This window comes from Oncorhynchus tshawytscha, linkage group LG10 (genome assembly GCF_018296145.1).
Source record: "Oncorhynchus tshawytscha isolate Ot180627B linkage group LG10, Otsh_v2.0, whole genome shotgun sequence".
Taxonomy (NCBI): domain Eukaryota; kingdom Metazoa; phylum Chordata; class Actinopteri; order Salmoniformes; family Salmonidae; genus Oncorhynchus; species Oncorhynchus tshawytscha.
The window spans coordinates 14,117,308-14,189,396 of NC_056438.1; the positions used below are offsets into that span (position 1 = coordinate 14,117,308).

At 43.2% G+C, this 72,089-nt stretch overlaps 2 protein-coding genes and 2 non-coding genes across 5 annotated transcripts; all 4 read right to left on the reverse strand.

Moving 5' to 3' along the window:
• Positions 1–10,812: 10,812 nt before the first annotated feature.
• On the reverse strand, positions 10,813–22,285 carry LOC112259744 (eukaryotic initiation factor 4A-I). The gene is made up of 11 exons (XM_024434371.2): positions 22,225–22,285; positions 20,826–20,877; positions 20,360–20,492; positions 19,601–19,740; positions 18,755–18,923; positions 18,103–18,212; positions 15,674–15,817; positions 15,035–15,172; positions 14,051–14,140; positions 13,708–13,787; positions 10,813–12,774 (listed from the first exon to the last, which is right to left on the reverse strand). Exons 1-11 carry the CDS (start codon positions 22,245–22,247, stop codon positions 12,630–12,632), a joined length of 1,224 nt encoding a protein of 407 aa, XP_024290139.1. The 5' UTR covers positions 22,248–22,285; the 3' UTR covers positions 10,813–12,629.
• Positions 13,034–13,176, reverse strand: LOC112261192. The gene has a single exon (XR_002955142.1). It is a non-coding gene; the product is annotated as a small nucleolar RNA SNORD10 (small nucleolar RNA).
• On the reverse strand, positions 18,406–18,548 carry LOC112261191. Its single transcript, XR_002955141.1, has one exon. It is a non-coding gene; the product is annotated as a small nucleolar RNA SNORD10 (small nucleolar RNA).
• A 4,520-nt stretch (positions 22,286–26,805) lies between the features above and the next one.
• senp3b (SUMO specific peptidase 3b) lies at positions 26,806–51,640 on the reverse strand. 2 transcript variants are annotated; one of them, XR_002954905.2, is made up of 12 exons: positions 51,487–51,640; positions 49,851–50,645; positions 49,286–49,426; positions 47,335–47,446; positions 44,847–44,994; positions 35,818–35,865; positions 30,488–30,565; positions 28,728–28,865; positions 28,406–28,489; positions 28,259–28,309; positions 27,507–27,670; positions 26,806–27,027 (listed from the first exon to the last, which is right to left on the reverse strand). XR_002954905.2 is itself a non-coding variant. In XM_024434363.2 (11 exons), exons 2-11 carry the CDS (start codon positions 50,605–50,607, stop codon positions 27,560–27,562), a joined length of 1,668 nt encoding a protein of 555 aa, XP_024290131.1. In that variant the 5' UTR covers positions 50,608–50,645; positions 51,487–51,640; the 3' UTR covers positions 26,806–27,559. The 2 variants fall into 2 exon arrangements, 1 of the variants encoding a protein (XP_024290131.1); XM_024434363.2 differs by having other exon boundaries at positions 26,806–27,670.
• Positions 51,641–72,089: the final 20,449 nt, after the last annotated feature.

Sequence of the window (72,089 nt, forward strand, 5' to 3'; positions counted from 1 at the left end):
TTTTATTTCCTTGCCCGTTTTCCTGTGAGCCAATGCCACAGATGTTAGAAAATTGAGACAAGAGAGACACTTATTTCTGGAAAGGTGGATTTTTATAAGTAGAAGCTCGAACTGTTTGATCACAGACCTGGATAGTATGACACAACTCTGCAGGCTATCTCTGCAGTAGATTGCAACTCCGCCCCCTTTGGCAGTTCTATTTTGACGGAAAATGTTCTAGTTGGGGATGGTAATTTCAGAATTTTTGGTGGCCTTCCTAAACCAGGATTCAGACACGGCTAGGACATCAGCGTTAGGGTAGTGTAGCTAAAGCAGTGAATAAAACAAACTTAGGGAGGAGGCTTCTGATGTTAACATGCATGAAACCAAGGCTTTTACAGTTACAGAAGTCAACAAACGAGAGCAACAAGGGAATAGGTGTGATACTGGGGGCTACAGGGCCTGGGTTAACGTCTACATCAACAGAGGAGGAGCAGGATAAGGGTACGGTTAAAGGCTATAATAACTGGTCATCTAGTGCGCTGGGAACAGAGAATAAAAGGAGCAGATTTCTGGGCGTTGTGGAATAGATTCAGGGCATAATGGACAGACAAAAGTATGGTAGGATGTGTGTACAGTGGAGGTAAACCTAGGTGTTGAGTGATGATGAGAGAGATTGCATCTCTGGAGGCACCAGTTAAGCCAGGTGAGGTCTCCGCATGTGTGGGGGGTGGGACAAAAGAGCTATCTAAGGCATGTTTGGCCGGACTGGGGGCTCTACAGTGAAATAAAACAATCAGTTCTAACCGAGACAGCAGTAGACAAGGCATATTGACATTAGAGTAAGGCATAAAGCAATCATGGGTGTGGGTGTTGATCGGGAGAGCTAAGACAACAACGGGTAAATGGCGATGAATGGGCAGAGAGGATAAGTTAGGTACGCATAGGACCTGAGTTCGAGACTGGGGCTGACAGATAAACAAAGAGGTACCGCGTTAGTAAATAGTCCAGCAGGCATCAGTTGTGTAGCCGAGTGATCATAGGGTCCAATGAGCAGCAATAGGTGAGTCAGGGAGCCGTTCGGTAGTCGCTATTACGCTAGGCGAGCGGGAGACAACGGCGTTCAGAAAGCTAGCGGGCCGGGGCTAGCGGATTGGGTCTTCGGCAACATCGCAATGGAAAAGTCTGTTGAAACCACATTGGATGATTACGTCGGCAGACCAGTTGTGATGGATTGCGTGGGGCCCGTGTCGACAATAAAGGGTCTAGGCCAATTGGCAAAAGAGGTATTGTAGTCCAAGAAGTTAGCTGGTATATGGGCCTAGCTTGAGGCTAGCTCAAGGCTAACTGGTGCTGGCTTCGGGACAGAGGCGTTAGCTAACAGTAGCCACTTGATTGCAGCTAGCTAGCTGTGATAATCCGGTGTAGAGGTCCAGAGCTTGCGGCAGGAATCCAGTGGTGTGGTAGAGAGAAGCAGTCCGATATGCTCTGGGTTGATATCGCGCTGTGCAGACTGGCAGGTATTGTCCGAGCTAAAGCTGGCTGGTGTCCGAGCTAAAGGTGAAGACCGCTAGCCGTGGCTAACAAAGACTGATAGCTAGTAGCTAGTTAGATGGCTAGCTCCTGATGGAGGTTCCAGTTATGAAGTATAAAAATAGCAGATCCGTACCACATTGGGTGAGGCGGGTTGCAGGAAAGTATATTTAGTTCGTAGATAGAAAGTGAGATGAAATATATATGAAAAAACCCAACCATTTAACACAGGATAAGACAAAGACAAACACACATCCGACTGCTGCGCCATCTTGGAAAAAAGGTGAATGATTAATTCATATTAAGCTGACACCCTGACACCCTTTACCGAATATGGTGTCAGTCACTTAATGTGCATTTGAGAAGCCTAGCATGACATCATGGCCACTGAGTCCCACTCAGGGCAGTGTGTATCTAAACCCTATTTTAGAGTTTATTGTCACAGACATTTGCACCAGACCAAATAATGAGGATTCAAATGCTATGGTAATCACCCCGATAACTTTGAGCTTGATGGAAAGGAAATGAGAATGAACAGAAATTAAGTGAGACGAAATCAACTAAGAAACGGGGGTTAAAAAAGGAAAGAAAGATAGATTAGAGAGGGGCAGAGAAAGACAGATAGATTAGAGGGGCAGAGAAAGAATGAAAGAAAGACAGGCAGAAAGGAGGGAATAAGTTGAAGAAGAAGGAAGAAAGGAGATAGAAAAGTTGGAGGAGAGAGAGAAGTCTGGGTAACGAAAAGAAGAGAAGGGTGGTGGGTTTTGGTGGCGAAGGAGGTGGAGGAATGGAAAGGAGGGCGGGATTGTTCCTCAGTGTTCTCTGACAGGCCCATTGAATGCACCTCTATTCTCACTCTCCCTCCTCTCTCCCTTCTCTCTTCTCATGCTAATGGTGCCTTCAGTCTCCCATCCATCCGTCACAGCCCAGAAAGACCTTGGCAGGCCCTTTACGAGCCTCCCCCTCGCATAATCCTCTGCCCCACAATCGAGCAGCCAGCGGGGGGGGGGAGTGGGGTGGAGGTTGGGGTTATAGCCAGCACAGACCCAGGGTAGTGAAAGTGGTTGGGGTTGGACGGTGGGCCACCTACACTGTGACTGAGTGAACACGTATAATAACACACAGAAACATAACTTGTTGTGATGAGGTGTCGGCCACAGGGGGTTTGGAATGGGCTAGGGGTTAGACCTGTTTGTTTGGGAAGGGGACAAACAGAGAGGTACGGTCTATGGTGGAGTGAGTGAGGGGAGTGCTGGGAAGTTGGCGGACAGTGTATGAGGGACAGATGGAGGAAAATGGTTTGTGTGGTGCATGGGTGGGTATGGGTGCATATGTGTTGAGGAATATTGAATAAAGATGCCTTTGGGCTTGAATAGCTGCTACTATAATTGAGGTTATCAAATCAAATTTTATTTGTCACATACACATGGTTAGCAGATGTTAATGTGAGTGTAGCGAAATGCTTGTGCTTCTAGTTCCGACAATGCAGTAATAACCAACAAGTAATCTAACTAACAATTTCAAAACTACTGTCTTATACACAGTGTAAGGGGATAAAGAATATGTACATAAAGATATATGAATGAGTGATGGTACAGAGCAGCATAGGCAAGATACAGTAGATGGTATCGAGTACAGTATATACATATGAGATGAGTATGTAAACAAAGTGGCATAGTTAAAGTGGCTAGTGATACATGTATTACATAAGGATGCAGTAGATGATATAGAGTACAGTATATACGTATGCATATGAGATGAATAATGTAGGGTATGTAACATTATATTAGGTAGCATTGTTTAAAGTGGCTAGTGATATATTTTACATCATTTCCCATCAATTCCCATTATTAAAGTGGCTGGAGTTGAGTCAGTGTCAGTGTCAGTGTGTTGCAGCAGCCACTCAATGTTAGTGGTGGCTGTTTAACAGTCTGATGGCCTTGAGATAGCAGCTGTTTTTCAGTCTCTCGGTCCCAGCTTTGATGCACCTGTACTGACCTCGCCTTCTGGATGATAGCGGGGTGAACAGGCAGTGGCTCGGGTGGTTGTTGTCCTTGATGATCTTTATGGCCTTCCTGTAACATCGGGTGGTGTAGGTGTCCTGGAGGGCAGGTAGTTTGCCCCCGGTGATGCGTTGTGCAGACTTCACTACCCTCTGGAGAGCCTTACGGTTGTGGGCGGAGCAGTTGCCGTACCAGGCGGTGATGCAGCCCGCCAGGATGCTCTCGATTGTGCATCTGTAGAAGTTTGTGAGTGCTATTGGTGACAATCTGAATTTCTTCAGCCTCCTGAGGTTGAAGAGGCGCTGCTGCGCCTTCTTCACGATGCTGTCTGTGTGAGTGGACCAATTCAGTTTGTCTGTGATGTGTATGCCAAGGAACTTAAAACTTGCTACCCTCTCCACTACTGTTCCATCGATGTGGATAGGGGGGTGTTCCCTCTGCTGTTTCCTGAAGTCCACAATCATCTCCTTAGTTTTGTTGACGTTGAGTGTGAGGTTATTTTCCTGACACCACACTCCGAGGGCCCTCACCTCCTCCCTGTAGGCAGTCTCGTCGTTGTTGGTAATCAAGCCTACCACTGTTGTGTCGTCCGCAAACTTGATGATTGAGTTGGAGGCGTGCGTGGCCACGCAGTCGTGGGTGAACAGAGAGTACAGGAGAGGGCTCAGAACGCACCCTTGTGGGGCCCCAGTGTTGAGGATCAGCAGGGTGGAGATGTTGTTGCCTACCCTCACCACCTGGGGGCGGCCCGTCAGGAAGTCCAGTACCCAGTTGCACAGGGCGGGGTCGAGACCCAGGGTCTCGAGCTTGATGACGAGCTTGAAGGGTACTATGGTGTTGAATGCCGAGCTGTAGTCGATGAACAGCATTCTCACATAGGTATTCCTCTTGTCCAGATGGGTTAGGGCAGTGTGCAGTGTGGTTGAGATTGCATCGTCTGTGGACCTATTTGGGCGGTAAGCAAATTGGAGTGGGTCTAGGGTGTCAGGTAGGGTGGAGGTGATATGGTCCTTGACTAGTCTCTCAAAGCACTTCATGATGACGGAAGTGAGTGCTACGGGGCGGTAGTTGTTTAGCTCAGTTACCTTAGCTTTCTTGGGAACAGGAACAATGGTGGCCCTCTTGAAGCATGTGGGAACAGCAGACTGGTATAGGGATTGATTGAATATGTCCGTAAACACACCGGCCAGCTGGTCTGCGCATGCTCTAAGGGCGCGGCTGGGGATGCCGTCTGGGCCTGCAGCCTTGCGAGGGTTAACACGTTTAAATGTCTTACTCACCTCAGCTGCAGTGAAGGAGAGTCCGCATGTTTTCGTTGCAGGCCGTGTCAGTGGCACTGTATTGTCCTCAAAGCGGGCAAAAAGTTATTTAGTCTGCCTGGGAGCAAGACATCCTGGTCCGTGACTGGGCTGGTTTCCTTCTTGTTCTTTCTCCTCCGTGATTGACTGTAGACCCTGCCACATACCTCTTGTGTCTGAGCCGTTGAATTGAGATTCTACTTTGTCTCTGTACTGACGCTTAGCTTGTTTGATAGCCTTGCGGAGGGAATAGCTGCACTGTTTGTATTCGGTCATGTTACCAGTCACCTTGCTCTGATTAAAAGCAGTGGTTCGCGCTTTCAGTTTCACGCAAATGCTGCCATCAATCCACGGTTTCTGGTTAGGGAATGTTTTAATCGTTGCTATGGGAACGACATCTTCAACGCACGTTCTAATGAACTCGCACACCGAATCAGCGTATTCGTCAATGTTGTTATCTGACGCAATACGAAACATCTCCCAGTCCACGTGATGCAGTCTTGGAGTGTGGAGTCAGCTTGGTCAGACCAGCGTTGAACAGACCTCAGCGTGGGAGCTTCTTTTTTTAGTTTCTGTCTGTAGGCAGGGATCAACAAAATGGAGTCGTGGTCAGCTTTTCCGAAAGGAGGGCGGGGCAGGGCCTTATATGCGTTGCGGAAGTTAGAGTAACAATGATCCAAGGTTTTTCCACCCCTGGTTGCGCAATCGATGTGCTGATAAAATTTAGGGAGTCTTGTTTTTAGATTAGCCTTGTTAAAATCCCCAGCTACAATGAATGCAGCCTCCGGATAAATGGATTCCAGTTTGCAAAGAGTCAAATAAAGTTAGTTCAGAGCCATAGATGTGTCTGCTTGGGGGGGATATATACGGCTGTGATTATAATCGAAGAGAATTCTCTTGGTAGATAATATGGTCGACATTTGATTGTGAGGAATTCTAAATCAGGTGAACAGAAGGATTTGAGTTCCTGTATGTTTCTTTCATCACACCATGTCTCGTTAGTCATAAGGCATACGCCCCCGCCCCTCTTCTTACCAGAAAGATGTTTGTTTCTGTCGGCGCAATGCGTGGAGAAACCCGCTGGCTGCACCGCCTCCGATAGCGTCTCTCCAGTGAGCCATGTTTCCGTGAAGCAAAGAACGTTACAGTCTCTGATGTCCCTCTGGAATGCTACCCTTGCTCGGATTTCATCAACCTTGTTGTCAAGAGACTGGACATTGGCGAGAAGAATGCTAGGGAGTGGTGCACGATGTGCCCGTCTCCAGAGTCTGACCAGGAGACCGCCTCGTTTCCCTCTTTTACGGAGTCGTTTTTTTGGGTCGCCGCATAGGATCCACTCCGTTGTCCTGGTTGAAAGGCAGAACACAGGATCCGCTTTGTGAAAATCATATTCTTGGTCGTACTGATGGTGAGTTGACGCTGATCTTATATTCAGTAGTTCTTCTCGACTGTATGTAATGAAACCTAAGATGACCTGGGGTACTAATGTAAGAAATAAAATGTAAAAAAACTAAAAACTGCATAGTTTCCTAGGAACGCGAAGCGAGGCGGCCATCTCTGTCGGCGCCGGTAGTTTGAGGTTATATACGGTGCGAGAGATGCTGGTAGATTACCCGACCAACAGGCTTACTCTAAACAAAATACACTATACATAATGTGGACACCCCTTTAAATTAGTGGATTTGGCTAGTTCAGCCACACCCATTGCTGACAGGTGTATAAAATTGAGCGCACAGCCATGCAATCTCCATAGACAATCATTGGCAGAAGTATGGCCTTACTGAAGAGCTCAGTGACTCACGTCATAGGATGCCACCTTTCCAACAAGTCAGTTCGCCAAATGTCTGCCCTGCTAGAGCTGCCCCGGTCAACTGTAAGTGCTGTTATTGTGAAGTGGGAACGTCTAGGAGCAACAACGGCTCAGCTGCGAAGTGGTAGGTCACACAAGCTCACAGAACAGGACCGCAGAGTGCTGAAGTGCTGTAGAGTGTAAAAATTGTCTGTCCTCGGTTGTAACACTGCTTCTGGAACCAACGTCAGCAAAATAACTGTTTGTTGCGAGCGTCATTAAATGGGTTTCCATGGCCGAGCAACCACACCCAAGCCTAAGATCACCATGAACAATGCCAAGCTTCAACTGGAGTGGTGTAAAGTTTGCCACGATTGGACTCTGGAGCAGTGGAAACATGTTCTCTGGGGTGTTGAATCACGCTCTACCATCTGGCAGTCCGACTGAGGAATCTGGGTTTGGCGGATGCCAGGAGAATGCTACCTGCCTCAATGCATAGTGCCAACTGTAAAGTTTGGTGGAGGAGGAATAATGGTCTGGGGCTTATTTCATGGTTCGGGCTAAGCCCCTTAGTTCCAGTGAAGGGAAATCTTTATGCTACAGAATACAATGACATTCTAGATTATTCTGTGCATCCAACTTTGTGGCAACAGCTTGGGGAAGGCCCTTTCCTGTTTCAGCATGACAATGCCCCCGTGCACAATAGCGAAGTCCATACAGAAATGGTTTGCGGAGATCGGTGTGGAAGAACATGACTGGCCCGCACAGAGCCCTGAACTCAACACTATCGAACACCTTTGGGATGAATTGGAATGACGACTGCGAGCCAGGCCTAATTGCCCAACATCAGTGCCCGACCTCTGTAATGCTCTTGTGGCTGAATGGAAGCAAATCCCAGCAGCAATGTTCCAATATCTAGTTAAAAGCCTTCCCAGAAAAGTGGAGGCTTTTATAGCAGGAAAGGGGGGACAGACGTCATATTAAAGCCCATGATCTTGGTATGAGATATTCGATGTGCAGGTGTCCACAGACTTTTAGTCGTGTAGTCTAGCAATAATCAAAATGGCAAGGAGGGAATTAAAAGACAAATGGTTAGTAACAAAATGCCTCTGAATGTATCCAGGTCTTTCCCTCTAACATAGAAACACCAACAGAAACAGCAGTAATTCATTTGGCTTATTGGGGCAAACCAGGATAGTTAAAGTGGATTAACTTTTCCTGAAACGACATCTGGTGGTTATTAGGCAAAACTACACTTCTAAAATCCTCAGACTTCATAGGATAGTTTTCCAGGATTAGAATTTCCAATATAGTATTGAAATAGCTCTGAAATTTGGTGGAAAATGTATCACTCACTATCTGATCAAATGACTACTGTATTCTTGATCATGTCTACCCTCTAACAACTACAGTGACGGTATGTATGAATATAATCTTGTCTCCTTTTGTTTCATAAGAAATGTATCATAGCAAAGATAGGTGATAAAATCTGCAGAATTTCCAATCATCATTTTATCTCAGCTATTCGATTGGCTGTTACAAGAGACGAGGCCTGTATCAAGACAAATAGATGGTTCATAGTTTAATCTGCTAATTTAAAAAAAAACATGTCTTTGTTTTGATTTCTGATACTGCACTTGTTTCCCACCCTGCTCAAGCCAGCTGTGACATGTACTTATCAGTGGTCTAATGTACTGAAGTAAAAATACTTTAAAGTACTACTACCTAAGTCGTTTTTGGGGTAACTTTTTACTCCATACATTTTCCGACACCCGAAGGTACATTTTCAATGCTTAGCAGGACAGGAAAATGGTCCAATTCACACACTAATCAAGAGAACATTCCTGGTCATCCCTACTGCCTCTGATCTGGCTGACTCACTAAACACAAATTATTTGTTTGTAAATTGAGTGTTGGAGTGTGTCCCTGGCTATCAGAAAAAAAAACACATATATTTTTTAATTATGTGTACTTTTACTTTTGATACTTAAGTATATTTTAGAAACTACATTTACTTTTGATTACAAGTTGTATTTTACTGGGTAACTTTCACTTGAGTAATTTTCTACGAAGGTATTTTTTACTTTTACTCAAGTATGAGAATTGAGTATGTATGAGAATTTGTTCCACTACTGGTGGTTATCAAGCAACTATAGTAGCCTAGACAAAGTTAGTGCTTAATAAGATGTGTTACTGTGTATTGTCACACTGTCAACAAATCAACCCAACTGTGCCAGTGGCGTGTAGTATCAGATGCCTGATAAGATGTTACAAAGACATGTCACCACAAGCCACACTTGAAACAGATACAGTTGCTTCAAGATAGCTTTAGTTGTACCAAGGAATCATGGCAACATTCCAGTGACATGCAGGCGCCAGGGAAATGCAGCTACTAGCTAGTAGTGAAGTTTACACTTTTTATGCTGTGTGTGTGTGTGTTATGAAGTCTAATTGAAAGAGAGCGACTCTCCGTTGGCGCTGATGTGTGACCCACTAGCACCTCCTCTGGTTAGAGGGGAATAAGGCAACCTCAGTGTTACCCTCAACGACCCATGACACACACGGATGAAACACACATGGATAAGGTAGTGGAAGTCCAGAGATATGAGTCCAGCTGTTGTGCAGGACAGAGATGAGCTTGCTGCTCTCTCCATGGCTGGTTGAAGGAGACAGAAGGGAGCAAGCAATTGGGGATCTGGGACCAAAGATGACTGATTGGCTAACGACACTGTGTGGCACAGCAGTCTAAGGCATTGCATCTCAGTGCAAGAGGAGTCACTACAGACACCCTGGTTTGAATCCAGGCTGTATCACAACTGGCTGTGATTGGGAATCCCATAGGGTGGCACACATTTGGCCCAGCGTCATCCGGGTAAGGCCCGATGTAGGCTGTCATTGTGAATAAGAATTTGTTCTTAAATGACTTGCATAGTTAGAAGTGTGACAAGGCCCCTGGCAACCATGACTCCCTGAGAGGGCAGTGTGAATGAATGGTCATTACACCCCTCTAACATGGGACACTTCATCCAGGAAGAGCAGAAAACCAGCAGTAGTCCGGACATTGTAGAGTAAGATTAAACACCCCTGAACTTGAAAACAGACCAACTGTACTTTAAGTAAGCTGCGTTTAGACACGCAGCCCAATTCTGACATTGTTTTCTACAAATTGGTATTTTGACCAATCTGTGATTGATCAAAAGACCAACTTGTGGAAAATCAGAATTATCTAAACACAGCTCTTGTAGCAGCACCAGGGGGTGATGGCAGTGGCCAATTCACAAGACACCAGGAACATAATTTCAGGGGTTCCGACTAGTTAGCAGAGCAGGTTAGGAGAACTAACGCGGCAGGTTAGGAGAACTTACGGTTAGGAAGAGTTAGATAAAATGCTTTCCTAACTTGCTAGGAAAAGTCACTTCCACCTACTGCTGTAACTCCTAGTCACAACCTCATTCCATTACGGTTTCAAAGTTGGGCAGCCTGACAGTTCAGTCGCCCCGTGGCAATTAACAGCAGTTTTTGTAACCTACCACCTATCAATTAAGATTTATCAAGATCAATGGTAGGATGTTTTCTTAGGACAATTTGAGATGTCTAAATGTGTGATAGTAAATTGATAACTGCATTTTTGGAAAAGGACCCGTATGTAAGCTCATCACAGTCTATGCTGTTGTCTACAACGCATGTGACAAGTTATTTTTTAAGTACATATGAACTTGAACCATGATTTTGAACAGTACCAGTTTGTAACCCACTCAAGGACATCTAAAGATGTAAGTGAAATACAAGACTTACCTTAAAGCCTGTTTTAGGCAGCACCACTGAATGATTTCACGGTTGCAAGTTAAACTGGGTGGGACTTCCTATGGATTAGGGATCACAACTCCATAAAGGTCATTATGATCAGCCAATGATTTATACTCGTAAACAGCCCATAACTGCAGGTTGCAGTCAGTCGCCAACCGTGGCTTTACACCTGTTCAAACTAGCAGTAGGCACCCTTTCAGTTCACCAACTCAGTGGCACTGTAGTTGGCCTCAATGGAGCTGTCCATGCTCAGACACAACAGGACAGAGCCAATGAATGTCTATGGCATACCCAAAATATGTGAAAGCAGATATGAGCCAACTACAAACATGGAAAATTATTCAAATAAAACTATTGACAACCTAATGTGTGAACATGGACACGGATGCAACGTCAACCATAGTTCTTGTTAAAAAGGAGAAATACCTTTATTTTATTTAAGACCATTAAAATAAATACTATACAGAACCCAATGTAGAAAATTTGGTACACGGCTTCTGTCTCAAAAAATGTTAACAATCACATTTCCTTTAAATTCAGTTAAAAAATAGCACTGACCAAGCAATAACTCTGCACATTCCTTTCCCCGCCCACCCAGTGACAGGCAATTTTATAAAACGAAAAAATAAACAGTCGCCCTCATTTGTAGGTTGGCCCTTCGTATAAAGACCTCTCCAACAGTTGGTGAGGTAGGTTGCAAAAGTGACCCTTTCAAATCGAATCTTTCTGGAAAGAAAATTATAAACGTAAGGAAATAGCCTGTGAAATGTATAATCCTCACAACCGGGTTTGTGACAATTGGAAACAAGGCATAGCTGGATCTCTGTAGGGCTGCAGAACCCTTCCACCACGATTGGTGGAAAATCTGGGAATTTTTGGGAAAAGTTGGAATGTCACATTTTCTGCCTTGAGCAGCAGTTGCCCTGTCACCCCACCAATACACGGCAGGCTTCAAACTAAAATAATGCTAAACGGCGGACTATACAAAAGGATAAAGAAAGTATAAACAAGAGAATCACACAGCAGAGATCAGGCTCAAGGAAACATTTCATAATCACTTCTCTACATTTTATTTTTTATTTGTTGATGCTCCTCCTTGAACCCCTTTAAAACACACCTCCCAAGACGAGTTGGATACCAATATCAGTTGGATACATTGTAGTCTTTTCTGAAGTACTATTCTGGTAGTAATAACTTCTCCAAGATCCCCCCCCCCAAAAGGGCAATAGTAATGTTATAATCACACTTAACTATTAACACCCACTGACTGAAGATCAATGAAGCACGTCACAATAGTGAGGTCACGTCCAAACTTGCACCCTGTAGCCTACACAGTGCAGTATATAGGGAATAGGGTGCAGTGTCAGATGCAGCCAGAGAGTCACCCCAACTAAAAGCTAGTAGCCAGAGAGTCACCCCAGAGTCACCCCAACTAAAAGCTTCCCAACATTATACACAAATGCCATTAAGTTGCATCAATTGGGGGTAAAGAGTAGACAACCACAACTAAGGTGGTCAGGTCAGTCCATGAAGTTAAATAGAGGGCACAGATGGCAGGTAGCCTAGTGGTTAAGAGCGTTACCAGCAACCGTTAGATTACTGGCCCGAAGCCCCAAGACAACTGAAAAATATGCCCTTGAGCAAGGCACTTAACAGAAATTGCTCCTGTAAGACGCTCTGGATAAGAGCATCTGCTAAATAACTAAAATGCACAAAAGCCACTACGGCAAAGATGCATGTGTGCCCTCTATCAAACTCTGGGGAGTTAAAACTCATCACCCAGTATCAGTTCTAAACTTCAGTCTTTAGTGCTTGGGCACCCAATCATTTAGAACCATCTCAGGGTGTCAGGGGTTTAAAAACCAAAGAGGAACAGCCCCATCGACAATGCATTTTTGACTTTGGAAAGAGATGGGTGTGGTAGAACTTAAGCTATACTATACTTACCTGACCAGAATACCGTAAAGGGCTATGAAGACAAGACCCCCAGTGTAAGAGTAAAATCATTTGTAATGAGTTTGAATACCAGTCGGTATGCAATCACAAGAATAGGAATCAAAGGTGAAATAGGATGGGATTTCAGGTCAAGAGGGGGAGGGCTCCAGGATCTGAGTGATCGTCGTTTTAACTGATTGGAGTTTTGTTGTTGTTGAAGCCAATGGGATTGGAGAGAGAGGGGACAGAAGGTTTGGGCCGGGGCAGAAGGAAATCTTCCAGAATCTAGATGAGGTCAGCCACGTTCATGGGCATCTCCTCAACAGTGGTGTTGTAGAACGTCTCGATGTCCCTCAGCGTGCGCTTGTCCTCCTCAGTCACCATGTTGATGGCAACTCCCTTGCGGCCAAAACGACCCCCTCGACCAATCCTGACCAGAGAGAATGGAGGGTTTAGGTTGGATATTTAGTGTCATCTCTTGGTTAACATGTTGATATGGGCCTGCTGCATGTAGAGGAGCTGCTTGGTGCTACTGGACAATAGATCAGTTCAACCCATTATCTGGAACAATTGGCAGAGTTCACATTTAGCCATTCGTTCTCCCCAATTCTGTAATTCTACTTAGTGTACTCCATTAAATGCATTGTAAGAGAACCTGGAAAGGAACATCAACTTCCATCAAATGCTCTGTATTCAGCCAGTGTGGAATCTGATCATAAGTTCCAGAGCCCTGAGGTCCAGAACATACCAGCCAACAGAACGCCGAGTGGTAGAACTAGAACACTCAGGGGGTTCCAGAGTCAGTTGACACGCATGGATTTCATCATTATACAGCTTTAGAAACCTATGCTTACTATCCATGGTTGCAGATGCACAACTTGCATGCTAATCAATGAGCGCTGATGATTATCAAGTGCATTTCAATGGCTTGGAAATACAATGACATTAGAAAGTAGTTACGAAAAGCGTTATAATTTGTGTAATATTTGAGTGGAGCACACCATTAGATAGCCATTTGACAATTTGCTAGCGCGCAACATTGATATCAGTCTAAAGTACAACTGATGCCAATGCAGGCAGTTGTTTCATAAGTAATATTTGACAACTTTAGCAATGGCAGTGTAATTCAGACTAGTCCCTGGCCTCTCCAGAATGACTGAGTGTGTCAGAACTTTAGGGCCCACACTACACTGTCGCTTCAGCTCGTTCATAATGGTATGAAGCAACAAGAGGTGCCACCTACAAAGTCAAATATATGTTGGCACATATCAAACATGTACCACCCCGGTGTCAAAATATCGCTCTGCATGGATCATAATGTTCAACATTTTAACACTGCCTTCTGGGAATGGCACTTAGTCACCTGTGGATGTAGTTCTCCCTATTGGTGGGCAGATCATAGTTGATGACCAGGGACACCTGCTGGACATCAATACCTCTGGCCTGGAGTGGGACAGAGACCGAGGGAATAATCACTCATTAGCGCTGTACTTCTACTGGTGACAAAGCGTAAGAGGATGCACATGTTTCACATAGTCAGTCAACAAGGAAACAGACATTACATTAGAGCATTACATGAGTTGGGACATTGAGCCCAGTCACTGGAGAGCAGACTAGATTCACTACCAAAGACCAAGCTGGTAGGAGAGTTCTGGGCCCAAATTAACAGGGAGTGGGTGGGACACCATTAACAGGAAGGGACTTACCAGCAGGTCAGTGGTGATGAGAACCCTGCTGGAGCCTGAACGGAACTCCCTCATGATCAAGTCCCTCTCCTTCTGGTCCATGTCTCCGTGCTAGAAGAGATCAGACATGAGCTACAAGACATCGGTATGAGAGATTCCTTTAGACCCAGGGTCCAGTCTGGATATCGTAGACTCATTGGTGTGGCCTTTAGACTGGGTTGTCAAAATGCTATACACAGTGTAAAAATAAGTTTGCCTCATCTGTGCCCATAGCATGAACCAGCCTATTCCCCACTGAACAGAGCTGGCTGGGATGAACATGGACTGTTTCTCTTCCCCTGCCAGATATAAGACTATGTGCCATTAGAGGACACCGCCTTGCCCAGCTGACAGGGGGGGTCAGATCATATAAATAGAATTGACCCCATTGACTTGACACACAATAATTGTATGGGACAACCCCACATCGACAGTTACATTACGGAAATCAGACAACACTTATGGACATTACCATGATTGCCTTGTGCCTGGGTCACAAATCTAAGAGCCAATTTGAGCTTGATCTGAAAAGGTATTTGAGACTCCGTATGGAGGGTGTGAGGCAATTGTGGAGCCTCCGGAGGCACGCAGAGACTAAACTTAACACTATCGCGCCTCCCAAATATTGTAAGGCTGAGGACTCCATATAGTTCCGCATTGACATGGTTGATGGTAGGTGGAGGCAAGAGGTCCTGTATAAACAAGCTCCCTTGACAACAGCACCGTGAAGCTGAAGCAGGAATGCTGCACGGCCAATGCAGATGTTAAATTGACCACGCAGTGCCTTGAACTAAAATGACCGTAAATGAAACTTAAGTTTCAATTCTCCAGCATTTAGTCTGTAGCGTAAGGTCCAAGTTATATTCATGCTATGGCTAAAGCTCAAAGGGGGTGCCTTACTCTTGCCAGAGATCTCATAACAGCTAGAGTAGTCGGGTCAGTCCATAGAAGTTAGAGCACTCTTACCAGAGCGGACACAGTAAAATCCCTGGCATGCATCTTCTCAGTGAGCCAGTCCACCTTCCTCCTAGTATTGATGAAGATCACAGCCTGGGTGATTGTCAGGGTCTCATAGAGATCACACAGGGTGTCAAGCTTCCACTCCTGGTAGAGGGGAGACATTGACAATGGGTTAGAAGATGACTAGGCAGTCAAGGATGTGAGTTGTCACTCACAAGGATAACCTTCCACATTATGGATATGGTCTGATCAGAAGTAGCTTTCGTATCATTTAGTTTAGCCTTGCAAGTTCAGGTACAAATGGCCAAATAGAAGTATAGAACGCATCAAAACAGATGATTAACCACCCAATATTTTCACTCATACTTCTCTACCCTAGTCCAACTTTAACTATGAGCCAAAATCTCACAAGAGGAAAGTTTTTGGCAGGACAGTAAATCATGAAGGTGTGCCACCCGCAGCTTTACAGTCAGATCACGCCCAGGGAGCCCAGAGGCCATTCTAACAAGCAGCTGACAGAATGCCAACTGGCCCTTGAGGGGCACAGGGGGGATTCTGGATCAGTTGACATGCATGATTTTCATCAACACCCCCCCCAAAAAAATGCAACCCCATCTTAGATCTGTGCCTAACGGCAACACACACCTCTTTCTCCACATTTATGTAGAACTGTCGGATACCCTCCAGGGTAAGCTCCTCCTTCTTGACCAGGATGCGGATTGGCTCACGCATGAACTTCTTGGTGACCTCCAGGACATCCTGGGGCATGGTGGCAGACAACAGCACCACCTAGAGGGGTGTCAGACGTTAGACATGTTTAACTATTTGAATTAACAGGAACGATAAAGGGTTGTCAGATGTGTTTAAGTCAATTGACTTTTGTCAATTGTGTTTGCTTAAAGCCGGAGTCTTCTCGCCTCCCTTTGAAAAAGGTCAAAAGTAATCGAGGAGCGGTAGAGTCAATTCACTAGGCGCCTTAGTCAAGAGGGTAGAGGCCAAAAGTTATTTCCAACAAAACAAGTGAGACAGAGTAAAACAATTCATAGTTTTACAGGCGCCTGGTTTCCTACCGACAAGACAAAAGTCGTTTCAAGGGGGTGCGGCAGATCAAAACTATTCCGAATCATGTCATGCTTATCTTGGTGGGGAGAACTCTTCCATTCACCTAACAACAAATAGACACTACCACAGTTTCTGGGTCTCGGAGCAGCAAGGGCGGAGAACTGACTTTCGCACGAGAAAATGACAAATGAATAGCCCCTTGAAGTAAACTGTTCAACCTCAGAGAAGAGGCAATGCCAACCACACCCACAGGAGTGACTGGTGTGCTGAACAGTGGTAAACTGAAAGTTGAGCAACCGGTGACTAAGTAGTAAACTGCCAATAAGTTATGGGTTGGGACTGAGGCCAGTCACTTGAGAGCAGTTAAACTGAATCAAGTTCATAACTAAAAGCAAAGTACACAGCAATTGACTGCGTAGGATAGAAAACTCTAAAGTTTCCAAAACTGTAAACATATTGTCTGTGAGTATAACAGACCTGATATTGCAGGCGAAATCCTGAGGAAAAAAACAGGAAGTGACTTTCCCAATTTCACACATTTTAAACATTTTCTCCATTCCCCAGGCTACGCTTGACAAGCAGTTCCCTTATCCCACCACTTGGCTGTGCCTACGCACGGTCATGGCTGGTACATAACACAGGAATCTACATTTAAATATATTGTAAACTAGAATGGATAGCTACATATACAGTTGAAGTCTGAAGTTTACATACACTAAGGTTGGAGTCATTAAAACTCGTTTTTCAACCACTCCACAAATTTCTAGTTAAAACCCCTTGAAACTAGGTGGCACTATTTTTATTTTTTGGAAAAATAACATACCCAAAGTAAACGGCCTATTTCTCAGGACCAGATGCTAGAATATCAATATAATTGACAGCTTAGGATAGAAAACACTCTGAAGTTTCCAAAACTGTAAAAAATATTGTCTGTGAGTATAACAGAACTGATATTGCAGGCGAAATCCTGAGAAAAATCCAATCAGGAAGTGACTCTTATTTTGATACCCCTGTCTTTCTATGCATCCCTATTGCCCATTGAAAAGGATATCAAGCAGATTCCTTTTTCTGTGGCTTCCCTAAGGTGTCTAGTCTTTAGACGTAGTTTCAGGCCTTTATTTTGAAGGATGAGCGTAAACTACTACATTGCGTCAGTGGCCAGCTGAGGGCTCCGAGTGATTCTTGCGTAAAAGACAGAGGAAGTCATATTTCCTCTCGCTCCTACTGAAAAGCCAATTGTCCCGATTGATATATTATCAAATAGATTTGAAAAAACCTTCATTGATTATAAAAAACGGTTGCCATGTTTGTCGATATTATGACATAATTTGCTATTTTTCGGCGTTGCCATGACTGCCATTTCCGGTGGCTTTCAACACAACATGGCCACAAAAGGAGGTATTTTGGGTATAAAAATAATCTATGGAACAAAAGGAACATTTGCTGTCTAAGTGAGAGTCTAGTCAGTGAAAACATCCGAAGATCAAAGGTAAACTGTTAATTTGATTCCTTTTCTAATTTGTGACCAAGCTTCCTGCTGCTAGCTGGACATAATGCTATCGATAAACTTACAAACGCTTGTCTTGCTTTGGCTGTAAAGCATCATTTCAAAACCTGAGATGACAGGGTGATTAATAAAAGGCTAAGCTGTGTTTCACTATATTTCAATTGTGATTTCATGAATAGGAATATTTTTTGACTGTTGCGCTATGCTAATTAGTGTAGTTGAATATTCTCCAGGGTCCGGGATGGTAGTTCTAAGAGGATAATTATTAAAGCCTATCCTACAGAACAGTTAGATGAAAGGTATAATAAGTGACTTATGCAATCTAAGTAAATGTCCTTAATTAAGACAGTGCACTTTAGCAATGACTACCATGTTAAATATTTCAAGCTAGAGGAAACAGATCATGTCAAATAAAGTTAATTCTAATCAGATTGTAGCGAGAGTCACTACAGATGGGTGTAATAGTGCTGATGGGTTGGGGTTAGTACTAGTTAGAATGACATACCTGCGTGCTAGTGGGGAGCTTCTGGAAGATCTCGTAGATCTGGTCCTTGAAACCACGACTCAACATCTCATCAGCCTCATCCAGCACAAACATCTTTATGTTCTTGGAGGCTGCATGGAGGCAAGGTGGAGTGATGCACCATTAAACACACATCTACAAGTAGTCACTTATTCTGTCTTCACCGGTATTATCACTACTACATTCATGGCAGAAGGGATAAAAAGAGGGTAAATGCCAAGTGAACCATCTGATTCAATGCCTTTACCCAAGTGCAAACCAAGTTCTGAGTGATTGAAAAATACTGTATTCAGCCAGTGTGGAATCTGATCATAAGTTCCAGAGCCCTGAGGTCCAGAACATACCAGCCAACAGAACGCTGAGTGGTAGAACTAGAACACTCAGGGGGTTCCAGAGTCAGTTGACACGCATGGATTTCATCATTATACAGCTCTAGAATCCTACCCTGTCAAGAAGTCTTATGCACTGCAAACAAAATGTGCAACAAACCATTGATGTTACCACTACACTTAATTGGTCAACTACTACATGTGTTGAATTGGATAAGGTGTATTCAAGTACTTTTTAAAAGCCTCAATCCAAGCAGAAATTCAGCCATTGACGTCAATTAAACAATTGTTTAACCCCTACCTACCCAGGTATTTGCGGTTCAACATATCAAACACGCGACCCGGGGTCCCCACCACTATGTGAGGGGCCTCAGCCTGCAGCTTGGTGACCTCGTTACGGACGTTGGTCCCTCCGATACAGGCATGGCAGGAGGCTCCCATGTAGTCACCCAGGGCCAAGATAACCTTCTGGATCTATTGAGGGGAGGAGGAGACATAGTAAACTTCAAAATGTACAATTAGGGGAGAAACAATTGTTTCAGACTATAGCAGGTTGGTTCTTTACTAAAGAAAACACTGTAGTTTGTAAGACTGCCACCAATTTGCCACATCAAAACCTCAACTGTATGTTGAAGCACATCAGATATACATCTGTACCCATAGCATGAACCAGCCTATTCCTCACTGAACAGAGCTGGCTGGGATGAACAAGGAATGATTCTCTTCCCCTGACAGATATAAGACTCAGTGCCATTAGAGGACACTGCCTTGCCCAGATGACAGGGGGGTTAATAAGGTCAAAAAACACAAAAAGTCCAGTGTTTAGAATTGTGTGACATTTCAGGGTTGACCCAGGGTTAGCATAATGTCAGCTGTTTACATTTCAAAGCTACAGACACCTCTGGCTAGCCCTGCTGGTTTCAGTGGCAGCTACTTAAACCCAGGCCAAACCAAAGTTAGCTTTGTGGCACATCTTAAAAGCGGTCACTGATAAGCCAGAAACTAAACCTACTAAAAAGTTACTTCAAATGCAATTCTTGGATATAGGACAAGAAATGCAATGGTTTCATGCTAGAGATGTGAACATTACCCATTTGTTTTTAATTCCTTTTATTGTCCAGCTCATTCCCTCTCCTCCCTTGTCAACACACCTGCTGAGCCAACTCTCTGGTGGGGGCCAAGACCAGGGCCTGTGTGCCCTTCAGCTCCATGTCAATCTGCTGCAGGATGGAGATGGCAAAGGTCGCAGTCTTCCCAGTACCAGACTGAGCCTGTGCAATTACATCATAACCTGGAGACAGACAAGAATGCCAAGCTCAGCATATAAAGCTCATACACTCAGGCTGATTTAGTGTTAGGTTTACTATACTCTTTGGGTGTTGACCAACGCCTTTTACTATAATGTTACGTTAAAATGCAAACTAAACCAGAAAGCTCCTCCAACCAACACCAGTTCGCTTTCCAAGTTGTTTCAATAAGGCAGTAAATATAAGCTAATAAGCCCAAAATTAAATTTGAATAGTTTGTCATCTGTGCCCATAGCATGAACCAGCCTATTCCTCACTGAACAGAGCTGGCTGGGATGAACATGGACTGTTTCTCTTCCCCTGCCAGATATAAGATTCAGTGCCATTGGAGGACACCACCTTGCCCAGTTGACAGGGGGCATGAAAGCACCATGCAGAAGGAATGACTTCAGTACTTTTAGTACCTTCAGTTAAAGTGAAGGTTAGTCGTCTTTTCAAGCTGACGAGCTAAGAAAAATGTAGATTTCAGTCACTGTTGTGACCATGCTGTATTCACATGGCAAGATCACCATTCAAATGTTTTGAATGATCCCATGAGGCTTAGATTTAGTATTTTACCATTATGCCTAAATATCTGAAAATTGGGTGTGGTTGAGTACTCACCCTTGATACAAGGGAGGATAGCCCTCTGCTGGATAGCGGAGGGTTTCTCAAAACCATAGGCATAGATTCCCCTGAGCAGCTTCTCGCCCAGGTTCATCTCATCAAAACTGTCCACGATCTCATTCCAGTTGCTCTGTAGGTTGAGGGCAGAATATAGACATAAAAAAATTACATTTTAGTAATTTTAACAGACAACCGTATCCAGTGTAAGTTGACAGTGCATTCAAACTAGGTATAAACCAGCCATCCTTTAACTCCACGACATATCTAACTTCATACATTGGAGCTTTTGGTATCCAATTAGCAAGGTAGGCCTCATTACACAGTATCTTGACCACCTGAGTATGTACTGTCTGCATTTAATTAGGCAGATTTCACACATTATCGAGTTATAACCGGAGCTATTGCGCATCTAGCTACTCTTTCACATCCAATGTAGAAGTTGTCACACAGAAGCAATACACACCTCAATGATCCCATCTGGCTCCATGCCCTCTGGGCCATTGTCTCTGGGAGGTCTGAAATTTAACAGTAGATGGTCATTAACAAATACCAAAGCATTAATGACACCAGGGAAATCCTATCATTTTCAAAAGCTCGCATATTGTAGCTTTAAAAAAGGTCGAGAAATATCGTTAGGCTACACTAGACAAGCAGGTAAGTCCCAGTAATAGTACTGTCATCACCAAAAGCAGTTTATCTACCAGAATAGCTTTAGAATAAGTCAGCTAAACTTTTCATACGCGTTAATACTATTGCCGAACAGCAGAATTGCACACTGGAGTTCGCTCTGTAGAACACCTCGAGGGGGGCGCGGCATTTTCCGAGGAAAAAAATGCCCCATGGGCTACAAAGCCGCCATTTCAAGATGGTCGTTTTTCACGGCCTGAATGCTGGCGATAGCAAGCGGGATAACAGCAAGCGTAAACGACTGAATATATAAAATTTGTTTTTTTTTTTTAAGTCGGGGGGGGCAATTTAGTCTGTTTTCGAACATCCGAGGAACGCATTTTCCTACTGAAATGAAGCCCCATGAAAACGACTGGTGGGTACCAGGCTTACATATACGTGTCAAACTAGGATTAGCTTGCTAGCCAGCCAACTAGGCCCAAAGTAGAGCCCTTTTCGATTTTTTTGGCAGCTTAATCTATGACATCTCGACCATTTTTTAAATACACTAGTCGTGTCCGGTGTGCTAAGTAGGTCAGAAAAAAAGTAGTAATCGTAAATCATTCCATCTTGATCATAAGGCCTGCCATTGTCTCGCAAGTACCGTTAACTACGACGACCATGTGCGTGAAATTTCCCCCTGCACTCGCCATCCAGCTGACCTGTAACTTGTTACGATGTTGCCCTGAAGATCAATAGGTCGTCGTATTTTCAAAAGTAGGGTTTGTTAATACTAGATTAACAATTCAGGCGGTATTCCGGGAAGGCCTTGACCAGGCTTGAAAAGCGTCACTCAAGTGTATGCGGAGAAACCGGCACCGTCGCATCTCGCACTGAAAAGTAGCAAGTTGGACTAACGATATGGCAGGGGTTTTCAAATCAAGCCTACCCAATGTTTCCCAATTCACCTGCTTTTATACCACTGACAATAAAACGCTGTCTTTCGACGTTACAGATAAGTCAAAAAGTTCTCAAAAAGCCGGGTCCATGGACCTTTAAACGAGCTAACGTTCACAAAATGAACATTAACTGGCTAGCCCGTAATATGCTAGCGACTGTAAACAAACAACTTTGCTTCAAACATTGCATACATTTTTATTTCACATGCGTTACGAAATTTCCTATTTTTCTATTTAAAATTACAACTTAAACAATATTACGCAATACAGTGACAACTATATGCGTTCATTCCTTACCTATCTTCATACTCAGCCGACATTATCACAAAGGATGAGAATGTGGTAGGAACCTTATATATACGTCAACGTGATGACCGAACTAGCGATTTCATTGCAGCAGCTCCATGTCAATCAATTGTGACTCCCCCCACTATGACATATCATTGGCTAATTCATACGTCGTTAAGTAAGTGATTGACAGCATACTCGCGTTGATTTGCACACAAGCAGGCGGGATAGAGTGCGTAACCCTCCCATTGCATGTAGCTATTGGGCAAAAGCAGTCTTAATGTCGGTTTTCATTGGGTATCCCCTTTGCAACATTGAGCGCGCTCGGACACTGATCTTAGAACAGCGTTTTTGGTCCTGTTTGAAAATCTCATTCAAGAATAAGAATTCTAAAAACCGATCCAGGGCTAGTTCATGTGAAACAAACCATATGACCAGAGCCCTACACAAGTCTGCACGTCACTATATCTTAATTTCACAAATTTAAGTAATAATTTTGCCGCGTTCAAGTGCTAGTCGGAACTAGGACATTTGGAAATGTTCGACTTGATAACTGGTTGAAGTTATACACGTGCCGCGTTCACCGAATCAACAAGCCAAAAATGTTCTTCAAGTACCGACTAACATTTGAAAGCAGCATTAGAAGACGTCTCCTATTTTCGCAACGTATACTGCTTCAGTTTATGTGGGATAACATGATTAATTTAAGCATCATCACTTACCTAGACTACCCTCTGTTTTTAGTCATGAAGACAAAACGAATCTAATGATGACTAATGTCGTTTGCTTTGGTAATGTTCACCATAAAACAACAACTGAGAGATGTGATGGGCAACCTCAGCTCCACTCTAGCCCTGGGTTCAAATAGCACACTTTTGAGGACTAACATTGGATGTTCAGTTATCGTCACGGTCAAGTCATATTGACAAAATTCCGTTGAAGATGGGGAGAGGTAGGTCTGTTATAAAAACACGTTACACGTTTTTGACACAAAGATCAACTGACTAGTTGTTCAGCCTGTGATATTGTGACTATTATGTACAGACTCTGTGAGCATAGCCTTGCTGTTGAGAAAGGCCGCCTTAGGCAGACCTGGCTCTCAAGAGAAGACAGGCTATGTGCTCACTGCCCACAACATGAGGTAGAAACTGAGCTGCACTTCATAACCTCTTGCCAAATGTATGACCATATTAGAGACACATATTTCTCTCAGATTACACAGATCCACAAAGAATTCGAAAAACAAACCCAATTTTGTAAAACTCCCATATCTACTGGGTGAAATTCCACAGCGTGCCATCACAGCAGCAAGATTTGTGACCTGTTGCCACAAGAAAAGGGCAACCAGTGAAGAACAAACATCATTGTAAATACAACCCAGATTTTATTTTTATTTTCCCTTTTGTACTTTCACTGTTTGCACATCGTTACAACACTGTGTATATACATAATATGACATTTGAAATGTCTTTATTCTTTTGGAAGTGTTAACTGTTAATTTCTATTGTTTATTTCACTTTTGTTTATTATCTACTTCACTTGCTTTGGCAATGTTAACATATGTTTCCCATGCCAATAAAGTCCTTAAAATGAATTGAATTGAATAGATATTGTCCCATCTTCATGACTGTCCGGTAATATAGTAAATTTTTGCAAAGGAAGACCTAGCAAAGCAGCACGCCTGAACTGCACACACAGAACTAACATCAACATGCATGATAGTATTTCACAGTTGAGGAGAAATTGACTACTTCTCTTCTAAACTTTTTAAGAAACATTTGGGTGTTGAAAATGCCTAACCACTTGTATAATCTATTAGCATAAACTACAAAAAGACATACTGTACATACCCCAGACACGCCACTATGGGTTTCTTCACGGTACCCAAACCAAAAACAGAATTAATGAGTCTCTCAGTTATGTATTGAGTCATGTCATTGTGGAATGCTCTGCCACTAGAGGTTACTCAGTTATGTATAGAGCCATGTCATGGTGGAATGCTCTGTCACCAGAGGTTACTCAGTTATGTATAGAGCTATGTCATTGTGGAATGCTCTGCCACTAGAGGTTACTCAGTTATGTATAGAGCCATGTCATGGTGGAATGCTCTGTCACCAGAGGTTACTCAGCTATGTATAGAGCCATGTCATCGTGGAATGCTCTGTCACTAGAGGTTACTCAGTTATGTATAGAGCCATGTCATTGTGGAATGCTCTGCCACCAGAGGTTACTCAGTTATGTATAGAGCCATGTCATCGTGGAATGCTCTGCCACCAGAGGTTACTCAGTTATGTATAGAGCCATGTCATTGTGGAATGCTCTGTCACTAGAGGTTACTCAGTTATGTATAGAGCCATGTCATTGTGGAATGCTCTGCCACCAGAGGTTACTCAGTTATGTATAGAGCCATGTCATTGTGGAATGCTCTGCCACCAGAGGTTACTCAGTTATGTATAGAGCCATGTCATTGTGGAATGCTCTGTCACTAGAGGTTACTCAGGCAAAAAAAGTTTAGCGTTAAAAAAAACATTGGAAAAAACATATTGTATCACAGCGCATATAATAATATGAAAGTGTGTAAATAGTATTTTTGTTGTCTTTCATATATATTTAAAACTATTATTTTATTTTTTAATGTAAGCTAAGGACCCTGGGACTAAACACCTCCCTCTGCAACTGGATCCTTGACTTCCTGACGGGCCGCCCCCAGGTGGTAAGGGTAGGTGACAACACAGCTTATGCTTATAGGGAGGAGGTCAGAGACCTGGCCGTGTGGTGACAAGACAACCTCTCCCTCAACGTGATCAAGACAAAGGAGATGATTGTGGACTACAGGAAAAGTAGGACTGAGCACGGTCCCATTCTCATCGACGGGGCTGTAGTGGAGCAGGTTGAGAGCTTCAAGTTCCTTGGTATCCACATCACCAACAAACTATCATGGTCCAAACACACCAAGACAGTCGTGAAGAGGGCACGACAAAGCCTATTCCCCCTCAGGAGACTGAAAAGATTTGGCATGGGTCTTTAGATCCTCAAAGTTCTACAGCTCCACCAGAGAGCATCCTGGCTGATTGCATTACCGCCTGGTACGGAAACTGCTTGGCATCCGACATTGTTACAGCAACATTTTGGAATAAATATGGTATGCATTAATGGCTTTGTTTTCCCCAAATACAGTGGTGTATCCAACAACTGAGACATAAACTGAACAAGTTCCACAGACATGTGACTAACAGAAATGGAATAATGTGTCCCTAAAAAGGGGGGTAAAAATCAAAAGTAACAGTCAGTATCTGGTGTGGCCACTAGCTGCATTAAGTACTGCAGTGCATCTCCTCATGGACTGCACCAGATTTGCCAGTTCTTGATGTGAGATGTTACCCCACTCTTACCCCAAGGCACCTGTTCCCAGACATTTCTGTGGGGAATGGCCCTAGCCCTCACCCTCCGATCCAACAGGTCCCAGACGTGCTCAGTGGGATTGAGATCCGGGCTCTTCGCTGGCCATGGCAGAACACTGACATTCCTGTCTTGCAGGAAATCACACACAGAACGAGCAGTACGATCAGCTGTCCGTCCTGTCTCCCAGTAGCGCTGTCTTAGGCATCTCACAGTACAAACATTACAATTAATTGCCCTGGCCACATCTGCAGTCCTCATGTCTCCTTGCAGCATGCCTAAGGCAGCTTCACGCAGATGTATAATTCACACCCTTATCAAGAGAAACTACCCAGTCATCCCTACTGCCTCTGATCTGGCAGACTCACTAAACACAAATGCTTAGTTTATAAATGATGTCGGAGCGTTGAAGTGTGCCACTGGCTATCCGTAATTATTATTATTATTTTTTAAATCAAGACAAATCATGCGGTCTGGTTTGCTTAATATAGGGAATTTGAAATGTATACTTTTGATACTTAAGTATATTTTAGCAATTACATTTACTTTTGATACTTAAGTAAAACTCAGTACTTGTTTTTAAATGTACTTAAGTAGTATTTTACTGGGTGACTTTCACTTGAGTTAAGGTATCGTTACTCTTACTCCATTGCCAAATTTAGCATCTTCATGAAAAACCATCCTATTCCTCAATTTAAATGTATTCGCTTAATACATGACAGAAATATTCAACTTCCATTCATCTCTTCCCGGTGTTTGTTTATTCTTATCAACTTTGTCTATCATTGTCGGTTGCCACTATTGCCACCTAAATCTTGTTGAATTACCACTTGTGTTATCCTTGATGATTTTCTTAAATTCTAAGTGGAGGCGTCACCGGCTGGAGCACCTTTATGTATGCATTTTATTTTGTCTAATAAATTCAATAAATGCTTTTTAAAAGATAATTGACTCATGTTCCATCTGACTTCTGCTCAAAACGCACACACAAAAAAACTTAACACATGATACCGATCAACAATGTGCTTTCAGTTACTAAAAGAAAGAGGGAAATATGATGTAATACCACTGTGAAGAACATGTGCTTCCCTGGTCAAAAGTGATGCACTATTAAAAAAGGGGCATAGGCTGCCATTTGGGATCCAAAGTTGTTTGTAGCCGACATGGTCCAACCCATATGACGTCAACATGAACTAGTCAGATAGTTTTTATTTGAATCAAAATAAGAAACATAAATCATCACTGCCCTCAAAACACCATGAACAATAAGCATTAGCAACATGTTTATTTTTTTTTTACTGACGAGAGGGAGGAACAAAAAACAAGAACTTAAGTAAAGAAGCTAGAATAACCACTTGTTTCCACTCCAATCTTGTCTGTTTGGGGGGCTCCTGCGTCGATAAGGTGATAAATCTGTTGAGAGAAAGAGAGAGAGTCTCCCAAGTCCAAATAAAATGGTTTTAAAAATGTTTAAAATACAGTTTCACTGTCAGAGAATAGCAGACATGGTTTACGTCCCAAAAGGAACCCTATTACCTATACCTTGTACTGCATCTGATCAAGGCCCATAAGGCTAGGGTCAAAAGTAGTACACTACATAGGGAACATTGAGCCATTTAGGACGCACTCTTAGACTTGGCCTCTGTCAACCACAAGGAAACAACCATGGACATGAAAATTAAAAACTAGGGGGGGGGGGGGGTCAAGGGAGAAAAACAGAAAGAGGGCAGAAAACATGTGGGGAGAAAATATAAAATGCCCTCCTGACTTAAAGTAAGTAGTAAAGTCTCTGGATGTCGTTGTGAAGAGAAAAATGTTCCTTTGAAATGTAACACTTTTTTCCTTTCTTTCAGTCACTAGCTTAACCATAGCGTGTTAGAACCATCCCTCACTTCCTCGTTAGAATCTGCCGCTTCTTCACTAAGAATCCTCAGAGGGCGTGGCGTCACAGCGAGAGCTTGCAGTGACACAGTTCTTTGTACATGAGTCTTCTCAGTTTGGGCATATCCTGCTGGCCGAAGCTGAACGGCTGCCCCAGGGCCAGAGTCTTGCAGTACTGGAAGGAACACAGAGAGAGGTTAGACAGAGTTTGGGAAACACTGCACTCTGTCCCAGGCCCAGCCTGGGAGCAGGTTTTGACCCTAGAACTACACAGCTGATTCAAATAATCAAAGCTTGTAGAGTTGAAGAAGAAAAAAAAAGTACACCCAGGGGTGTCCTGAGGACAGAGTTGGAGAAACCCTGCCCTAGTGTCGTGAACAAAGGGCCCCAAAGCAGTGTCCAGGCCTTCTGGCACCAAATGGTTCCAGCTAGCCATCAGAGGGCAAGGTTAAGCGGTTATCATATCAAACCTATTAAATCTTTGATATTTCTATATTCTTATTTTTAAAAATGTAGTTCTGTCCTTAAGCTGTTCTTGTCTATTAGTGTTCTGTATTATGTAATGTTTCATGTGGACCCCAGGAAGAGTGGCTGCTGCATTTGCAAAAGCTAATGGCGATCCTAATACAATCCTGATTTAAAGGAGTGTCTAGGTCTTTGGGCTTGATTTGGAATTCAGCACAAGAGTGTGACGTACATGGACAGCTATGAACCATGGCTCAAGATCCAAGTATGAACATCTAGGATTATAATTAGGACCCACCTGAAGAACGAACGCTCCGCAGTCACTGTCATTGTTCTGGCGACCAACATTCTGAAACACACATTGAAATGTTTTGGTAAAACAACATATACTCCGACACAGTCAAACAATCATCTGGTTGTTAATTCCTGAGAAATCTTGACATACCATTTTGAAATAGCCTTTCCACCCTGTGAGGAAATCTCTCTGGTCTTTCTTGACAGCCTCCGCCTGCAGGTACTTTGCAATATGCTGAGGTGGTGGAAAAGAGCAGATCATTTATAGAGACCAGTTCTTGAAGTGGGCTGATGCTGTCCGCAACTTCACATTTAACTGCTTTAATACTGGCTCCTAAATATAAAATACCTAATGCCCAAAATGAGTACTGTCAACTATTTCAGTCCCACTTCAAAACACAGACTAAATCAATATAGGTGATTTTTAGGACTTGTTCTAATCTGACAGTCACGAGTGGCAGTCAGGCACTCACCTTTGGGCAGCGTCGGTTAAGTGTGCGTTGGGAATCGAAGTAGGTGATGGCCCTACGGGGGATGTCCACACTGACCAGGGACCAGTGGACCTCCAGGTGGATGGGGATCAACAGCAGGTCCTTCTGGAATATGTCCACCTGATAGAGTAGAGAGAGCATTATGATGAATAACAACACGTAACATGTGCTATTTTCATCCGAGAGGGGAAAGAGAGAAAGGGTTGAAGTGAAAGTGTTGTCTGTTCTGGTTTGCTCTTGGGGAAGGGGGGGGTTAAGACTTGGGTTTCTGTTCGGCACTTTAACGAAATACATTTGTAAAGATGACTACACACTAGTACAACCAATGTGCGGTAGGAAACAACGCTACAGCAGACGGCAAAAGTTGAACTATTTTAACTCTGACGACAAGTCCCGTCTACCGTGGCGGCTGACGGCATTTACCGTCATGCTCTAATAGAAAACAATCAAATCCGTTTCGTTGTCTAGCTTGTACCATCTAAAGGCACCATTAGAGTTAGCTAAAATGACGTCAAAAGCTGAATGCAATGGCTTCGCCTGGGTAAACCTGCCAGGTAAGTACACTGAAAAAATATATAAAACGCAAGATACTAAAATCTTTGAAATGTATGCAAGTTACAGTTCATAAGGAAATCAATCAATTCATTCAGCACTAATCTATGGATTTCACATGACTGGGAATACAGATATGCATCAGTTGGTCACAGATACTTAAAAAGGTAATTTAGGGGTGTGGATCAGAAAACCAGTGACCACCATTTCCCTCATGCAGCGTAACATCTCCTTCTCTTAGAGTTGATCAGGCTGTGGAATGTTGTCCACTCTTCAATGACTGTGTGAAGTTGCTGGATATGGGCAGGAACTGGAACACGCAGTCCAGGGCATCCCACACATGCTTAATGGGTGCCATGCCTGGTGAGTATGCAGGCCATGGAAGAACTGGGACATTTTCAGCTTCCAGGACTTGTGTACAGATCCTTGCGACATGGGGTCGTGCATTATCATGCTGAAACATGAGGATGACTGCAGATGACTGGCACAACAATGGGCCTCAGGGTCTCCTCACGGTATATCTATGAATTCAAATTGCCCTCGATAAAATGTAAACTGTGTTCTCCGTAGCTTATGCCCGCCCATACCATAACCCCACTATGGGACACTGTTCACTACGTTGACATCTGCAAACTGCTCACCCACACATAATCTTCAGTTGTGAGGCCGGTTGGGCGTACTGCCAAATTCACCAAAACGACATTGGAGGCGGCTTATGGTAGAGAACTTAACATTAACATCTCTGGTGGACATTCCAACAGTCAGCAGTCACGCTCCCTCAAAACTTGGAGACATCTGTCGCATTGTATTGTGACAGAATTGCACATTTTAGGAGTGGCCTTTTAATATCCCCAGCACAAGGTGCACCTGTGTAATGATCATGCAGTTTAATCAGCTTCTTAATATGCCACACCGGTCAGGTGGATGATTATCTTGGCAAAGGAGAAACACTAACAGGGATGTAAACACATTTGTGCACAAAATAAGAGAAATAAGCTGTGTGTTTTGAACATATGGGATCTTTTATTTCAGCTCATAAAACATGGGACCAACACTTTAAAATGTTGCATTTATCATTTTTGTTCAGTGAGGTATGCTACAATTTCAATGGAAAATGGATTGACAAAGGATCATGAAAAGCCAGCGTAAGTGGGAAAGAAAACACTTATGGGATGAATAGGGTTTCTTACGTTCTTTGTCCATCGTTTGACTCCATCGTAGCCTTTCGTCCTCAACTTGTCGTAAAAGAAACTGTTGAAGAAGTGAACCTGAGAGGGAGCAAGACGGATGGTACAGGTATTCTCATTCACTGAATATAGTGCCTTCAGAAAGTATTAATACTCCTTGACTTAAATCAACATTTTCTAACACAATACTCCATAATGACAAAGTGGAAGTGTTTTTGAAAATTTCACAAATGTATTGAGAATGAAACAGAGCTCATTTACATATAGTACAAGTCAAAAGTTTGAACACTTACTCATTCAAGGATTTCTTTATTTTTACTATTTTCTACATTGTAGAATAGTGAAGCCCTCAAAACTAGGAAATAACACATGGGATCATGTAGTAACCAAAGTGTTAAATCAAAATATATTTTATAATTGAGATTCTTCAAAGTAGCCACCCTTTGCCTTGACAGCTTTGCACTTGGCATTCTCTCAACCAGCTTCACCTGGAATGCTTTTTCAACAGTCTTGAAGGAGTTCCCACATATGCTGAGCACTTGGTGGCTGCCTTTCCTTTGCGGTCCAACTCATCCCAAATCATCTCAATTGGAATCAAAATCTCAAATTTGGACTCAAACCAAAAGGACAGATTTTCACCGGTCTAAATGTCAACTGCTTGTGTTTCTAGGCCCAAGCAAGTCTCTTCTTATTAGTGTCCTCTAGTAGTGGTTTCTTTGCAGCAATTCAACCATGAAGGAACTGATTCACGCAGTCTCCTCTGAACAGTTGATGTTGAGATGTGTGTTACTTGAAATCCGTGAAGCATTTATTTGGGCTGCAATCCAAGGTGCAGTTAATTCTAATGAACTCATCCTCTGCAGCACAGGTAACTCTGGGTCTTCCTTTCCTGTGGCGGGCCTCAAGAGAGCCAGTTTCATTATAGCACTAGATGGTTTTTGCGACTGCACTTGAAGAAACTTTCAAAATTCTTAAATGTCTGGATTGACCGACCATCATGTCTTAAAGTAACGGACTGTTGTTTCTCTTTGCTTATTTGAGCTGGTCTTGCCATAATATGGACTTGGTCTTTTACCAAATATGGCCCTCTTCTGTATACCACCCCTACACATTGTCACAACACAACTGATGAGCTCAAATGCATTAACAAGGAAAGAAATTCCACAAGGCACACCTGTTAATTGAAATACATTCCAGGTGACTACCTCGTGAAGCTGGTTGAGAGAGTGCAAGCGTGAAACTGTCATCAAGGCAAAGGGTGGCTACTTTGAAGAACCTGAATTTAAAAAATATGTTTAACACTTTTTTGGTTGTGATGCCTTTACTACTATTCTACAACATAGAAAATGGTACTAATAAAGAACAATCTTGGAACGAGTAGGTGTGACCAAACTTTTGACTGGTACAGTAAGTATTCACACCCCTTTGCTATGACACTACAAATTGAGCTCAGGGGCATCCAATTCCCTTTGATCATCCTCGCAATGTCACTACAACTTGAGAGTCTACCTGTGGCCAGTACAAATTGTTTGGACATTATTTAGAAAGAAACACACCTGTCTATGTAAGGTCCCACAGTTGACAGTGCATGTCAGAGCAGAAACTATACCATGAAGTCCAACAAACTGTTCATAGATCTTCAGGATATAAAACCATTTCTAGAGTGTTGTAAGTTTCCAAGAGCAGTGGTCTCCATCACTGGGAAAGTAAAAAAGCCAGACTAAAGATGGCCATCCGACCAAACGTGCAAGAATGACCTTGGTGACCAAGAACTAAATTACCACTGATTTTAGATCTACAGTTTTGAAGTTCCTTGGCTCAGATGGTAGAAACTTCCAGTAGGAAAACCATCTCTACAGCACTTCACCAATCTGGCATTTATGGGAGAATGGCAAGACTGAAGCCACTCCTAAGAAAAAGCCACATGACAGCAAGCCTGGAGTTTGCATAAAGGCACGTGAAAGACAAAAGAGTCTGGTCTGAAGAGACAAAAAAGTGGAACTCTTTGGCCTGAATGCAGAGCAAAACCAGTCACAACTCATCACCCATCTAACACCATCCCTCCCATGAAGCATGGTGGTGACCAATGTTCCCTCTAAGCTGCCACACAGAAGAAATATCAGACTTAGTATGCAAGACATTTTGTTATAGGCAGAATGCATCGAAGTAGGATTCCATTGCATTGACTCAGCACAATTAAGCACCTACTTTACACAGACCGCTGCGGAATAACCGTTCAGAGCTGCGGTATCCCTATATGGAAATAGACCATTGCCATATATAGATCTGCGCAATTTAGTTGAACTGGACTGCGTTTACAGCATGAGCGGTGGTGAGTAGATGCGCTTGTTTTGAGATCAAAGCGAAAGCTGCATTTAGCCATGTGTGCACAGTTCATATCCTTGGCTAGTTAGTGCGTTATTAGCCCAGTCAGACCATTTGTAGTCAGCAACATTTCTAGACATCTTTGAAAAGCTAGTCAGGTGAAGAGCTTTTTTTTTTTTTTATCTTAAAAGGGGCAGTGTTGTATTTTGAGACAGGCATGAATAAGCTAAGTAGCCAATAGGCAGAGGGTAGCATAATTTGCCTGATTCCCTGTAATAACAGTATGGGAATAATAATGTATTTTATTTTGTAAAGTGGTTTCTTGCATCAACCACCATTTTCAGTCACCTTGTCTGAAGGACAAGTGGATGAGCAGGTTAATGTCAAGCACTGCATGACTTTTTCAAAAGTCTCATGGAATGTAGGTCTACATTGAACACTAGCCTACAGTAGCAGCCAATGTGTTTATGATAGACCAGTCATTTCCATGTTAAAATTTTATGGGATGCATTTTCTCCATTGTTTTTGATGGTAGGCCACTCTGGTAGGCCTACATTATGATCAAATAGCCATTGTAGCCTACTTGACTACTGTCTGAAACTGTAACTTAAAGCGGATAAAGCCTTTGTTCACAGTAAAGACGCGCTGGAAGTTGCACAGAAGTTTGCGCTCAGCAGACCTGAAATTTGCTCAGTGTTGGAATAAAATTGAGGGAACATTGGTGGCAGCATCATGCAATGGGGTAGCTTTTGAGCTGCAGGGACTGGGAGACTGGTAAGGATAGAGGGAACAATGAATGGAGTCAAATACAGGCAAATCCTTGATGAGAACCTGCTTCAGAGTGCAAATGACAGACTGGGGCAAAGATTGACACTCCAACAGGACATTGACCCAAAGCAACACTAGAATGGCTTCAGAACAAGAATGTGAAAGTCCTTGAATGGCCCAGACTTGAATCTCTGTTGAAAATCTGTGGAGACTTGAAGATTGTCATTCACCGCCGCTCCCCATCTAACTTAAAGCTTGAGAAAATCTGCAAGGAAGAATGGGAGAAAAATCCCCAAATCCAGATGTGCAAAGCTGACAGACATCCAACACGACTCAGTTGTAAACGCGTGCTTCTACTAAGTTAATCCTAGAGGTCAACCGATTAATCGGAATGGCCGATTATGTAGGTATTTCTATACAACGATTAGGCCGATTTTTTAAAACACCTTTATTTATCCTTTATTTAACTAGGCAAGTCAGTTAAGAACACATTCTATTTTCAATGACGGCCTAACGGTAGGTTAACTGCCTTGTTCAGGGGCAGAATGACAGATTTTTACCTTGTCAGCTCGGGGATTCAATCTTGCAACTGTACAGTTAACTAGTCCAACGCTCTAGCCACCTGATTACATTGCACTCCACGAGGAGACTGCAGTAAGAAGCCACGGTAAGTTGCTAGCTAGCATTAAACTTATCTTTTAAAAAACAAGCAATAATCACTAGTTAACTACACATGGTTGATGATATTACTAGTTTATCTAGCGTGTCCTGCGTTGCAAATAATCGATGCGGTGTGTATCGTTGCTCCAATGTGTACCTAACCATAAACATCAATACCTTTCTTAAAATCAATACACTGAAGTATATATTTTTAAACCTGCATATTTAGCTAAAAGAAATCCAGGTTAGCAGGCAATATTAACCAGGTGAAATTCTGTCCCTTCACTTGCGTTCATTGCAATAAGAGTCAGTGTATATGCAACAGTTTGGGCCGTCTAATTTGCCAGAATTTTATGTAATTATGACATAACATTGAAGGTTGTGCAATGTAACAGGAATATTTAGACTTAGGGATGCCACCCCTTAGATAGTGAAATACGGAACCGTTCCGTATTTCACTGAAATAATAAACATCTTGTTTTCGAGATGATAGATTCAACCATATTAATGACCCAAGGCTCGTATTTCTGTGTGTTATTATGTTATAATTAAGTCTATGATTTGATAGAGCAGTCTGACTGAGCGGTGGTAGGCACCAGCAGACTCGTACGCATTCATTCAAAAAGCACTTTTGTGCGTTTTTCCAGCTGCTCTTCGCTGTGCTTCAAGCATTGAGCTGTTTATGACTTCAAGCCTATCAACTCCCGAGATTAGGCAGGTGTAACTGATGTGAAATGGCTAGCTAGTTAGCATGGTGCGCGCTAATAGCGTTTCAAACATCACTCGCTCTGAGACTTGGAGTGGTTGTTCCCCTTGCTTTGCATGGGTAACACTGCTTTAAGGGTGGCTGTTGTCTATGTGTTCCTGGTTCGAGCCCAGGTAGGGGCGAGGAGAGGGACGGAAGCTATACTGTTACACTGGCAATACTTTAGTGCCTATAAGAACATCCAATAGTCAAAAGGTATATGAAATACAAATCGTAGAGAGAGAAATAGTCCTATAATTCCTACAACCTAAAACTTCTTACCTGGGAATATTGAAGACTCCTGTTAAAAGGAACCACCAGCTTTCATATGTTCTCATGTTCTGAGCAAGGAACTCAAACGTTAGCTTTTTTACATGGCACATATTGCACTTTTACTTTCTCCAACACTTTGTTTTTGCATTATTTAAACCAAATTGAACATGTTTCATTATTTATGAGGCTAAATTGATTTTATTGATGCATTATATTAAGTTAAAATAGGTGTTCATTCAGTATTGTTGTAATTGTCATTATTACAAATACATTTTATAAAAAAATAATAATTTAATCGTCCGATTAAACAGGGTTGAAAAATCATAATCGGTCAACCTCTACTTAGTACATGCAAATGTGGCAATATATTGAAAATGCAGTATAGAACTATCAAAAAACATGTTTTCACTATCATTATGCAGTATTGTGAGTAGATGGGTAAAAAAAAAAATGGAATAAGTCAGGGGGTATGAATACTTACTTGAGGCACTGTATATGGTTTTTCTGTGGAGGGGAAAAACATCATGGATTTTGTGGAAGTATGTTGTAAATGTTTTCCTACCTTCTCGGGCACCGAGTCCATCACAAGGTCACCATACATGTTCATGACCTGAAGAAACATTTTATCACCACAATGTACAACGCCTTGCTTTTAAACTGTTTAAAGGCCCAGTTCTGTCAAACATGATGTTCCTGTGCTCTATCTACACACACACGCACATACAGTTTGGAATAATACTGTGAAAATGTTACTACCCTTTTAGTTGTAAAAGCGGTTTTGGGAAAAAAAACACACAAAAAAACATTTTCTGTGGAATGGAGTTGACACTTACCTGGTGACATCACCAGGCAGTAAATTCATTAATAGATCAATGAGAGTTCCAAACCTCTCTGCCAACATCTAGTTTTCCGTTTCCCCTCCCCACTCAGACCACTCCCAGACAGTCATAGCAAAACTCTTGCTTGAGAAATTGCTATTTCTTTTAGACTATTTTAACTGAAAAACAATCACAGTAACCATGTTTCCATCCACAGTTTTTATGCAAGTAAAGTTATACTGTATAAAAATATTTAAAAAATCACAGCTGTGATGGAAACAGGTGGTTTCGGTACAATTTTATAAACGCAGACATAATTTGTTAGTTCGACGTGGTGGGATCTTTTTGTGAAGTAAAATTAATTATGCGAGAAATTCCAGTGTAAATGCCTTTATGGGCAAATATAGATTATAATAACCTTCATATAGAAGTAAACTTGGAGTCACACGATGATATGGTGTGTGTGGTCCTCCCACTGTCCATGTTATCTGGGATCCTTGGGACGTCCCTATCCCATTGAAGTTGAAATAAAAATAAAAAAAATGTAGAAGGGATACTTCTGGATTTGGGCATTGAGGCCCTTTATCTATTTCCCCAAAGTCAGATGAACTCTTGGATACAATTTTTATGTCTTGGTGTCCAGTATGAAGGAAGTGAGAGGTAGTTTCATGAACCAATGATAACTAGCGTTATTAACCTAGACTACCAGTCATTGCGCTATCTACTAGCACGCAGATACCATAGACCTCCAGTCATTGCGCTAACATTAATTAGCAATTGACCTAGTTAGCATAAATACAAAAATGGTATCCACGAGTTCACCCGACTCTGGGGAAGTAGAAAAAGGGCCTCATTACCAAAATCCTGAACTACCCCTTTAAGGTAAGGGATAAGGTTAGGGTGGAGATGAAGGTTAGGGTTTAGAGTCAGGATGTCCCAAGGATTCCAAATAGCACTGACCTTCCTCGCACTACGACTAGAAAAAAACATGCATTTTGTTAAGATACAGATTAAATAAATTAAGAACTTCACAGGGTGGTGAGCATGATGCTCTTAAAAAAATAAAATAAAAGGATCAATAAAAGGCTGCCATTTGACCAAAAAATATTCTTGCTCTTATCCATAATAATCTCATGTAGACCAGGGCTTTCCCAAACTGGGTCCTGGGGCCCCACCTGGGTGCACGTTTTGGATTTGACCTAGCACTACACAGCTGATTAAAATAATCAAAGCTTGATGTGTTGGTTATTTTGTGTAGTGTTTGGGCAAAAACAAAAATGTGCACCCAGGGGAATCCCAGGGACCGAGTTTGGGAAGACAAGTCTACCCACACAGCATTCTGTGCTGTTAGTAAGAGTGCATGTGCCATGACCAAAATAGGCACATTTGCCATTTAACACTAAGGTAGATTTGAAAATACAATGGAAACACATCGAACTTTAGATTATAATTCGGTAAAAAAATTTTTTAATAAAAAGTCCATTTGGTGGAAATGAACCACTTGTAAGAAAATTTGCATATTTTCTTAATGCGAATACTCAAATCTGCATAAAAATCTGACGCCAATTGGATGGAAACCTAACCAGTAAATACATACACCAACAAGAAGCCATGGATTATAGGCAACAACCGCATGGAGCTAAAGGGTAGAGCTGCCACTTTCAAGGAGCGGGACTAACTCGGAAGCAACATTATCCAACAAACCATCAAACAGGCAATATAGGACTAAGATTGAATCGCATTACACCGGCTCCAACGCTCGTCAGATGTGGCATGGCTTGCAAATTATTAGACTACAAAAGGGAAGCACAGCCGCGAGCTGCCCAGTGACACGAGACTACCAGACAAACTAAATTACTTCTATGCTCGCTTTGAGGCAAGCAACACAAACATGCATGAGAGAATCAGCTGTACTGTACGACTGGGTGATAACACTCTCCGTAGCCGATGTAAGACCTTTAAACAGTTCAATATTCACAAGGCCAAATGGATTACCAGGACGTGTACTCAAAGCATGCTCTGGCCAACTGGCAAGTGTCTTCACTGACATTGTCAACCCGTCTCTGACAGAATCTGTAATACCAACATGTTTCAAGCAGACCACCATTGTCCCTGTGCCCAAGAACACAAAAGTAACCTGCCTAAATGACTACCGACCCGTAGCACTCACATCTGTAGCCATGAAGTGCTTTGAAAGGCTGGGTCATGGCTCACATCAACACCATTATCCCAGAAACCCAAGACCCACTCTAATTTGCATATCGCCCCAACAGATCCACAGACAATGCTCTCTCTATTGCACTCCACACCGCCCTTTCCCACCTGGACAAAAGGAACACTTATGTGAGAATGCTATTTAATGGCAACAGCCCAGCGTTCAACGCCATAGTGCCCTCAAAGCTCATCACTAAGCTAAGGACCCTGGGACAAAGCACCTCCCTCTGTAACTGGATCCTGGACTTCCTGAGGGGCCGCCCCCAGGTGGTGAGGGTAGGTAACAACACATCCGCGACGCTGATCCTCAACACGGGAGCCCCTTAGGGCATGTACTCCATGTTCGCTCATGACTGCATGGCCAGGCACGACTCCAACACCATCATTAAGTTTTGCAGATGACAACAGTGGTAGGCCTGATCACCGAGAAAGATGAGACAGCCTATAGGGAGGAGGTCAGAACTGGGCCATGTGGTGCCAGAACAACAACCACTTCCTCAACGTAACCAAGACAAAGGAGATGATTGTGGACTACAGGAAAAGTAGGACCGAGCACGGTCCCATTCTCATCGACGGGGCTGTAGTGGAGCCGGTTGAGAGCTTCAAGTTCCTTGGTGTCCACATCACCAACAAACTATCATGGTCCAAACACACCAAGACAGTCGTGAAGAGGGCACGACAAAGCCTATTCCCTTCAGGAGACAGGAAAGATCTGGCATGGGTCCTTAGATCCTCAAAAAGTTCTACAACTGCACCCTCGAGAGCATGGTATTTCAACTGCTCGGCCTCCGACCGCAAAGCACTAGAGGGTAGTGCGTACAGACCAGTACATCACTGGGGCCAGTGATTCTGCCAGCCAGGACCTCAATACCAGGCGTTGTCAGAGGAAGGCCCTAAATACAGTCAAAGACTCCAGCCACCCTAGTCATACTAAAACTAAAAACAGGAAATGCCCGTGCTCAGGTCTGTTCAATGCTGGTTCGACCAATCGGATTCCATGCTTCGAGATTGCTTCGATCACGTGGACTGGGATATGTTCCGTATAGAGTCGCACAATAACATTGATGAATACGCTGATTCGGTGAGCGAGTTTATTAGCAAGTGCATCGGTGGTGATGTACCACTAAGCTAAGTGTCAGTATAGAGACAGAGTCGCAATTCAACGGCTCAGACACGAGAGGTATGTGGCAGGGTCTACAGTCAATCATGGACTACAAAAGAAAAACCAGCCCCGTCACTGACGATGATGTCCTGCTCCCAGACAAACTAAACAACTTCTTTGCTCGCTTTGAGGACAATACAGTGCCACCAACACATCCCGCTACCAAAACCTGCAGGCTTTTTCACTGCAGCCAACGTTACTAAAACATTTAAACGTCAAAACCCTCGCAAGGCTGCCGGCCCAGACGGCATCACTAGCCGAGTCCTCAGAGCATGTGCAGACCAGCTGGCTGGTGTGTTTACAGACATATTCAATCAATCCTTATCCCAGTCTGCTGTTCCCACATGCTTCAAGAGGGCCAGCATTGTTCCTGTTCCCAAGAAAGCTAAGGTAACTGAGCTAAATGACTACCGCCCCGTAGCACTCACTTCCGTCATCATGAAGTGCTTTGAGAAACTAGTCAAGGACCACATCACCTCCACCCTACCTGACACCCTAGACCCACTCCAATCTGCTTAACTCCCCAATAGGTCCACAGACGACACAATTACAATCACACTGCCCTAACCTTCTGGACAAGAGGAATACCTATGCAAGAATGCTGTTCATTGACTACAGCTCAGCATTTAACGCCATAGAACTCTCCAAACTCGTCATCAAGCTCGAGACCCTGGGACTCGACCCCGCCCTGCACAACTGGGTCCTGGACTTCCTGACGGGCCGCCCCCAGGTGGTGAGGGTAGGAAACAACATCTCCACCCCTCTGATCCTCAACACTGGGGCCCCACAAGGGTGCGTTCTCAGCCATCTCCTGTACTCCCTGTTCACCCACGACTGCACGGTCATGCACACCAACTGAATCATCAAGTTTGCAGACGACACTACAGTGGTAGGCTTGATTACCAACAACGACGAGACGGCTTACAGGGAGGAGGCGCAGCAGCGCTTCTTCAACATCAGGAGGCTGAAGAAATTTGGCTCGTCACCAAAAACACTCAAACTTTTACAGACGCACAATTGAGCGCATCCTGTCGGGCTGTATCACAGCCTGGTACGGCAACTGTTCCGCCCACAACTGTAAGTCTCTCCAGAGGGTAGTGAAGTCTGCACAACGCATCACCGGGAGCAAACTACCTGCCCTCCAGGACACCTACACCACCCGATGTCACAGGAAGGCCATAAAGATCATCAAGGACAACAACCACCCGAGCCACTGCCTGTTCACCCCGCTATCATCCAGAAGGCGAGGTCAGTACAGGTGCATCAAAGCTGGGACCGAGAGACAAAAGCTGTTTTTCAATCTCAAGGCCATCAGACTGTTAAACAGCCATCACTATAACACTGAGTGGCTGCTGCCAACATACTCACTCATCTCTAGCCACTTTAATAATAAAAAAGTGAATGTAATAAATGTATCACTAGCCACTTTAAACTATTCCATGTTATATAATATATTACACCTTTATTTAACCAGGTGGGCTAGTTGAGAACAAGTTCTCATTTGCAACTGCGACCTGGCCAAGATAAAGCAAAGCAGGTCGACACATACAACAACAGTTACACATGGAATAAACAAACATACAATCAACAATAAAGTAGAAAAATCTATATACAGCATGTGCAAATGAGGTAGGATAAGAGGTGTAAAGCAATAAATAGGCCATAGAGGCTAAATAATTACAATTTAGCATTAACACTGGAGTGATAGATGTGCAGATGATGTGCAAGTAGAGATACTGGGGTGCAAAATAGCAAAAACATAGGGATGAGGTAGTTGGGTAGGCTATTTACAGATTGGCTGTGTACAGGGACAGTGATCGGTAAGCTGCTCTGACAGCTGATGCTTTAAGCTAGTGAGGGAGATATAACTCTCCAGCTTCAGTGATTTTTGTAATTCATTCCAGTCATTGGCAGCAGAGAACTGGAAGGAAAGGCAGCCAAAGTAGGTGTTGGCTTTGGGGATGACCAGTGAAATATACCTGCTGGAGCAGGTGCTATGGGTGGGTGTTGCTATGGTGACCAGTGAGCTGAGATAAGGCGGGGCTTTACCTAGCAAAGACTTATAGATGACCTGGAGCCAGTGGGTTTGGCGACGAATATGTAGCGAGGGCCAGCCAACGAGAGCATACAGGTCGCAGTTTTGGGTAGTATATGGGGCTTTGGTGACAAAACAGATGGCACTGTGATAGACTACATCCAAATTGCTGAGTAAAGTGTTGGAGGCTATTTTGTAAATGACATGGCCGAAGTCAGGGATCGGTAGGATAGTCAGTTTTAATAGGGTATGTTTGACAGCATGAGTGAAGGAGGCTTTGTTGCGAAATAGGAAGCCAATTCTAGATTACATTTTGTATTGGAGATGTTTAATGAAAGTCTGGAAGGAGAATTTACAGTCTAACCAGACACCTAGGTATTTGTAGTTGCCCACATTTTCTAAGTCCGAACCGCCCCGGGGTAGTGATGCTGGACGGGTAGACGGGTACGGGCAGCGATCGGTTGAAGAGCATGCATTTAGTTTTACTTGCATTCAAGAGCAGTTGGAGGCCACGGAAGGAGAGTTGTATGGCATTGAAGCTCATCTGGAGGTTAGTCAACACAGTGTCCAACGAAGGGTCAGAGGTATACAGAATGGTGTCGTCTGCGTAGAGGTGGATCAAAGAATCACCAGCAGCGAGAGCAACATCATTGATGTATACAGAGAAGAGTGTCGACCTGAGAATTGAACCCAATGGCACCCCCATAGAGACTGCCAGAGGTCCGGACAACAGGCCCTCCGATTTGACATACTGAACTCTATCGGAGAACTAGTTGGTGAACCAAGCGAGGCAATCATTTGAGAAACCAAGGCTGTTGATTCTGCCAATAAGAATGTTGTGATTGCCAGAGTCGAAAGGCTTAGTCAGGTCGATGAATACGGCTGCACAGTAATGTCTCTTATCGATGGCGGTTAAATCGTTTAGGACCTTGAGCGTGGCTGAGGTGCACCCATGACCAGCTCTGAAACCAGATTGCAAAGCGGAGAAGGTACGGTGAGATTCGAAATGGTCGGTAATCTGTTAACTTGGCTTTCAAAGACCTTAGAAAGGCAGGGTAGAATAGAGAAAGGTCTGTAGCAGTTTGGGTCTAAAGCGTCTCCCCCTTTGAAGATGTGGATGACTGCAGCAGCTTTCTAATCTATGGGAATCTCAGACGATATGAAAGAGGTTGAACAGGCTAGTAATAGGGGTTGCAATAATTTCAGCAGATAATTTTAGAAAGAGAGGGTCCAGATTGTCTAGCCCGACTGATTTGTAGGGGTCCAGATTCTGCAGCTCTTTCAGAACATCAGATATCTGGATTTGGGTGAAAGAGAAGTGGGGGAGGTTTGGGCAAGTTGCTATGGGGAGCGCAGGGCTGTTGACCGGGTAGCCAGGTGGAAGGCATGGCCAGCCGTAGAAAAATGCTTACTGAAATTCTCAATTATTGTGGATTTATCGGTAGTGACAGTGTTTCCTAGCCTCAGTGCAGTGGGCAGCTGGGAGGAGGTGCTCTTATTCTCCATGGACTTTACAGTGTCTCAGAACTTTTTTCAGTTTGTACTACAGGATGCAAATTTCTGTTTGAAAAAGCTAGCTGTGTATATTGGTTCCTAACTTCCCTGAAAAGTTGCATATCGAGGCCTCCCGGGTGGTGCTGTGGTTAAGGGCGCTGTACTGCAGGGCCAGCTGTGCCACCAGAGACTGGGTTTGCGCCCAGGCTCTGTCATAACCGGCCACGACCGGGAGGTCCGTGGGGCGACGCTCAATTGTCCGGGTTAGGGAGGGGTTGGCCGGTAGGGATATACTTGTCTCATCGCGCACCAGCGACTCCTGTGGCGGGCCGGGCGCAGTGCGCACTAACCAAGGTTGCCAGGTGCACGGTGTTTCCTCTGACACATTGGTGCGGCTGGCTTCCGGGTTGGATGTGCGCTGTGGGTTGTGTATCGGAGGACGCATGACTTTCAACCTTCGTCTCTCCCGAGCCCGTACGGCTAATATAGAATGCCACAGGATGTTTTTGTGCTGGTCAAGGGCAGACAGGTCTGGAGTGAACCAAGGGCTATATCTATTCCTAGTTCTAAATATTTTAAATGGAGCATGCTTATTTAAGATGGTGAGGAAAGCACTTTTAAAGAATATCCAGGCATCCTCTACTGACGGGATGAGGTCAATGTCATTTCAGGATACCCCGGCCAGGTCGATTAGAAAAGCCTGCTCGCGTTTCAGGGAGCGTTTGACAGTGATGAGGGGTGGTCGTTTGACCGCAGACCCATTACGGATGCAGGCAATGATTTTTAGAAGTAGAAGCTCGAATTGACAGAACTGACAGAATTGACAGAACTCTGCAGGCTATCACCGCCCCCTTTGGCAGTTATCTTGGCGGAAAATGTGTGTGTGTAAATATATGTATATATTGTACTCTATACCATCGAACAGCATAGGCAAGAAGCAGTAGGCCTTCGCTCATCCATATATTTTTATGCACATATTCTTATTCATTCCTTTACAAATGTGTATAAGGTAGATGTTGTGAAATCGTTAGATTACTTGTTAGATATTACTGCATGGTCGGAACTAGAAGCACAAGCATTTCGCTACACTCGCATTAACATCTCCTAACCATTTGTATGTGACAAATACAATTTGATTCATAGACTGTGCTCTCTGCTACCGGAGCGCCAAGTCTTGGTCCACAAGGCTTCTAAACAGCTTCTACCCCAAAGCGATAAGACTCCCGAACAGCTAATCAAATGGCTACCCAGACTATTTATATTGCCTGCCCCCCAACCCCCGCATTTGCTGCAACACTCTATTAATCTATGCAGTCACTTTAACCTACATGCACATATTACCACAATTACCTCGACTAACCTTTGCCCCTGCACCCTGTATATAGCCTCGCTTTTGTTATTTTACCACTGCTCTTTAATTACTTGTTACTTTTATTTTTTTACTTAAAACTGCATTGTTGGTTAAGGGCTTGTAAGTAAGCATTTCACTGTAAGGTCTACAGCTGTTGTATTCGGTGCATGTGATAAATACAATGAGGTACTTAAATTGTTACCTAGAAATAATTTGATACCGAGATTTAAAAAATGGTTGCATTGGACCTTGAAAAATAACAGCTCTCTGCAAACATGGCACAATCCTAACTTGACATGCAAACAAATACAAATTTTGCTTAAGTCATGCAAAGACGTCATTGCAAAGTACGCAAAATGTATGCAAAAATTCAAGTGCAGATATGAAGTTAGAATCCAGCCTGTTGTATTTGGTCGGGGGTCCCACCTTAGGGCATACAGTTGTTTTATGACTTGTTATAAGCATGCAACAGGCCTGATAATGCTTTATAGAGTGTTTAGTACAGGGTCCCACCCACCTGGTCATTGAGCCAGTTCTGTCCGTACAGCGTGCTGAGATCATCCATGGTGAGGACATGACGCTTGTAGTTGACGCGGAACCCTCTCACCATGGCCGTGCCGGACGACCTCTGGTAGGACTGGATTAGGTGTTGCACCACCGCTTTCCTGTTGGACATGGTAACATCAGACGAGGAATATAAAACGTTCAAAACCTTTTCTGTATTATACTGGCCGCCGCCTTGTATTTTTTGGAAATATGACATTAGTAAAGGATAACAACTTGAACCATTTTTTAATTTATTTTTTAACACACATACAGTTGAAGTCAGAAGTTTACATACATCTTAGCCAAATACACTTAACTCAGTTTCACAATTCCTGACATTTAATCCCAGTAAAAATTCCCCGTCTAAGGTCAGTTAGGATCAACACTTTATTTTAAGAATGTGTCATCTCAGAATAATTAGTAGAGAGAATGATTTATTTCAGCTTTATTTCTTTCATCACATTCCCAGTTGGTCAGATGTTTACATACACTCAAATAGTATTTGGTAGCATTGCCTTTAAACTGTTTAACTTGGGTCAAACGTTTTGGGTAGCCTTCCACAATAAGTTGGATGAATTATGGACCATTCCTCCTGACAGAGCTGGTGTAACTGAGTCAGGTTTGTAGGCCTCCTTGCTCGCACAAGCTTTTTCTGTTCTGCCCACAAATTTCTATAGGATTGAGTTCAGGGCTTTGTGATTGCCACTCCAATACATTGAAATTATATATCCACATAATTTTCCTCCCTCATGATGCCATCTATTTTGTGAAGTGCACCAGTCCCTCCTGCAGCAAAGCACCCCCACAACATGATGCTGCCACCCCCGTGCATCACTTTTGGAATGGTGTTCTTCGGCTTGCAAGCCTCCCCCTTTTTCCTCCAAACATAACAATGGTCATTATGGCCAAACAGTTCTATTTTTGTTTATTCAGACCAGAGGACATTTCTCCAAAAACTACCATCTTTGTGCCCATTTGCAGTTTTAAACTGTAGTCTGGCTTTTTCATGGCGGTTTTGGAGCGGTGGCTTCTTCCTTGCTGAGCGGCCTTTCAGGTTATGTCACTATAGGACTCGTTTTACTGTGAATATAGACACTTTTGTATCTGTTTCCTCCAGCATCTTCACAAGGTACTTTGCTGTGTCCTGAGCGGTATGACGGCTGCGTGGTCTCATTGTGTTTATACTTGCGTACTATTGTTTGTACAGATGAACGTGGTACCTTCAGGCATTTGGAAATGGTTCCCAAGGATAAACCAGACTTGTGGAGGTCTACAACTTTTTTTCTGAGGTCTTGGCTGATTTCTTTTGATTTTCGCATGATGTCAAGCAAAGAAGCACTGAGTTTGAAAGTAGGCCTTGAAATACATCCACAAGTCCACCTCCAATTGACTCCAATTGTGTCAATTAGCATGTCTGAAGCTTCCAAAGCCTTGACATCATTTTTTAAAATTTTCCAAGCTGTTTAAAGGCACAATTAACTTAGTGTTCTGACCCACTGGAATTGTGTGTGAGATTATTTCACATAAAATTCAGTGTAAGGTTAAACAATTATTGGAAAAATGACTTGTGTCATGCACAAAGTAGATGTCGTAACCGACTTGCCAAAACTATAGTTTGTTTACAAGAAATTTGTGGAGTGGTTGAAAAACAAGTTAATGACTCCAACCTAAGCATATGTAAACTTCTGACTTCTACGGTGTGTATATATATTAAAAGTTTACACTTGGTAACAGCTGGGTCATATTCAATAGTGCACACTGTAGCAAGACGTTTTTCTACAACTATTCCCTCAGTTTCATTCCGTTTTCTTCTGTTTGGTGCATAAACCCTGGTGATGATGAATGGACAGAACTGGCTCAATGACCAAGTGGGCGGGACCCTGTACTAAACACTCGACAAAGCATAATAATACCTGTTGCATTACAGATGGCTGAAGTCACCATCTTCAGTTTATAAGATTAATGCCTTGTCATAACAAAAAGACTAACTTGCATCAACATACTGAGAACTTGGGTGATGCTGGTAACATGTTGGTGGTTTCCTTTCCCTTTGGTTCAAATAGCTTAACAGATAAGAAGAGGTAAAAATACCATATTTTGGAGTCAAATCATAGAATTAGATTCTGTGTGTGCTGCGTAGAAGGAATGCGTGACTACTCTCTGTAAGGACAGATTTATTTACATTCCACCAGGCCTCGGCCAACAGAACCAGGCTTTTTAAGGCCAACATTTAAAAGGCTCCTTACCGATCCCAAGTCGACATCAGTTGTATAAATATTAGGCTACATTGTGTTTCTTTTTTGGGATGGTGTCGCTCTCTGTGCATGTGCCCCTGCACAGTATAGGAAATTATGTTTCATTGGGGTTTGTACATGTGTACCGTGTGTGAACCATGCGCAGGTGTGCGTGTATTGCTTTGCATATCTGTGTATGTTTGCATGTGTATGGGTCAGACGGACCTGTGAGGCTGTGAGAAGTTGTCATTGAAGATGTCCTGTAGTTTCTCCACCACGTCGTCAGCGTGGATGGGGATCAGACTGCCATACTTCTGGAGAGACTCGTCCAGGATCCCTGAGAGAATGGGAAAACAGAACGTTGGGAGAGTAATAGTGAATCACACAGACAGTAGAGGTTTCTACTATGGGGGGAAAAAAATCACACAGACAGAATTCTACTATGGGGGGGTGGAAATCACACAGAGGATTCTACTATGGGGGAAAATCACACAGACAGAGGATTCTACTATGGGGGGTGGAAATCACACAGAGGATTCTACTATGGGGGGAAATCACACAGACAGAGGATTCTACTATTGGGGGAGAAATCACACAGACAGGATTCTACTATTGGGGGGGGAAAAATCACACAGAGGATTCTACTATGGGGGAATCAGAGACAGAGGATTCTACTATTGGGGGAAATGACAGACAGTAGAGGAAAATAAATAAATCACACAGTAGAGGACTCTATGTGTGTGGGGGGGGATTCTGCATGACCTTCGGAAGCAGAGCTCAGTCCTATAATCATATCCTGTTGGTAGCAGGTGTGCAAAGAAACTATACCAATAGGAAAGAAGAACCTTAATGTCTCTTACTTTAACTGAGCATCAATTGACACCCGATGTAGATTTCACCGGAGTTGATGCAACACTTCCTTGAAATGAACTGACCACCTGCACTGACTCTCCCTACCTAAATACACTCACCCCCCAATTCCCCCTTCCCCAAAGCAAGTGTAAATATTGGACTATAAATTGAGCCTTATTGTATTATCCTTCAGCTAACATGTTTATTCTATACTACTGAACCGTTTACTTTATGTTCATATTCTTATCTTTTATTATTTCTTACTGTTGATGCATTGTGGAGAAGGTACCTTCAAGTAAACTTATCATTGGACGGTGTATACTGTACATACGACTAATAAAGCTTGGACCTTCCTTTTACATTTTCATCATAGGTTTGGTATATAAAACCATGGCTGTGGTCCAAACACTTAGACACACCCTCGTCCACTTGCCCTTGCGGGAATCCCCGTCGCCATCTTGGCGGGCGGTCCAAATGATTAGCCAAGCAAGGGAAGTTTGCGACGTAAGGCCCTCAGCCCTCGTTTTTAGTCGGCTTTGCGAGTGTGCAATAATGTTCACTCCGGGGCCTGAAACTCCCCATAATTTAATTTGCGACGATTGTACATCCGCTAAGAAAAGTCAGCAAAAACTTAAACAACATCAATGGATTAGTAAACATAAAAGCGTAAGTAAAAACAAATACAAATAAGTTTGAAATTGTGCTACTAATGCACATGACGGCACAAACATGTCTTGTAAAAAGTATATGTTTTTGTTTGGTTATCATTTGGAAATTTTTTAAATAAAAAAAATGTCCTTCATAAGTTCCAGCTAGGCAGGCTAACGTCAGTTAGCTAATTAATTTGCTAGCTATCATACAGTAGGCGTACATGAATAATTATACAATTAATATAAGTAGATATGCACTCATAATTGACTGTAGCGTATATAAAGCACCCACAAGCTACCGGTGGCTGAAAATAGTCATCGCGGGATGAACGAATGGCGAATTTCCGGCCAAGGGTGGTCCATTTAAAAATCATTCCTTCCTTCCTTCCTTCCTTCTTTGCCCTGCAAGTGTATAATTGTCAGACGTCATCAAGTGTCCACTTAATTTGAGGGCTGAGTGGATAGGGTGTGTCTTTTAAGTGTTTGGACAGCAGCCCATGTCATCCAACAAGCTTAAGCTTTCTCCAACAAAATATGACATGAATTCATGTACAGTGTATTGGCAGAAATGTCTGCATAACATGTTTGTAAGAGTGTTTTAGTAATTTCATAACATAATCAATTTAACTAGAAAAGGTAATTTTCCGGAAGAACAATTATATGTTTTAGTTTACCATGCACGCAGCTCATGTGTTCTTCAGTGAGGGCGACCTCCACAGGTTTCTCTCGGACGATAGAGTAGGAAGCCTCCGGTTCCCCCAGAACTCCCATCTGGATGGACTGGTAGTCTCCTGAGTAACCATTCAACCGGTCATCTGCAGGGATGACAACTCTAGTCAATTCAAATCAAATGTTATTCATCACATGCTTGGTAAACAACAGGTGTAGATGAACAGTGAAATGCTTAGTTACGGGCCCTTCCCAACAACACAGAGAGAATTGCTAACATTATGATGATTGTCATCTTACATCCTGGTTAGTAAGAGTTTAGGAATAGTTAAAACATTACGGCAATTATCGTGGAGATTACACCGTTTAAGATTGGTAAAAATCAAGGCACTCATTGTCAGATGCTTTAAGCAATACACTTGTTTTTCTCTACTAAGTTAATGGTACCCGTTAATGTGTATAAAATAGATGGAATGTTTTATGTATTGCTACATCTAAGTGTGTTGTTTATTGACGAAACTGTCAACCCTTCAGTTTCTCAAAAACAACTTCCCCATCTAGGGAGCTCACCTCGTTCAGACCCACTGAGCCTCTCGTCGTCTGACAGCGGGCTGAGGCCCGGGTCTGCTCCCCTCCTGTGCCGGTTGGCGTACTGACTGTACTGGGGCCACTTCCTCGCCCTCCTGTGCCCCAGGGTGCCGACCCACAGGGCCCGCTGACGCCAGGTCTTCCAATGCTGAGTAAGGCGGGACCGAAGGCCGGAATGGGAGCGGAGCTTCCGCCAGCGCCTTAGCCTGCGCTGCCGGAGCACATTGAGCCTGGACTGGATAGGGTTGCTGGGAAAGTCCCTGGCTTTATTTTCGGCCTGGTTGTTGTCATTGTCGTCGTCATCATCCTCCAGTGGTGCTTGCAGCTGGTGATGATGATGATTCTGCTCTTGTAGGGATGTGGTGGGAACCATGTGTGGGACCTCCCATTCAACTTCAGCCTCCTCTCCATCTTCCTCCTCTTCTTCTTCTTCTTCTTCCTGCTCCTCCTCATCCCAGCCTTCACCTTCTTCAAAATCCACTTCTTCCTCTTCTTCCTCATCCCCCTCCATCTCCTCCCGCTCCAACTCCTCCATGTACTCAGCATCCCAGGCCTCCCTTTCTTTCTGGTCCAGTTTCAGGTGCATGGGGCTAGGCATCTGGTGGGTGGAGGTGGGGTCCATCCCCAGGTGACCCCCAGAGATCCCTACACCACCACCTCCACTGTCTTCCTGGCCCACAGCTAGGCCCAGCTCTCCCTGCCAGCGGTTCTGTGCTAGGCTGCTACCACTGTCCCTCATGGTCCACGGGCAACCCACGACCTGCGCCAGCTCGTCGCCTGTGGCACGAGTGAGGGGAGAGACAACGGAAGAATGGCACATGACTGGTTAGTGGGGTTTTTTTTGCAGTAGGTAAAGGTATTCTGGTACTAATAAGCAAATATATATAAAATGAAGTGTCTCGCATATGTGCACGCTTAATCTGCAACCATATTTTTATTTCTGCAATTATTTGGCCAAATGTGTGTGTTAGCTAGATAAGCTGTCCATGTCACATAGGTAGTTGTCAACAGCTCAATATAAGTTAAATTTGCATCGACTAATTTACATCCTTGGCCGTGAAAAAGCAATACGTGACGTTACTGTAACTATTCATTATTGCTGTTAACAGGAAACAGAATGTGTAATTATTGCGCTAGCTAGGCAGTGGTGGTTTACACTCCTATTGAAGACGTAAAAGAATACATACTTTACAAATTTGCATTACAGGACTGCTCATTAGGTAGTAAAACATCAGCTGGCAAGGTGGCTACAGCTGGCGTATGCAGCTAGTTGGTTAGCCATTAGCTGCTAAGCTAACTAGCTAACGTTAGCTAGCTAATGAAAAGATGGATACATGTTTAGGTTGTTTCGACATGACCTACTTAAGCTAATTTTACGTTAACCATCAAAATATGCATATGTTACACCTTACTGGGTTACATACACAATGTAGAAGCAAATGCATTCGTGATATAGCAAGTTAGCTACATAACAAATTAGGTGTAAAACGATGCTGTTAGCAAGACTAGCTAGTTATGTCGCTGCTAACGCAAGCTAACTAGCCAACATAAAAATTTTAAAAAAATACAGCCGGTCGGCCTAACGTATGTGTTAGAGATAACGCTAACCCGTACTCACCGTTAAACTGCAGTTTTGTGCAAATATATGACTTATATACAATTAAGCGTTTGCGCAGTGTTTTAAATTATATTTGGGATCAAAACGGACACAAATGTTCTAGTAAACCTCATTCAATGAAGCAGACAGGTGTAGTTGAAGCAATCGTCAGTCACCCCCGTTACTTTGATCCCTTTCCGGACTTCCGGTTTCAAGAAAATAACATCACTTTTAGAACAGATGATTTGCTGTTATACGGCACTATGCATAATAAGGAACATAACTTAAATTACATTTGGGACGTTTTAAAATGGGTTAAAAAGCAGTAGCAGTTTAGCAAGACGATTTTATAATAACAACCCTGCCGATTAACAACACAAAATCGGTCGCGCTGCACATGCGCCATTTTTGACCTAGCGCCTTGACGTGACATCCGAGCAGAGCAAGAGCAAGAGCAGAGCAAGAGCAGAGGTAAGAAAATCAGATTTTTTTGTCCTCTCGACCATTTTGCTTTTTATCAATTTGGGAAGGAATTTGTGGTTCTGAATTTATATAATCTGTAAATGCACGACATAACAGAAAATAATTATACGTAGTGTAATTATATTCAGCTGTGAGCGCTTTGGAAGTGTGCTGTGTTATGAAAGTGTTTGTTTATTTGCCTGTCAGTTTCAACACAATGACACGTTTATCTCGTCTAGGTTTGTGATAATCCATGTTAAAATGGTAACAGTTATTTGTTGATAGAGCAAATTGATAGATGTTATGCATGGTTTTCTCAGATATTGAAATGTGACCCTTGCTCTATAGATGATTTTCTGAAAAATACGTTTGAACTACACACCCTGGCTGCCACTTCTCTGCACATTCTAAAGAATGTTATCTAAAATCTTTTCGAGTGAGCTACATCACGAGATTGGATGACTCAGGGATTGCTTGCATCAATACAACTCTCCACTCATCCCCTGTTATTTCCACTCTTTCTTCTAGGGAAGCATAAAGTGCCTTAGACAGAATCAGTGTCACCAACTACACAGAGGAAAGTATGAGCAAGATGGACAAAAGCAGTTCCTCTGGATGTACAGAGGAGGAAAACATCCTTCAACTGGAAAGACATGGTCATGTTCCTTGATGGAGAGGACTGCTAGCATTGAAAGTACGGTATGCAATAGGAATTGAGCAGTAAAGGAAGGCTAACCTATATCAGAGCCTTTTATGTGTAAATAGGTTATGTAAAGAAACACTGACAATGGTGACTGACTGTTAGACTTATTCTTAGAGGAGTATCTACCATGGTGGATAAATGAAGATATCCCATAAAGGCTGTTTACCATTTAAAAAAGGTAGGTCACAGTTCCAGTCTACTTAAGGATTGGCTCTCCCATACGCACCAATGCAATAGCAGCTGAGTCTGGTCTAGTTAGTTCATTGACTGTGTATAATCCAGAAAAATATCTTGCTTGCTCTTCCGTCCCAGGTATCTACCACAAATCACGTGACAATGTTTTTGCCCACAATTCCAGAACAACACACGCTCGTTCTTTAACGTCTGGAGCACGTCTTTGCTTGGCAGCCCGGCTAAGACCTGTCCACGGAGTAGATGTGTGAGGTCACGTTCAGACGCTGTAAACAGCTGTTCCGGTATGACTTCCTGACACACAATGACATCATGGGGCAGTCGTGGAGGACAGTGTTGCTGAATGACTGTCTGGGCATGTATGACTGGCCCCTGGGTGCCAAGTATTTGAATCCTTAACAAATGGGTGAGTTTAGATGGATCGATGGGCTAAGAGGAGAGAATTTGAGAGAGAGATGGGAATAGAGAAATTGTCAGGGCATGTACAGCTGGTCACTAGGGGAAAAGTTCCTGGACCAACAAATGGGTGAGTTTGGATAGATGGGAGGAGAATGGATGGATGGATTTTGTTTTTTTTATGTGATCTGCAGGGACCAGTCAAAACAGTAGTGTTACAGTAGTGTCTCAAAGACTGGTTAGACATCATCAAATCAAATTGTATTAGTCACATGCGCCGAATAGACCTTACAGTGAAATGCTTACTTACAAGCCCCTAACCAACAATGCAATTTTAAAAAACAGAATAAGAAGAAAAAGGAACAAGTAATAAAGAGCAGCAGTAAAATAACAATAGCGAGGCTATATACATGTGGTACCGGTACAGAGTCAATGTGTGGGGGCACTGGTTAGTCCAGGTAATTGAGGTGATATGTACATATAGGTAGAGTTATTAAATTGACTATGCATAAATAATAACAGAGTAGCAGCGGTGTAAAATAGGTTGAGGGGGGCAATGCAAATAGTCTGGGAAGCCATTTTATTAGATGTTCAGGAATCTAATGGCTTGGGGGTAGAAGCTGTTTAGACCTAGACTTGGTACCGCTTGCTGTGCGGTGGCAGAGAGAACAGTCTATGATAACATCATTTTGAAGAAGCATCATATGGAGTAATGCATGTCTTTATCTTCTCAGGAGACATGATATAAGAGATTATTACAGTGTAAGCATGGCTTTGTTCTGTTTCAGATGTTTGGTGGGACAGTGGCCAACTCCGGATCCCAGAGACTTAGCCGAGTATGTGCAGGATACGGAGGACATGACAGTAGACAAACAATCAGCATACACATTCATTCATATCTACCTTCTCCCTTTGAAATGTATTGGAAGCCATGTAAACACGTCTAAACAGTGATTTCATAGTGGCAGGTTATTGTTGTTCAGTGTGTTATGCGTATATGCACTTTGCCCTGGATGCTGCTAACTATGCTAGAATGCTGTACCTAAAAGACAACTTCTAGTTGTTACCACACACTTTTAAATTTAAGCAGACACACTTATCCAGAGTGACTTACAGTAGGGAGTGCATACATTTTTCATCATTTTTCCAAACTGGTCCCCGGTGGTGATCGAACCCATAACCCTGGTGTTGCAAGCACCATGCTCTACCAACTAGGCATTGACCCAAATGTTCTCCATTAAAAACAAAAAGAGAAGAAAAAAACTAAAAGGTTGACAGTAGAGAAACCGATTGCACATCGCCCATAGATAAACAGTTATGGAGACAATACGACTACAGGCTATGTATTTCTCTACTTCAATAAACATATATCCAGGGACACAAAACTGTTGAAATACAATGACACGCAAGTTCAATACAATACAACTTCTGGTGTCCGAAGTCCTGTAAGCTGCACCTGTTGTTGTCTCCCTCCAATACCAGAGCTATGAGGACCACAGCCAAGTACGATCCTAGGACACAGGTGGATGGGACACAAACACTGGTTATTTTGTATTTGTAATCAAAATAAATACACTGACTTATATAAAAATGTAAATATATTGGAAACTAAACCTTGTACCATTTTTTTGTTTTCTTCAGCAACTCAGCCATGATTCATAGAGTTAAATGACTTGAGTGTCAATGAGGATTCACTAGTAGCTATCCTGTCACGGTCTGCACTCTGATTAAAAAAGGATTGTGGATGCTCCAGTTTCAACTGTTCTGCCTTATTATTATTCGACCATGCTGGTCATTTATGAACATTTGAACATCTTGGCCATGTTCTGTTATAATCTCCACCCGGCACAGCCAGAAGAGGACTGGCCACCCCACATATGTTCTCTCTAATTCTCTCTTTCTCTCTCTCGGAGGACCTGAGCCCTAGGACCATGCCCCAGGACTACCTGAAATGAAGACTCCTTGCTGTCCCCAGTCCACCTGACTGTGCTGCTGCTCCAGTTTCAACTGTTCTGCCTTATTATTATTATTCGACCACACCATCGATTTCGTCTGCGTTATATTGGCATCGAACATCTCACCCTCCATAGGAGAGGGGGTGACCTTGATATTTTATTGTTAAAACGAGAGGCTGCCTGGATCTTTAACTTAAAGACCCTTGCGCCCTTCTGTCTCAACGTAGACTTTGATCTGAAGCAATTTTTGTGATTATTGTGACTGCCATTGTAATTGTTTGTAAGCTTGTGTAGTCAAATTAATCTATGATCGTATGCTATCCATTTGTTGTTTGTATGCTGTTCTTTGTATGACATTTTAATATTTGATAATTAACCAATGATATTAGGCCATGATTACAGACACCTGTGTCTTTTGACACTACATAAACAAGTCATCCCGCAGTGTTTGTGATTATACCCTGATGAAGACTTGGCTGTCGAAACGTTGGTAATACAATTTTTGCATCTGAGCTCCTAGAGTGTGCGGCTCTCTTTTATTTTCAAATTTTCTACTCCGCTAGCCAGCACCTCGCCGAAATAGGTGTGCGTTTCTTTTTCTTCTAGACAATTCAAGACCACCAGAGGGCAGTAGAATCCTACTTTATATTACTTAGAACGTCCACAATGTTATTTGGAACAGAACTTTCAACCATAAGAATGTTCTCTCCCAGGGTGTGCATAACATTCTCTCCCAGGGTGTGCATAACATTCTCTCCCAGGGTGTGCATAACATTCTCTCCCAGGGTGTGCAAGTTCAAAAAACTCCCGAGCTGCCAAGTCTGTCGTTCTGCCCCTGAACAGGCATTTAACCCACTGTTCCTAGGCCGTCATTGAAAATAAGAATTTGTTCTTAACTGACTTGCCTAGTTAAATAAAGGTAAAATAAAAAAATACACAATCCATGTCTCAATTGTCTCGAGGCTTAAAAATCCTTCTTTTACCTGTCTCCTCCCCTTCATCTACACTGATTTGAAGCGTATTTAACAAGTGACATCAATAAGGGATCATAGTTTTCACCTTGATTGACCAGGTCACTATGTCACGGAAACAGTATTCCTAAAATGGGCTCAATGGTTATTGGCAACTACCTAAGATATTCTTAGTTTCACCGATCAGGTTTGCAGTGTTTCACAATGGCCAAGTCCCTCAAAGAAATATGCTCAATATGCTCACTGGTGTCACCCTGAGGGATACTCCGTCATTCATTTTTAAGGTGAGGAAACCCACCTGCATGCACACACACACACTCGCACACACAGACTCCTTTCACAAATACTTTTCCTCTCTGGAAAAAGGAAAGGATGAGGAAGTAGAAGTAAATGTTTTACAACTAACCGCGTGTCCACAACTATGATCAAATATCTACTATTGTGTATCAGAACCTAATAGTTTGTCATTGCAAAGTTTTAGCCAGGATTCCAACACCAACCTTCTGTAGGACTTGGCTGGGCTCTACTTATCCGTGGTGGGATGTCAAATGAAAACATATAAACAAACAATCTGGTTTGAAGTCTTCAGGCGTCCACGCCTGATCTCACAGGAGGAATCTTTCCTCTGTTTTTGTTCCAAACAAACATGGATGGGTTTGACCCCTGAAAAGAAAAATGTCTGTCTGTGTTTGCACACACACACACAGACATGCACTCACACACAGACAGACACACACACTGAGATGACACTGCATGTGCTCAAACACGTAAAAAAGAAAAAGAGCGGGCCTCTGGGTTGTCCTGAATGATGGGAACTTGGCCTTAAGAGGCTTCTGAGAAAACACCTAATGACAAGGGGAGGAGGGAGCCCTTAATCGCTCTGCGGTTAGGATTGGATCCCCAGAAATGCCTGTATTCGTTACAGCAAACCGTAACAAAATGCAGTAAAAAGTTTTGCAACGGAAAATGAGTGTTTTGTTTTATTGGACAAGTTCAGTGTGTCCCCTACTTGTTTCAGTCCGTGTTCTTCTGTTTGGTGCCTAATGAATACGACCCTGGTCAAAATTGGCACTTTTTTACTGCTAGTTTAATGGGTAACGAGGAGCCTAGAGGAAAAAGGCGGTGAGGAGAGTAGGAAGAAATGTTTGGAAAATTCCTCTGTACCCCTGAGACATGTAAAGGAGTCAGTCTTAACATGACTACTCTAAACAACCTGAAACTGTTCATGTTGGTGAAAGTCAACAGAAAATGATTCACATTGATGTTAAACTTGTACATAAACTTGGAGAACTGGACTGTCTTAATCAGTTGATGGTAATTAATTGGGATTTCCTTCTTCAATCAGTTAGTTTTTGTTTTTTTAAACAAGTGAATGCTGATACTCTTGAGAAGAATTTTACCCTCTTGCATTATTCAAGGGTTATTCAAGGGCTCCACAAATAAATTCTGAAAGATTATGAAAACTGGTCCGTCCACCCTCCTTCCCGTCCACTCTCCCTCCCGTCCTCCCTCCCATCCGTCCGTACACCCTCCTTCCCATCCTTCCAGGGCTGAGTCTCCATCTCCACAATGGATGTTGTAAACCTGAAGCTTGCCATGACGGTAGCTATTCACTTCTCGGCCACCCGTCGTCAGTTTGGTCCCAAAGACGACCAGGAAATCCCAATTGGTTACTGTTGGTGGACATAACTAGTGCCAGGAGTTTTTCCGGAGACATTCCTTGGGATATAAATCCTTTATCATTTCACTGAAGGTTACATAAATCTTCTGTGAAGCCAAGAAGGACTAGTGGTCTCTAAGGGGTCAGCCAATAGGGATCAGAATACATGATAAACAATATATAACAAACTAGTTGTTATAGCAGGGTTTGGAAAGCCAGCAATGCAAATCAATGTAATATTTTCCCAGAGACATTTTTTTTCCCCCAATTACTTTGCAATGCACCACTGTAAATCCATCTTCATGGCCTTTTGGAGTTCCAGATCGGTATGATGATGAAGGACAGAGCAACCGACAGGGAAGAATGGAAAGGAACGGTAGTTGAGGAAGGGAAAGAGGGTTAGACAGTGATCCCAATACTTGAGGGAGGGAGAGACACAAATGGTCCTCTCTCCTCCCCTCCTCCTCGAAACCCATTGGAGGAGAAGGTCAGAGGGGCGAGACCTCTGTCTTTCTTGTCCAATGGGTTTTCAGTTGTTTCAATTGTTTAACTTGGGTCAAACGTTTCGGATAGCCTTCCACAAGTTTCCCACAATAAGTTGGGTGAATTTTGGCCTGTTCCTCCTGACAGAGCTGGTGTAACTGAGTCAGGTTTGTAGGCCTCCTTGCTCGCACACCCTTTTTCAGTTCTGCCCACACATTTTCTATAGGATTGAGGTCAGTGCTTTGTGATGGCCACTCCAATAACTTGACTTTGTTGTCCTTAAGCCATTTTGCCACAACTTTGGAAGTATGCTTGGGGTCATTGTCCATTTGGAAGACCCATTTGTGACCAAGCTTTAACTTCCTGACTGATGTCTTGAGATGTTGCTTCAATATATCCACGTAATTTTCCTACCTCATAATGCCATCTATTTTGTGAAGTGCACCAGTCCCTCCTGCAGCAAAGCACCCACACAACATGATGCTGCCAGCCCTGTGCTTCACTTTGGGGATGGTGTTCTTCGACTTGCAAGCCTCCCCCAGAGGACATTTCTCCAAAAAGTATGATCTTTGTCCCCATGTGCAGTTGCAAACCGTAGTTTGGCTTTTTTTATGGCGGTTTTTGAGCAGTTGATTCTTCCTTGCTGAGCGGCCTTTCAGGTTATGTCTCTATAGGACTCGTTTTACTGTGGATATAGGTACTTTTGTACCTGTTTCCTCCAGCATCTTCACAAGGTCGTTTGCTGTTGTTTTGGGATTAATTTGCACTTTTCGCACCAAAGTACGTTCATCTCTAGGAGACCGAAAACGTCTCCTTCCAAAGCGGTATGACGGCTGCGTGGTCCCATGGTGTTTATACTTGCGTACTATTGTTTGAACAGATGAACGTGGTACCTTCAGGCGTTTAGAAATTGCTCCCAAGGATGAACCAGACTTGTGGAGGACCAGAATTCTTTTTCTGAGGTCTTTCTTTTGATTTTCCCATGATGTCAAGCAAACAGGCACTGAGTTTGAAAGTAGGCCTCGAAATACATCCACAGGTACACCTCCAATTGACGTCACCTCCAAATGATGTCAATTAGCCTATCAGAAGCTTCTAAAGCCATGACATAATTTTCTGGAATTTTCCAAGCTGTTTAAAGCCACAGTCAACTTAGTTTATGTAAACTTCTGACCCACTGGAATTGTGATACAGTGAATCATAAGTGAAATAATCTGTCTGTAAACAATTGTTGGAAAAATGACTTGTGTCATGCACAAAGTAGATGTCCTAACCGACATGCCAAAACTATAGTTTGTTAACAAGAAATTTCTGGAGTGGTAGGAAAACGAGTGTTATTAATGACTCCAACCTAAGTGTATGTAAACTTTTGACTTTAACTGTATCTGATCATTGTCCATGTAGTGAGGTTTGAGTCTCCACTGGAGTCTGTCAACTCCCTGGAAGACTTTGACCTCCTTCTGGAGACTAGGTTCACTGCCACATCCACAGAGCAGTGCATGGACTCCACAGGTACACACACACACACACGACACCATAATAATAGCTGGAACGGAGCATATGGAATAGCGTTGAACACCTGGAAACCATGCGTTTCATGTATTTGATACCGTTCCACTGATTCCGCTCCAGTCATTAACACGAGCCTGTCCTCCCCCATTAAGGTGTCACCAACCTGTACGTGACACCCTTAGCTCTGTGCCTATGAGCAGTCAGTTCTATAAGCCTCCCACTGTTCTGGTTCTGGTGGAAAGCTCTTTACTGGAAAGCTATTGTCATGATGCCAGATGTAACAGCCACTCTCCAGCTGCCACACCTGGTAGAGGGTAAGCAAAGCCATGCCAACCCGCCGAATGACCCCAGACACTGGCGAGGCCCCAGACCTCTGTTCAATTGTAGAGGGCTGGAACAAAATGATGTCAATTAAAAAGCAACTAAACAAATGCAAATAGAATGTGTTGAATCGAAAACGTGCACACACACACCGGCTCCAGGCTGTGTTTTCCCTGCTATGTTCTGCATGCAGCTGTGTGAGTGAATGAATGCCCTTCCGAGGTAAAGCCATCCAGACAGCCCATGTCTCAGAGAGGGAACAGATGATGTGAACCTTGGCTAGAGCCTCTTTCCTCATATGCTACACACACACATACACACACCAAGCCCTTTCTCCCCCATCTGCAAAACATCTGGTCGGTTTATTGACATCATACCACAGAGGGTGACTCAGCCTGCGGGTCACCTAGCAACACAGGTCAGCTCTGGCATCTAATTGGCTCGATTGGAAAGAGAAAAGGTAAAAATAAAGGCTCCCATTTTGTGTACCGGATCGGTCACAGCCCGTCACCATTGTAATGTTTATGTTGTCACAGTAAAGGCCAAGCACGTGTGTCTGTGTCATAAGAGGGAGTAGGAGGTGGAGGAGTATAATTCAAGTGTGTGTGTGTGCTTGTGTTAGGCTTGGGCAGTATAGCGTATACAGTGGCTGTTTCCGCATTTGGAAATAGCCATGACATGTTTTTTTCAATAGCACAATTTGATGGTACTATATCTAGAACCTAAACGAGTTCTTCGATTTTCCCCATAGGATAACCCATTGATTTAACCCTTTTTGGTTCCAGGTAGAACCCTCTTGGGTTCCATGTATAACCCTTTCCACAGAGCATTTTACATGGAAGCCAAAAAGGGTTATTCTATGTGGACAGCCAAATAACCCTTTTGGAAGTGTTTTAATGCGTTTGAATATTTGTAGCAACTTTTTAAGTAAATACCTGTAGTAAATAGATTGCGTTCTTCATTTCACCTCGCACATCGTTTTTCATTGTGAAGCTTACCGGTAGTCCCCAGTCATGCGCTAGGTGATCTAGTTGCAGTATGGAATTCACAATTAAGTGTTTGCCAGCTAAATATTTTGTAACTATTAAGTTATATGTCTAAAATGTGCTAAATGCTCTGCAGTTGTGCATTTTGTTTTCTAATTTAGAAGCTAGTTATCTAGCTAAGTGGTTAGCTTCTTGCAAAATCAAACTTCTCTTGGTAACCGCAGAGAATCCTGGAACAAGAGCCTTGCTGTCTAATATTTGTTTTGTGCGTGCAGCAAACTGTAAGTAGCATTTTTATGTTACTTGTATAACTTTATGGATGTCTGTCCTGAAAATAGTTTGTCAGAGACTATAACATTTTCGCAATGTGCTCATTAGCATTTAGCTAGCATTCATTATGGGATTTTACAGAATTGCTAACCTTTCGGATTACAGAGGCTCAGTGGGGTTTGAAAATAGCTCCCCTTGTGTTCAGTGCCAGTATTACCGATTATCCTAGTATGCTCCCTAAAGGAGCATCTCATTCTCAATGCTTAGATGGCAATGGTTTGATTTTGTTTTTGTTATTTCTCTCTCCTCTTTATTTTTATTGAAGTGCTTTGTAAGGTTTCCTAGTAACTAACATTGTTCAAAAAACTAAATCTACTCTAAAGCTATAAATATTTCCCTATCTGACCCTTCAAAGTTCATATGGTCTCTGGTTAGTGTTTGTGTGTCTAAACCCTACAACCATATCCTCCTGATAATCGATCCAGATCATATGTTTGTCCTCATCATCATGTTATACACTCCTCTGCATGCCTTGGCCCTAGAAGCTGTGAAAACAGATGCGCGCGCACACACACACACACACACACACACACACACACACAGAGACTCAAACACGCAGGCACACACAGTCATACACACAGACACCTGCACTCGCTCAACCCCCACTCCTCATGAAGCTATCCATTCAGTCACTCACTATCCATTCAGTCACTCACTATCCATTCAGTCACTCACTACCTCTAACATATGTGTGCCCCTTTTGGAGAGGGAATCATTTACCCTGGAAAATCTTTGATACTCCAAGTGTGTGTGTGTCTGCATTCATTCTATGGCTTCCTTTTGTGTGAAAGCCTCCCTGTCTGTTTGAAGTCCCGCAAGGAGGCTTTGGCCCAGCCACCGATTTCCACATGCTTCCAGGTTGACTGAAGGCTTCTCTCTTACTGTTATCAGACAGAGTGTTTGAGCTTGATGATGTATGACCTTGACAGACTGGGACTGTGTAGTCCAAGACCTCTTCCATGCTATAAGTATACTACAAATACCATCACAAAAAGGATGCTGCCTTATTGCTTAAATACACTAAGGGGGTTCACCCAATCAGCATTCAGGGCTCGAACCACCCAGTTTACAATTTATTATTTATCATTGGAGGCTTCTAAGAGAATGTTGTTTTAAACATTTTCTTGATGTTGTGGGACCTTTGGTTCCTCGCAAACTGGAGCATGGTTTCCACAGCGTTGTTTTAAAGGGATACTTCAGGATTTTGGCAATATGTATATACTTCCCCAGAGTCAGATGAAGTTGTGGATACCATTTTTATGTCTCTGTGTCCAGTATGAAGGAAGTTAAAGGTAGTTTCACAAGCCAATGCTTACTATCATTAGTTTCTGCTAGCATACTAATGAGCCTCATAGCCAAAATCCCGAAGTATCCCTTTGATCGTTTTCCCGTGTCTAAAATATGAACTGGATTAATAAAGTCTTAATGATACTGTACGCATTGGAACCATTCCTTGATTCTCTTCCCTAAGTTGTACTGTAAATATAACCTGATGAAATCTCTGAAGCTAAATTCATTTCCCTTTTAATAGGTACATATTGTGCCTATAAACTCAGCAAAAAAAGAAACGTCCTCTCACTGTCAACTGCGTTTATTTTCAGCAAACTTAACATGTGTAAATATTTGTATGAACATAAGATTTTAACAATTGAGACATAAACTGAACAAGTTCCACAGACACGTGACTAAAATAAATGGTATAATGTGTCCATGAACAAAGGGGGGTCAAAATCAAAAGTAACAGTCAGTATCTGGTGTGGCCACCAGCTGCATTAAGTCCTCGTGGACTGCACCAGATTTTCCAGTTCTTGCTGTGAGATGTTACCCTACTCTTCCACCAAGGCACCTGCAAGTTCCCGGACATTTCTGGGGGGAATGTCCCTACCCCTCACCCTCTGATCCAACAGGTCTCAGATGTGCTCAATAGGATTGAGATCTGGGCTCTTCGCTGGCAATGGCAGAACACTGACATTACTGTCTTGCAGGAAATCACACACAGAATGAGCAGTATGGCTGGTGGCATTGTCATGCTGGAGGGTCATGTCAGGATGAGCCTGCAGGAAGGGTACCACATGAGGGAGGAGGATGTCATCCCTGTTACGCACAGCATTGAGATTGCCTGCAATGACAACAAGCTCAGTCCGTTGATGCTGTGACACACCGCTCCAGACCATGATGGAACCCCCCCACCTCCAAATCGATCCCGCTCCAGAGTATAGGCCTCGGTGTAACGCTCATTCGTTTGACGATGAACGTGAATCCAACCAACAGCCCTGGTGAGACAAAACCGCGACTCGTCAGTGAAGAGCACTTTTTGCAAGTCCTGTCTGGTCCAGCGACGGTGGGTTTGTGATCATAGGCGACGTTATTGCCGCTGATGTCTGGTGCAGGGACCCTGGGCATCTTTCTTTTGGTATTTTTCAGAGTCAGTAGAAAGGCCTCTTTTAGTGTTCTAAGTTTCCATAACTGTGAGCTTAATTGTCTACCGTCTGTAAGCTGTTAGTGTCTTAACGACCGTTCCACAGGTGCATGTTCATTTAATTGTTTATGGTTCATTGAACAAGCATAGGAAACTGTGTTTAAACCCTTTTACAATGAAGATCTGGGAAGGTATTTTGATTTTTTACCAATTATCTTTGAAAGACATGGTCCTGAAAAATGTCTGTTTCTTTTTTTGCTGAGTTTAAAACCTTATGAAATCTCCGAAGCCAAACTAATTTCCCCTTTTAATAGGTACATATAGTAAATATAACCTGATGTAAAAAAAAATATATATATATATATATATACACTGCTCAAAAAAATAAAGGGAACACTAAAATAACACATCCTAGATCTGAATGAAATGAAATGTTCTTATTAAATACTTTTTTCTTTACATAGTTGAATGTGCTGACAACAAAATCACACAAAAATTATCAATGGAAATAAAATGTATCAACCCATGGAGGTCTGGATTTGGAGTCACACTCAAAATTAAAATGGAAAACCACACTACTGGATGATCCAACTTTGATGTAATGTCCTTAAAACAAGTCAAAATGAGGCTCAGTAGTGTGTGTGGCCTCCACGTGCCTGTATGACCTCCCTACAACGCCTGGGCATGCTCCTGATGAGGTGGCGGATGGTCTCCTGAGGGATCTCCTCCCAGACCTCGACTAAAGCATCCGCCAACTCCTGGACAGTCTGTGGTGCAACAGACTGGTGGATGGAGCGAGACATGATGTCCCAGATGTGCTCAATTGGATTCAGGTCTGGGGAACGGGCAGTCCAGTCCATAGCATCAATGCCTTTCTCTTGCAGGAACTGCTGACACACTGCAGCCACATGAGGTCTAGCATTGTCTTGCATTAGGAGGAAACCAGGGCCAACCGCACCAGCATATGGTCTCACAAGGGGTCTGAGGATCTCATCTCGGTACCTAATGGCAGTCAGGCTACCTCTGGCGAGCACATGGAGGGCTGTGTGGCCCCCCAAAGAAATGCCACCCCACACCATGACTGACCCACCGCCAAACCGGTCATGCTGAAGGATGTTGCAGGCAGTAGAACCTTCTTGCCACAGCTCGCATTGATGTACCATCCTGGATGAGCTGCACTACCTGAGCCACTTGTGTGGGTTATAGACTCCGTCTCATGCTACCACTAGAGTGAAAGCACCACCAGCATTCAAAAGTGACCAAAACATCAGCCAGGAAGCATAGGTACTGAGAAGTGGTCTGTGGTCACCACCTGCAGAACCACTCCTTTATTGGGGGTGTCTTGCTAATTGCCTATAATTTCCACCTGTTGTCTATTCCATTTGCACAACAGCATGTGAAATTTATTGTCAATCAGTGTTGCTTCCTAAGTGGACAGTTTGATTTCACAGAAGTGTGATTGACTTGGAGTTACATTGTGTTGTTTAAGTGTTCCCTTTATTTTTTGGAGCAGTGTATATATTTAACCTTTATTTAACTATGCAAGTCAGTTAAGAACAAATTCTTATTTACAATGATGGCCTACCCCGGCCAAACCCTAACCTGGACGACGCTGGGCCAATTGTGCGCCGCCGTATTGGACTCCCAATCACAACCAGCTGTGATACAGCCTGGAATCGAACCAGGGTCTGTAGTAACGCCTCTAGTACTGAGACGCAGTGCCTTAGCCCACTGTGCCACTCGTGAGCCCTGATGAAATAATTGTTTTTAACAGAAAGGGCAAATTCACTTCCTCCATGACTTCATACTGTACACTGAGTATACAAAACATTAAGAACACCGATTTAAAAAAAAATCTTCTCTATATTCCCACCTCAGTGCTGTTGGCAGTGTATAAATGGCTGGTGTGTTTCCTTACGAGAGATTGTCAGATGAGGCTGGCCCAGGAGAAGGCTTCTGGCAAGGCTGACGTCGAGGCTCGCAGGTAAATAGGACACACACACACCATCACAACTAGGGCTGTAGCGGTCATGAAATGTTGCGTTAATGATAAGATATGTGTGAAATTAGTTTGGAATTAGAATGGACTGTTATCTGTCCATTCTAATTCCCTGTTCTCAGAACGGGGGCAGTGGAAAAAATACATGTCATTTATGCACTTAAATAGCGAATGGAGAATGCTTTTCATGTGGTTCATTTTCATGCCAGCCAGGTAGACTATACTCTTGTTGTAAAGATAAACAAACAATGTGCTTAATATTAAGAAAGTTGATATATATTTGTTAGCCTATAGAAATCTGGTGAGAACCTCTTCTTTTTAATAGAAGCCATCACTCTGTTCTAAAGCATTGCATAGCCTATAGAAATGTTGCACAACATGAGCTCATGGGCTCTCATGAAGTATTTGATTAGATTTTCGATTACATTTGCATTGTTGTCAGAGTGATTAGATGGACAATAGAGTGCTGAGTACCAGGCAGTTAGCAAGTTTGGTAGGCTACTAATGACCATCAGCAGCATCAGAGCTTGGAGAAGCCTAATTACCGTAACTAAAGGGTCACGTGGAATTTGACTGTGGTGATGACTCGTGACCGTCGGTGTGGCGGTAATACTGTCACCGTAACAGCCCTAATCACATGACGCCACCCCACAGCACTATGAATGAGCAAATTGTTCTATGGCGTAATAACCCAAAACAGACGGTTAAATCTATGTTAAGACTGCCAAGGTAATGTGTAAGAATGTAAATATAAACCCACCTTTCTCAAGCACGTGTCATTACGTGTAGAGGGTATTTTGTGTGTGCGTGCGTGCATGTGTATTTCAAAAGCCAGCTGAGCCTTATTCTATCTAAACTTGAAGACTAAAATCACTGCCTGTGATCACTTCTGGAGGAATTTAAATATCAACACACCCTTGTCGTCACGTCATTAGAAATAGAGAGCATTTTGGGTGTGTGCTTGTTTCATCCTTTAGTTCAACAAAACGTTGGTTGGGCCTTATTCAATGTCAACTAGGCTGGTGCTGTTGTCAACTAGGCTGGTGCTGTTGTCAACTAGGCTGGTGCTGTTGTCAACTAGGCTGGTGCTGTTGTCAACTAGGCTGGTGCTGTTGTCAACGGACGGATATGTCTGTGTCTAACTCTGACTTTATTTGAAATCACTCATGTCAATAGGAAATCGGCAACGAAATAGAACACAGATTTTAATTTTAGGAATCATTCCATAAATAATATGGAATGCAGGCCTTTTATCTGCTGGAAAGTCTTTGTGTGTGTGTGTGTGTGTGTGTGTGTGTGTGAGAGAGGGAGAATGAGGACGCTCTACAATGTACCATAGAGAATACAGTCATTCTGTTAAATATATATAGCCACAGAATTTTTATGCATTATTTATTTCTTTATTTAACCAGGTAGGCCAGTTGAGAACAAGTTGTCATTTACAACTGCGACCTGGCCAAGATAAAGCAAAAGCAGTGCGACAAAAAACAACAACAGAGTTACACATGGAATAAACAAATGTACAGTCAATAACACTATAAAAAAATCTATATACAGCATGTGCAAATGTAGAAGATTAGAGAGGTAAAGCAATAAATAGGCCATAGAGGCAAAATAATTACAATTTAGCATTAACACTGGAGTGATAGATGTGCAGATGATGATGTGCATGTAGAGATACTGGGGTGCAGGTAGAGATACTGGGGTGCAAAAGAGCAAGAGGATAAGTAACCATATGGGGATGAGGTAGTTGGGTGGGCTATTTACAGATTGGCTATGTACAGTGATCAGTAAGCTGCTCTGACAGCTGATGCTTAAAGTTAAAGTTAGTGAGGGAGATATAACTCTCCAGCTTCAGTGATTTTTGCAATATACCTTCCGGAGCGCGTGCTCCGCGGTGGGTGTTGCTATGGTGACCAGTTAGCTGAGATAAGGCGGGGCTTTACATGGCAAAGACTTTTCGATGACCTGGAGCCAGTGGATTTGGCGACGAATATGTATCAAGGGCGAGCCAACGAGAGCATACAGGTCGCAGTGGTGGGTAGTATATGGGGCTTTGGTGACAAAACGGATGGCACTGTGATAGACTACATCCAAATTGCTGAGTAGAGTGTTGGAGGCTATTTTGTAAATGACATCGCCGAAGTCAAGGATCGGTAGGATAGTCAGTTTTACGAGGGTATGTTTGACAGCATGAGTGAAGGAGGCTTTGTTGCGAAATAAGAAGCAGATTCTAGATTTAATTTTGAATTGGAGATGCTTAATGTGTGTCTGGAAGAAGAGTTTACAGTCTAACCAGACACCTAGGTAGTTGTCCACATATTCTAAGCCAGAACCATCCAGTAGTGAGTAGTGATGCTAGTTGGGCGGGCGGGTGCTGGCAGCAATCGGTTGAAGAGCATGCATTTAGTTTTACTAGCATTTAAAAGCAGTTGGAGACCACGGAAGGAGTGTTGTATGGCATTGAAGCTCATTTGGAGGGTTGATTAACACGATGGGCCAGATGTATACAGAATGGTGTTGCCTGCATAGATGTGGATCAGAGAATCACCAGCAGCAAGAGCGACATCATTGATATATACATAGAATATATATACATAGAAAAGAGTCAGCCCGAGAATTGGACACTGTGGCACCCCCATACAGACTGCCAGAGGTCCGGACAACTGGCCCTTCGATTTGACACACTGAACTCTATCTGAGAAGTAGTTGGTAAATCAGGCAAGGCAGTCATTTGAAAAACCAAGGCTATTGAGTCTGCCGATAAGAATGCGGTGATTGACAGAGTCGAAAGCCTTGGCCAGGTCGATGAAGACGGATGCACAGTACTGTCTTTTATCGATGGCGGTTATGATTTCGTTTAGGACCTTGAGCATGGCTGAGGTGCACCCATGATCAGCTCAGAAACCAGATTGCATAGCGGAGAAGGTACGGTGGGATTCAAAATGGTCTGTGATCTGTTTTTTGACCTGGCTTTCTAAGATTTTAGAGAGGAAGGGCAGGATGGATATAGGTCTATAACAGTTTGTGTCTAGAGTGTCTCCCCCTTTGAAGAGAGGGATGACCGCGGCAGCTTTCCAATCTTTGGGGATCTCAGACGATACGAAAGAAAGGTTGAACAGGCTAGTAATAGGGGTTGAAACAATTTTGGTGGGTTAATTTTAGAAAGAGAGGGTCCAGATTGTCTAGCCCAGTTGATTTATATGGATCCAGATTTTGCAGCTCTTTCAGAACATCAGCTGTCTGGATTTGGGTGAAGGAGAAGCGGGGGGTGCTTGGGCAAGTTGCTGCAGGGGGTACAGAGCTGTTGGCCGGGGTAGCCAAGTGGAAAGCATGGCCAGCCGTAGAAAAAAGCTTCTTGAAATGATTGATTATCGGAGACTTATCGATGGTGACAGTGTTTCCTAGCCTCAATGCAGTGGGTAGCTGGGAGGAGGTGCTCTTATTCTCCATGGACTTTTCAGTGTCCCAAAACTTTGTGGAATTTGTGCTACAGGAAGCAAGTTTCTGTTTAAAAAAGCTAGCCTTAGCTTTCCTAACTTGCTGAGAATATTGGTTCCTGACTTCCCTGAGAAGCTACATATCGTGGGGACTATTCGATGCTAATGCAGAACGCCACAGGATGTTTTTGTGCTGGTCAAGGGCAGTCAAGTCTGTGGTGAACCAAGGGCTATATCTGTTCTAAGTTCAACAGTTTTTGAATGTGTCATGCTTATTTAAGATGGTGAGGAAAGCACTTTTAAAGAATAACCAGGCATCCTCTACTGACGGGATGAGGTCAATACCCTTCCAGGATACCCGGGCCAGATCGATTAGAAAGGCCTGCTCGCGGAAGTGTTTTAGGGAGCATTTGACAGTGATGAGGGGTGATCGTTTGACTGCGGACCCATTACAGACGCAGGCAGTGATCGCTGAGATCCTGATTGAAGACAGCAGAGGTGTATTCATAGGACAGGTTGGTCAGGATGATATCGATGAGGGTGCCCATGGTTACGCATTTATTGTTGTACCTGGTGGGTTCCTTGATAATTTGTGTGAGATTGAGGGCATCTAGCATAGATTGTAGGACGGCCAGGGTGTTAGGCATATCCCAGTATAGGTCACCTAACAGTACGAACTCTGAATGTAGATGGGGGTAGTTAATTCACATATGGTGTCCAAGGCACAGCTGGGGGCTGAGGGGAGTCTGTAGCAAGCGGCAATGGTGAGAGACTTGTAGCTACAGAAATATGGATGAACACCAATGCATTTAAATGTCTTCAAGACAGGACTTAGAGAGAGAGACCTTCCTTTTCTCATATCTCTTCTCTGCCTCCTGAAGAATGAGGGTTTAGGAGGTTTTTGTGTTGTGGATAGACACGGTCATTCAAACATCTTAATGGACGTTAGTATTCGATTTCTTGGGAGAGTATTCATTTTTGAGAATAAAAAAAAATACATTCAGCCAGCCTGAATGTTTTACAAAAAATACTATTTAAAGAAAGACGCACCGGTAGCTTAGACATGTTTGGGTCCTGTCTAAGTCTTTGCAGTTGGTTCAATTGCCAATGCAAACATGAGGGGGAGGGAGGACATTCTTGTCTTGTGGGCTGTTGTTTCATATGAATGGAGTTGTTCTTGTAGACGTAGCTGGCTACTGTAGCTAGCTAGCTTCTTTAAAACGATTGCAGTCAAGACCGGCACTACCAGATGGTATGATCGATAAACTGTGACAGTAACAAGTTTGTCTAATTAGCGGGAGTCGGTTTGGCTATGTTCTCTCTCTTTCTCCGTGCATCACATAGACTGTCACACACACTGGCGCCTGCTCCACTCTTGCCCCTCCCCCATCCCTCTGTTGAAACAAGCAGTGTCTTTCTCTCAAGTCGTGTGAGCAAGTCTCCATTGAAGTTTAAAAATACATATTATTTCTTTAAAACACATGTATTTTGATTATCCGGATATCTGAAAAAATATGATATTCAAGTCGTGAAATCATTTTAAATGCCTTTCCCTAGTTTGTGTTTGGTTTTACTATCCTCGTGAGGAGGACCTTCTGGTAAAACAAGGAACATTCTGACAAGTGGGGAAAAGGAAAACAGCTATTTTGGGGTAAGGGGTTAAGGAAAATAGGATTTTGAATGGGAATCAATTAATGGTCCCCATAAGGATGGTAAAACGTGTGTGTGTGTGTGTGTGTGTGAGGAGCAAGCGTTTGATTTGGCAGCCCTCTGAAAGCCAGTTGGCTCATAATGTGTGGTGTGGTGTTGTCCAAACAGGGATTAGCTAAAGGCGCTCATGTGTTAACTCAGAGACCAATAACATATGTGTTTATGACTACTAAATCAGATCAATCCAAAATGTGTTTTGACTTATTTCACTTTTTATTAGCTGCAGTAAGAATATAAGACAAATTGGTAAGATGTCACTTTCCCTACATGGTAGCCTAATTTAGATGTTGGACTCAAAAGCTTCACTGCAGTGTCCCCTTTAACAAAACAGAAACAATACAAAACATGTATGTTGATCTTCCATTACTTCAATGATTGCTACACAGCGACAGATGAAGTAGAGAGACCTGTGAGGTAGAGGGACCTGTGAGGAACCTGTGAGGTAGAGGGACAGGTGAGGTAGAGGGACAGGTGGGGTAGAGGGACAGGTGAGGTAGAGGGACAGGTGAGGTAGAGGGACAGGTGAGGTAGAGGGACAGGTGAGGTAGAGGGACAGGTGAGGTAGAGGGACAGGTGGGGTAGAGGCACAGGTGGGGTAGAGTGTGTGTGGGGTGTGTGGTAGAAGGCTGTGTGTGTGGGGTGTGTGGTAGAAGGCTGTGTGGGGATGTGGGGTGTGGGGTAGAAGGCTGTGTGTGTGGTAGAAGGCTGTGTATGTTGCGTGCGTGGTAGAAGGCTGTGTGTGTGGGGTAGAAGGCTGTATGTTGCGTGTGTGGTAGAAGGCTGTGTGTGTGGGGTGTGGTAGAAGGCTGTGTGGTGTGTGGTAGAAGGCTGTGTGTGTGTGTGGTAGAAGGTTGTGTGTGTGGGGTGTGTGATGTGTGGTAGAAGGCTGTATGTGGAGTGTGTGGTAGAAGGCTGTGTGTGTGGAGTGTCTGGTAGAAGGCTGTGTGGGGTGTGTGGTAGAAGGCTGTGTGGGGATGTGGGGTGTGTGGTAGAAGTCTGTATGTGGGGTGTGTGGTAGACTGTGTTAGGGCTGTGTATGTGGGCTGTGTGGTAGATGGCTGTTTGTGTGGGGTGTGTGGTAGGCT

Bases quoted from the DNA above. Each gene is read 5' to 3' on its own strand.
- LOC112259744 (XM_024434371.2), bottom strand. From the start codon at position 22,247: ATGTCGGCTGAGTATGAAGATAG. The intron at 20,878-22,224 runs GTAAGGAATGAA...GTTAAATTTCAG, and splicing joins TCGGCTGAGTATGAAGATAG to ACCTCCCAGAGACAATGGCC. The intron at 13,788-14,050 runs GTAAGTCCCTTC...GTCCCACTCCAG, and splicing joins TCATCACCACTGACCTGCTG to GCCAGAGGTATTGATGTCCA.
- senp3b (XM_024434363.2), bottom strand. From the start codon at position 50,607: ATGAGGGACAGTGGTAGCAGCCTAGCACAGAACCGCTGGCAGGGAGAG. The intron at 47,447-49,285 runs GTAAACTAAAAC...CCATTCTCTCAG, and splicing joins ACACATGAGCTGCGTGCATG to GGATCCTGGACGAGTCTCTC. The intron at 27,671-28,258 runs GTGGGTCCTAAT...TGTTCCTTCCAG, and splicing joins GCGGAGCGTTCGTTCTTCAG to TACTGCAAGACTCTGGCCCT.